Consider the following 60,948-nt stretch of genomic DNA (forward strand, 5'->3'; position numbering starts at 1 on the left):
GGCTGGGTGCTAGTCAACATAATCTCCAAAGAGACAATCCATTCTATCATAACTCACAGGCATGCTGTTACTCTAAAATATAGGCATCGCTTTGGGCCTCTCAGTCTGAAACCCTTTTATGGAGACACCAATATGCACTACTTCACAAAGCATTGCACTGATGATCAAATCCCATGCAAAGAAGGTAAGTCAGAGAAGACATAGTTCCATCCAAACTGTATGTTAGCTGATATTTAAATGTATATTCCGGACTCTGACATTGCTCATTCTTATATTTCTTAATTTCTTTCTTTACATTTTTTGGATTGAGATATCATCTGGAAATCTGTATGCACAACCAATAATACTGTATTTCCTGTAGTGTTAAACCCTGGCATATGTGAGAATTAATTTACTAACCTACACGAGTCAGAAACATTTAGATAAGGGATCTAAGAGGATCTAAAGCAGAGGGATGGAGTGGGTTACAACCAAAGCCTGTAGGAGAAGAAGGGATGGGGATTAGAGATCCTGAAGCAGAGTGGAGGATGTGTGTCAACTCTGTGGAGGAGGGATGGGTGTCAACTCTGTGGAGGAGGGATGGGTGTCAACTCTGTGGAGCAGGGGGAGGGATGGGTGTCAACTCTGTGGAGCAGGGGGAGGGATGGTGTCAACTCTGTGAAGCAGGGGGAGGGATGAGTGTCAACTCTGTGGAGCAGGAAGAGGGATGGGTGTCAACTCTGTGTAGCAGGGGTAGGGATGGGTGTCAACTCTGTAGAGCAGGGATGGGTGTCAACTCTGTGTAGCAGGGGTAGGGATGGGTGTCAACTCTGGAGCAGGGGGAGGGATGGGTGTCAACTCTGTGGAGCAGGAAGAGGGATGGGTGTCAACTCTGTGGAGCAGGAAGAGGGATGGGTGTCAACTCTGTGGAGCAGGAAGAGGGATGGGTGTCAACTCTGTGGAGCAGGAAGAGGGATGGGTGTCAACTCTGTGTAGCAGGGGTAGGGATGGGTGTCAACTCTGGATCAGACGGAGGGATGGGTGTCAACTCTGTGGAGCAGGAAGAGGGATGGGTGTCAACTCTGTGTAGCAGGAAGAGGGATGGGTGTCAACTCTGTGTAGCAGGGGTAGGGATGGGTGTCAACTCTGGATCAGACGGAGGGATGGGTGTCAACTCTGTGGAGCAGGAAGAGGGATGGGTGTCAACTCTGTGGAGCAGGAAGAGGGATGGGTGTCAACTCTGTGGAGCAGGAAGAGGGATGGGTGTCAACTCTGTGGAGCAGGAAGAGGGATGGGTGTCAACTCTGTGGAGCAGGGGGAGGGATGGGTGTCAACTCTGGATCAGACAGAGGGATGGGTGTCAACTCTGTGGAGAAGAGGGAGGGATGGGTGACACCTCTGTGGAGCAGACGGAGGGAAGGGTGTCAACTCTGTGGAGCAGGGGGAGGGATGTGTCAACTCTGTGAGCAGTCAGACAGAGGGATGGGTGTCAACTCTGTGGAGCAGGGGGAGGGATGGGTGTCAACTCTGTGGAGCAGGAGGGGTGTCATGGGTGACAACTCTGTGGAGCAGGGGAGGGATGGGTGTCAACTCTGTGGAGCAGGGGGAGGGATGGGTGTCAACTGTGGAGCAGGGGGAGGGATGGGTGTCAGGTGGATCAGAGGAGGGATGGGTGTCAACTCTGGATCAGGGAGGGATGGGTGTCAGGGGCAGGAAGAGGGATGGGTGTCAACTCTGTGGAGCAGGGGGAGGGATGGGTGTCAACTCTGTGGAGCAGGGGGAGGGATGGGTGTCAACTCTGTGGAGCAGGGGGGGATGGGTGTCAGGGGAGTAGGGATGGGTGTCAACTCTGGATCAGACGGAGGGATGGGTGTCAACTATGTTGAGTAGGGGGCGGGATGGGTGTCAACTCTGTGGAGAAGAGGGAGGGATGGGTGACACCTCTGTGGAGCAGGGGAGGGATGGGTGTCAACTCTGGATCAGACGGAGGGATTGCTGTCAACTCTGTGGAGCGGAGGGAGAGATGGGTGACACCCCTGTGGAGCAGGGGGAGGGATGGGTGACACCTCTGTGGAGCGGGGGGAGGGATCGGTGACACCTCTGTGGAGAAGAGGGAGAGATGGGTGTCAACTCTGTGGAGAAGAGGGAGGGATGGGTGACACCTCTGTGAAGCAGGGGGAGAGATGGGTGTCAACTCTGTGGAGCAGGGGAGGGATGGGTGACACCTCTGTGAAGCGGGGGAGGGATGGGTGTCAACTCTGTGTAGCAGGGGTAGGGATGGGTGTCAACTCTGGATCAGACGGAGGGATGGGTGTCAACTCTGTGGAGCAGGAAGAGGGATGGGTGTCAACTCTGTGTAGCAGGAAGAGGGATGGGTGTCAACTCTGTGTAGCAGGGGTAGGGATGGGTGTCAACTCTGGATCAGACGGAGGGATGGGTGTCAACTCTGTGGAGCAGGAAGAGGGATGGGTGTCAACTCTGTGGAGCAGGAAGAGGGATGGGTGTCAACTCTGTGGAGCAGGAAGAGGGATGGGTGTCAACTCTGTGGAGCAGGGGGAGGGATGGGTGTCAACTCTGGATCAGACAGAGGGATGGGTGTCAACTCTGTGGAGAAGAGGGAGGGATGGGTGACACCTCTGTGGAGCAGACGGAGGGAAGGGTGTCAACTCTGTGGAGCAGGGGGAGGGATGGGTGTCAACTCTGTGTAGCAGTGGGAGGGATGGGTGTCAACTCTGTGGAGCAGGGGGAGGGATGGGTGTCAACTCTGTGGAGCAGGGGGAGGGATGGGTGTCAACTCTGTGGAGCAGGGGAGGGATGGGTGTCAACTCTGTGGAGAAGGGGGATTGATGGGTGTCAACTCTGTGGAGCAGTGGGAGGGATGGGTGTCAACTCTGGATCAGACGGAGGGATGGGTGTCAACTGTGGAGCAGGGGGAGGGATGGGTGTCAACTCTGTGGATCAGACGGAGGGATGGGTGTCAACTCTGGATCAGACGGAGGGATGGGTGTCAACTCTGTGGAGCAGGAAGAGGGATGGGTGTCAACTCTGTGGAGCAGGGGGAGGGATGGGTGTCAACTCTGTGGAGTAGGGGGAGGGATGGGTGTCAACTCTGTGGAGCAGGGGGAGGGATGGGTGTCAACTCTGTGGATCAGACGGAGGGATGGGTGTCAACTCTGGATCAGACGGAGGGATGGGTGTCAACTATGTTGAGTAGGGGGCGGGATGGGTGTCAACTCTGTGGAGAAGAGGGAGGGATGGGTGACACCTCTGTGGAGCAGGGGGAGGGATGGGTGTCAACTCTGGATCAGACAGAGGGATTGCTGTCAACTCTGTGGAGCGGAGGGAGAGATGGGTGACACCTCTGTGGAGCAGGGGGAGGGATGGGTGACACCTCTGTGGAGCGGGGGAGGGATCGGTGACACCTCTGTGGAGAAGAGGGAGAGATGGGTGTCAACTCTGTGGAGAAGAGGGAGGGATGGGTGACACCTCTGTGAAGCAGGGGGAGAGATGGGTGTCAACTCTGTGGAGCAGGGGGAGGGATGGGTGACACCTCTGTGAAGCGGGGGAGGGATGGGTGTCAACTCTGTGGAGCAGGGGGAGGGATGGGTGTCAACTCTGTGGAGCAGGGGGAGGGATGAGTGACACCTCTGTGAAGCAGGGGGAGGGATGGGTGTCAACACTGTGGAGCAGGGGGAGGGATGGGTGTCAACTCTGTGGAGCAGGGGGAGGGATGGGTGTCAACTCTGTGGAGCGGAGGGAGGGATGGGTGTCAACTCTGTGGAGCGGAGGGAGAGATGGACTTAACAGGGAGTCTGCAGAGTCTGGTGGCAGCTTTATAAATATGAGAGATGAAAGTATAAAGGTTGAGAAGGCCAGGGATCTTGCACAGCGGGAACTTAAACTAAAGAGACTTAAGGAGAGATCTCATTCCCCTCTCTCACATGTGTATGTGAATGTCACACTGTCCCGTGTGATATAGGTTATGTAAACCTGTGTAACCAGGGAGACATAAGAGGTGGAGAAGACAAATGCCTGTTTATAAGACACTCACATTTAGGGGCCTTCTTCTCGATGGGCCAGTAGCGGAAACCCCTCCTGGCACGGTCGTTGTATTCGTTCCTGTACTGGGGCAGGTTTTGGAGAGAGGTGTTACCCCCCAGAGTACTATGGGACATGCCTAGAGGCAAACAAAACAGCATGACATGAGCAAATATGACCAGAAAAATTCCAGTCTGAGCTCAGTTAGATCAAGTCATTATCTCCGTCATTATTTATGTTGAACAGATCATTAATAACAATAGGAACCCTGAAGAGGATTTACCTTCTGCCTTAGAAGTGTTAGGATGATTAGGTGAAGCCTCAGACATTTGAGTCAGGGGAGGAAATAGATGGTTGTGCAAACCAGCCGGACCCATCCCATACACTTGAGGATCTAGGAACAAGGGCAGGGACCAACAATGTTCTTCATGCAAAAGATGATTTTTATGTTTTTGGGGAACTCACCCCAGCACAGTAGAGCCTTATTTCAACCTACCAAGCTACCAACACACAGGACCCTCATAACCGGCCTAGCTAGAAGACCTACTGTAAGAAATACCAGTCACCAAATGACTAGATACACCAACCTACAAGCTGCAGAAGAGATAAATACAGCAAGCAGATCAACAGCTGTCAGCGCAGAGACAGTCAGTACACAGTGAGTTTGAAAAGAGCCACTGCCACACTCCTAGTGAGAAGGCTTTGAGGTCATGACAAAATATGTTGAACTTTACAGAACTATTCACAAAACCTGTTCTCTGGACTCTCGGGTTATGTCATCAAACTGCAAAGTAGGAGAAAGGCGAAAAATAATCACAGTCAGTGTCAAATGTTCTCTTCAAAATCCCATCTATTACTTTTTGGAGACTGGCCAATGACTCCAGTGCTTGGGTGTGAATAGAGTAGGATGCTAATGTAATTAAAATCTAATTCAATATGGACTGGCTGTGTTAATGAGAGGTACACTATAAGGAGTGGAGGAATAGTAGACTTGGACTTCAATCAATTCCATCAGCATTACTTAACTTAATTTAGAAGAAAGACTTGTTTATTGAATGTTCTTTCACATTTTCATTATGTCTGATGATTGGTTGCATGATCAGTTATGAGAAACCGTATGTCATATGTCTAATTAGCTTGCTCATGCTCAGGCGTAATATTACAATACCTTTTTTCTTCACCATGGCAGCTGGCATTGAGACCAAATACGTGGGTACCTGGGTGAATAGAACCCAAATGTGATTTACAAATCATTCTAAAGGATATACAGTGCATATAGAAAGTATACACCTCCCTTAGATTTCTTCACATTTTATTGTTTTACAAAGTGGGATTAAATTGGACTTAGTCATTTTTTTGTCAACGATCTCAACAAAATTCTTAAACATCAAAGTGGAAGAAAAATTATAATATTTATAATTTTAAAAAACAACACTAATACGGTGCATTCTGAAAATATTCAGATCCCTTGACTTTTTCCAAATGTTGTTACGCTTATAACCTGTCGTAACGTGACTATGATTAAATGTGAAGACTGTTATATTATCAAATCAATTGTCTATGTGTAATTATTCCTTACATGATTAAACTAATCATGTACATTTCTATTAACTAGGAAGTCGTGGCACCACGGGAAAATGTGTAAAGAGTCTCTATTTCCCTAATTAAATCTTCTATTAATGTATTACCTCATCAGTCTCATTCCTGAATGTCGCAAACCCTTGGATATCTGCACAAACCCTATCATCATAAATCATGAATCAGCGATATACAAATTGGCTGAATTATTTATTTACTAACTAACTAATCAATCGCAGAATTACATTAAAAAAACTCACAACAGTTATACATTGGTAACTGACATGATACACTGAAAAGTCCCGAGTGGGCTATGTCGATATGACAGTTTGGTAGACAAAGGAAGGGGGGGCAGCTCAGGAGCGGGAAACTCAGAGTGGACCCACGTCCATACAGTCAATAACTACACTCATGGAAATGCGAATACTTTGAACATGAACAACCGCTCATTCGAAAAGAAAATGCAATTTACATATTTACGAGTGCATGCCTTTGTTGTCCTTCTCTGCGATCGCCGGTCCGTCTGCTGGATAGTCTGTTGACAGATCAAAGTCTTTCGTAGTTGTAGCTTGTTATAATGGATACGTCAGAGTACCATTCGGAATTGTTCTTGAGAATAGATCTTTCAGAGTACCATTGTTCTTAGATCCGATGCGTTTACCAGACTAAAGTATTTAAACAGTTGCAGACTGAATAGTTGGTCTTTAGTTTGTAGATTTCTTAACCATTTCAGCGTGGAGATGATCTCCACGTTCTCTGGTCCTATGGTAGAGATTTAGTTTGAACCATTTTGCAACATCCGGCTCAGTCTGCTTGGTCTATAAAGTGGAAGCCATTCCAACGTTGGGACCTCGTCCCTGCGTTCTCTTGACTATTTAAATTGCCAACCATTTCAACATGTAGCAACAGCTCCATGCTTTCTGGTCTAATATACATTGTGTCATGAGTCATTTATTAACTCTGTGCAAGGGGAAGTTCCATGATGTTTGGTTATAATGTCTGCGCTCACCTTTAACTCTGTACTTTGTTGAAGCACTTTTGGCAGTTATTACAGTCTTCATGAGTATGACACACCTGACACAAGCTTGGCACACCTGTATTTGGGGAGTTGATCCCATTCTTCTCTGAAGATCCTCTCAAGCTCTGTCAGGTTGGATTGGGAGCGTCGCTGCACAGCTATTTTTAGGTCTCTCCAAAGATGTTCGATCGGGTTTAAGTCCAGGCTCTGGCTGTGCCACTCAAGGACATTCAGAGACTTGTCCCGAAGCCACTCCTCCGTTGTATTGGCTGTGTGCTTAGGGTCGTTGTCCTGTTAGAAGGTGAACCTTTGCCCCAGTCTGAGATCCTGAGTACTTTGGAGCAGGTTTTCATCAAGGATCTCTCTGTACTTTGCTCTGTTCATCTTTCCCTCGATCCTGACTATTCTCCCAATCCCTGCCACTGAAAAGCATCCTCACAGCATGATGCTGTCACCACCATGCTTCACCGTAAGGATGGTGCTAGATTTTCCCCAGACGTGACTCTTGAAACTCAGGCCAAAGAGTTCAATCTTGGTTTCATCAGACCAGAGAATCTTGTTTCTCTTGTTTCTCATGAGTCTTTAGGTGCCTTTTGGCAACCTTCAAGTGGGCTGTCATGTGCCTTTTACTGAGGAGTGGCTTCCGTCTAGCTAAACCATAAAGGCCTGTTTGGTGGAGTGCTGCAGAGATGGTTGTCCTTCTGGATGGTTCTCCCATTTCCAAAGAGGGACTCTGGAGCTCTGTCAGAGTGACCATCAGGTTCTTTGTCACCTCCCTGACAAAGGCCCTTATCCCCCGATTGCTCAGTTTGGCCGGGCGGCCAGCTCTAGGAAGAGTCTTGATGGTTCTAATCTCCTTAATTTTAAGAATGATGGAGGCCACTGTGTTCTTGGGGACCTTCAATGCTGTAGACATTTTTTGGTAGCATTCCCCAGATCTGTGCCTCGACACAAACCTGTCTCAGAGCTCTACGGACAATTCCTTCTACCTCAAGGATTGGTTTTTGCTCTAACATGCACTGTCAACTGTGGGACCTTATATAGACAAGCGTGTGCCTTTCCAAATCATGTCCAATTAATTAAATTTATCACAGGTGGACTCCAATCAAGTTGTAGAAACATCTCAAGGATGATCAATGGAAACAGGATGCACCTGAGCTCAATTTTGAGCCTCATAGCAAAGCGTCTGACTACTTGTGTAAATTTGGTATTTCTGGTTTTTATATGTTATAAATTTGCAAAAATGTCTAAACTTTTTTCGCTTTGTCATTATGGGATATTGTGTGTAGATTGATGAGGAAAACAATGAATTGAATCCATTTTAGAATAAGGCTGTAACGTAGTGTGGAAAAGGTCAAGGGGCAAGAATTACTCTCGATGGCACTGTATACCTTATTAGATAAGTGTTCACTCCCCTGAGTCAACACATGTTTGAAACACCTTTGGCAGAGATTAGAGCTGTGAGTCTTCTTGGGTAAGTCTCATAAGAGCTTTCCACACCTGCATTGTGCAATATTGGCCCTGTATTCTTTTCAAAATTCTGTCAAGGTCTTGTCATCTTCAGTTTTCTCCCATCAAACCATTGAACTCTGTAGCTGTTTTAAAATCACCAATGGCCGCAATGTGACATCTCTGAGCAGTTTCCTTGCTGCAGCTCAGTTCAGAAGGACGATTGCATCTTTGATGTATCTGGGTGGTTTAATACATCATCCACAGCATAATTATTATATTGACCTTGCTTAAAGATATATCTACCAATCACTGCCCTGTTTTATGAGTCTTTGAAAAGCTCCCTGGTCTTTTTAGTTGAATCTATGCTTGAAATTCAATACTTGGGTGAGGGATCTTACAGATGTTGAATGTATGGGGGACAGAGGAAGGGGTAGTCATTAAATAATTATGTCAACTCCTATTAGTATAAATAATTTATTATGAGATTTGTTAAGCCAAATTTTACTTCTGAACTAATTTAGGCTTGCCTAAATAAAGGGGGTGAATACATATGCAACGACTATATTAAGTTCTTAACTTTTTATTAATTAGTAAAAACTGAGTATAATTTTCTTTTCACTTTGACAGTATGGAGTATTTTGTGTAGATCAATGACCAGAAATTACAATTAAATCTATTTTAATCCCACTTTGTAATGTAACAAAATATGAAAAAGTTCAAGGGTGTAGCTACAGTATATGATAGTTTAACTCAATGATTCATGTAGGGCCAGGGGATTTTCCTGACCACAAGACCTTACCAGTTAAGACTCCTGGCCCTATGCATAACCTGTGATACTGCTTTGAGCACATCAATTAGGCTACATATGAAGTACTGGTGACGTCCATACCGCAGTCTTCATTTTGGTCCAGTGGTCTGTGTGGACGTGTGGAAACACCACAGGGTGACCCTGGGGCCAAAATGTCATGCTGTTGAAGTAAACCAGAACTTCATCAGTGTGTTAACAGTCTAATCTTTACTATTGGGATAAATTCACATAACTGAAAGCTGGCAGGAAACCATTTATCTTATATTCTATATCTGATTGACGTCTTTGGCAGAGGAACATGATGAACATTGTAATCTGCAAATGTCTGCCAGAATCAAGATAAGAGGCAGATAAATATCCACCACAAAGAGAGCACTCAATCTGTATCTGTGATGCTGTGTGTGTCATTGTGTTCACGCATTCAAAAAAATATGGTGGCATAAATTATCTCCACATTTTCACCCATATGAGATACAAAGTGCCTTCCTACATACAATTGCTTGCATGCATACATATTACAGCCTACTGCATACTATTTTGGTATGTGAATCAGTATTCAAGTATAACCAATACAGCCTTGCTTAACCTACAAAAGTAAATAATCTAGCTGTGTCTACTCTGCATATAACCCTGTGGTATATGGTACATGTACTGTACTGTACATGCACTGTATGTCAGACAAATGAGCTGTGGAATAGGGATAAGAGTTAAATGGTTCCACAGTGAAAGAAAGATGAAAGATGATTGGACTCACTGCTGTTGCCTGAAGGGACTGGGGTCCCAGGTTTTCTTCCTCTTCTCCCCAGCCTGCATGTTTCTGCAACAACTACAAAGACAGGGACAGATTGTGTTTCTTCGTAGCCTAGCAACAGGTCACCAACAATCTCCCTCCTCTGGCATGATGGGTGCTGGGGGAAATCATTTTAGCCACTGCCTTGTAGCACACATTCATATCTTCAGAGGTGAAGTTGCATAGAATGCACACACACACCTATAGACACTATAGAATAGTACAGTACCTAACACATGAATGGAACTGAATATAAAAATGACATTGGTCTCTTTCCTTAATAGAATTAAACTCTGTCGTTAGTATAACCAAAGCATATAATCACTTATGCTTGAGGAACTTTTCACCTTATGCAACATTGGTAATCTCACGAAGATAACCATTGACAAAATAATACATATGTTAAGAATTTGTTGTCCCGACTTTATCTTTAATCTCTTCCAAACCCAGTAAATGTGACTAACAAGCTGATGAGCAAAACCTGCTCTAAAGTCAGGCCGAATTGGTTGAATCGGTATTATTATTATTGTTATTATTAACACATTATTGACTCAATGAATGCACAGACATGTAGGCTACAAAGTCCATATTAAGCAATTGCTAAATAACTGAGACCTCACTAGTTGCTACAGCACTGAATTCACCCTAACCTACCTGTGTCCAGTCATACCATTTTACATGCTGTTATCTCATTATTTGTATAGATTCAGAATTCATCAAATACAGCTGAATGAAAGCCATATAAAGATATCTAGTATATATATATGACTCTGAGCTGAATAATTACACTACTATCCATGTCATATTCATGAAGTGTCCTAGAGTAGGTGTGCTGATCTAGGATCATATCAAAATTGAATCAAATTTTTGTCAGGATTTGGCTAGGGTTGTTCTGGTTTTGGTTACTAGATGCCCCCATTGTGCTTTTTGACCCTTTTGTTTTCCCTTGTTCCCAGTTATTATTTGCACCTGTGCCTCGTTTCCCTTGATTGTATTTAAACCCTTAGTTTTCCTCACTTCTTTGCTCTGTGTTTGAATGTCGGCACCCAGCGATGCTGTGAACATTTGTTGCGCCAGTTGGACGTGCTTGTGGTACTCTGTTCTTGTTTATTTATTTTTGATATTCTTTTGAGGCTTTTTCTGCTGTACCTACCACCTTGTGGATTTACCTTTTTGTCTTGGAGGATTACCTTTGTTCTCTTGGAATTACTTTTGACGTTGTGGATTTATATTTTTGCCTGAAGAACTTTCCTTTTACTTTATTAAAACACTGTCTCAAGTACTGCTGTGTCTGCCTCATCTTCTGGGTTCTGCCGACTATTCGTGGCTCAGTTTGCTAAGGGACTGTTTCTCACACTGGAGACCCGGGTTCGTAACCGGGTCCTGACAATTTTGTTGGTCACATATACATGATTAGCAGATTTTATTGTGAATGCTTCTAGATCTGACGGTTCAGCAGTATCGAACAGGTAATATCTAATAATTCCACTACAAAATCTAATATCTAACAAATTCCACAACAAAATCTAATACACACAATCTAATAAAGGAATGGGATGAGAATATAGAAATATAAAATATATGGATGAGCAGTGACAAAGCTGCAAAGATGCAATAGATAGTAAAGAATAGATAGTGAAGGACACAGTATTCATGTAGTTTTGACTTTGAGATCATAATGAATAAGAATAAAAGGACGGGGGGACCTGATCCTAGATCAGCACTCCTACTCTGAGACACTTGATACATTTGGCCCCTGTCCTTATGCCTCCTTGGGTTGCTGCCTGTCCTCTAGGAGACACTGTTCCACACACTGGGTGATGTGGCTCAGGTCGTTCAGCACGCTGGGAAGGTCCTCATGCTCCTCATGAAGACACCAGGCTCCATGAGAAGAAGACTGAAGAAGAAGGAAGAGAGATTACTGGAAATTATCTAGGTTTCCCCTTTTATCTGTGGATTAATTGTCGGAGTAGAGAACACACTTTTGTGTGACTCAAAATGGGTCCAAATTCTACAAAGATCCAGAAAAAAGGACTTTGAGCATTTCAGGTAAAACAACAAACCAATGTTTATATCTCAGGACAAAGTAGCTAGTAACAGCAAGCTAGCTAGCTAAATGGCCATGAATGTTTCATGAGTTTCGACCTGTCCCCAAATTAATACAAACAATTCCAGTTCACAAAACTTTGATGATTGTTACAGTTCCCAGTTCATCCTTTACCCAGCTTGAAACAACATACTGTATGGGTCGGCCAAAGCAACCTCACTCATACAGGTCCAAAATCATCTCTCATAGGACTCTCAGGGCAAACATTTGAAATCTCTACCACCACACCTGCCACCACAGGTAGGCCTTAATCCTGGTTGGGCTCAATTTCATAGTAATCATTACTACCGACTGTCTCCATCTCATGATTCTCAAGAGAGCCAGCAGACTCATGGGATCCAACATCCTAAGGATAAAATCAAATCAGAACTTTATTTGTCACATGCGCCGAATACAACAAGTGTAGACCTTACCATGAAATGCTTACTTACAAGCCCTTAACCAACAGTGCAGTTCAAGAAAGAGTTAAAGTAAAAAATAAAAGTAAAAAGTAAAACAATAACGGGGCTATATACAAGGGGTACTGGTACCAAGTCAATGTGCAGAGGTACAGGTGAATCGAGGTAATTTGTACATGTAGGTAGGGGTGAAGTGACTATGCATAGATAATAAACAGTGAGTAGCAGCAGCATACAGAACAAATGGAGGAGGGGGGTTGTCAATGTAAATAATCCAGTGGCCATTTGATTAATTCTTCAGCAGTCTTATGGCTTGGGGGTAGAAGCTGTTATGGAGCTTTTTGGTCCTAGACTTGGTGCTCCGGTACCGCTTGCCGTGCGGTAGCAGAGAAAACAGTCTATGACTTTGGTGACTGGAGTCTTTGACAATTTTTTGGGCTATCCTCTGACACTGCCTAGTATATAGGTCCTGGATGGCAGGAAGCTTGCCCCCTGTGATGTACTGGGCCGTACGCACTACCCTCTGTTGCGCCTTACGGTCAGATGCCGAGCAGTTACCATACCAGGCGGTAATGCAACTGGTCAGGATGCTCTCAATGGTGCAGCTGTAGAACTTTTTGAGGAACTGGAGACCCATGCCAAATCTTTTCAGTCTCCTGAGGGGGAAAAGGTGTTGTCGTGCCCTCTTCACAACTGTTTTGGTGTGTTTGGACCATGATAGTTCGTTGGTGACATGGACACCAAGGAACTTGAAACTCTCGTCCAGCTCCACTCTAGCCCCGGCAATGTTAATGTTCGGCCCGCCTTTTCCTGTAGTCCACGATCAGCTCATTTGTCTTGCTCACATTGAGGGAGAGGTTGGTGTCCTGGAACCACACTGCCAGGTCTCTGAACTCCTCCCCATAGGCTGTCTAATCGTTGTCGGTGATCAGGCCAAATCACTGTTGTGTTGTCCGCAAACTTAATGATGGTGTTGGAGTCGTGTTTGGCCACCTATTCATGGGTGAATAGGGAGTACAGGAGGGGACGAAGCATACACCTCTGAGGGGCCACCGTGTTGAGGGTCCGCGTAGCAGACATGTTGTTGCCTACCCTTACCACCTGGCGGCGGCCTGTCAGGAAGTCAAGGATCCAGTTGCAAAGGGAGGTGTTAAGTCCCAGGGTCCTTAGCTTAGTGATGAGCTTTGTGGGCACTATGATGTTGCGCTGAGCTGTAGTCAATGAATAGCATTCTCACATAGGTGTTCTTTTTGTCCAGGTGGGAAAGGCCAGTGTGGCGTGCAATTGAGATTGCGTCATCTGTGGATCTGTTGAGGCGGTATGCGAATTGGAGTAGTTCTAGGGTATCCGGGAGGATGCTGTTGATGTGAGCCATGACCAGCCTTGCAAAGCACTTCATGGTTACGAACGTGAGTGCTATGGGGTGGTAATAATTTAGGCTGGTTACCTTCGCTTCCTTGGGCACAGGGACTATGGGGTCTGCTTGAAACATGTAGGTATTACACACTCGGTCAGGGAGAGGTTGAAAATATCAGTGAAGACACTTGCCAGTTGGTCCGCGCATGCTCTGAGTACACGTCCTGGTAGTCCTTCTGGCCCCACGGCTTTGTGAATGTTGACCTGTTCAAAGATTTGACTCACATCGGCTACCGAGAGCGTTATCACACAGTCATCCAGAACAGCTGGTGCTCTCATGCATGCTTCAGTGTTGCTTGCCTCGAAGCAAGCTTATAAGGCATTTAGCTTGTCAGGTAGGCTTGCGTCACTAAGTAGCTCGCGGCTGTCTTTCCCTTTGTATGACGCTCAAGAGACAAAGTAGATTTACAAGTAATTTTACTTAGCTTGTAATTCAGGCGACGAAGGTTTGCTTTGCTTTTTTATCATTGCAGTTCTTCCCATTTTAGCTAATTATTTTATGTTAAGGGCAGGGGAGTGAACGTCTCTACTAAGTGGTCCATTTTACTGTCCGTCACTGGACCTTGACCAATTACGTATTTTACATACATTTTTGACACAATATGTATACAGAAGATCTCTACATAGTTATTAATGGTTACTTATTTATTGAGAAATAAATCATTTGAACTCAGTTAAGGCCAGGCATGAGCAGTGGTGTAAAGTACTTATGTAGGGGCCTCCCAAGTGGCACAGTGTATGACAATTGAGTACTTTTTCCACCACTGGGCAGTTGAATATAGATACAAGTATAATACTTTTTGTATTAAAACTTTTTTTTAAATTGTATTAAAATATGCAAATTATGTGATATCTCAAATGTGTGCATATGCTTGTCCTACAAATACATTTTTTTGGACACTGGATTAATCCCGCATTTACATGCTAGTCGGAAATAATAAACTCAGAAGTTTACGATTTGCTGACTCGTTATAGAAATATGATCCCGAGTTTCTCACTTGGGAAGTATCAGATTCAACCAATAGGAAGCCATAGAAAATTATTTACACTCCCTTTAACTCAGAGGTTCCAATTCCGACGAGCAAGTGAACACGGCATTAGTCAGCCTAAATATTGGTTTCATGCCGGGTTCAAGTGCTAGTCAGAACTATGAATCTCTGACATTTCCGACTTGCTAACTGGTTGAACATGGCATGTGTATAACCACAACCAGTTAGCAAGTCACACATTTCCGAGTTTCCTAGTTCTGACTAGCACATGACTAACACAGCATAATTTTGTTAAGACACTCCAGGAGCGAATTTACTCAGAGCAGATTGTGGCTAAATACTTTTGTCGTTCTATCTGCCAAATACTAAAGACATGTACATAAAATGACTTTTTGTCAAATTTTTCTGAAGACAATTTGATCTAGAATAAAAGATTTACAACATAATTAACAATTCCCTCTTGGGCAAGTCTGGAGAATATATCTAAGGATAACCACACAAAATGTTGTGAATGTAGATGCTTCTGAAGCTGAGGAAAATTAATTGGCATCTGACTTTCGGGAAATGGAAGTTAAAGACAAGTATACTTCCTATTGATTATCAAACGTCAAGCACCTATTTCAATTTAGACCCAATCACCATCTCTTCAAAGTAAGTAACTACAGTACATATAGTTGAGAATGTTACATTCTCTATGAAATGGGCTTTTAAATGTGTAATTCTGTGTAGTGAGCTTTGAAATGATGGATTCATCCATTTAAAAAAATGGCAGTTTAGCATTAATTGTCACAAATCTTTCCCTGGAGGCAGGTCTGCAGAGTGGTCATGCCTCACTAGCTGGCACAGCCAAAAAGTAATAAAAATGCATTTTAAACCTAACCGTAACCACACTGATAAATATAATGCCTAACCCTAACCTTAAATTAAGACCAACAAGCACATTTTTGTTTTCATAAATGTTTACGATACAGATCATTTTGAATTTGCAGCTGCCCTATCTAGCGGAAATCACTCCGTTCTGCCTCCAGGGCAAGATTTGTGATAATAAACGTCAACCTGCTTAAAATGCTGTACTTTTTGAAAATACTGATGGTAGTGGACCAAAATACCAACAAATCAAAAAATGTAAAGGTAGATTGCAAAATTGTATTTCAACCGGTGGTGCCTGGCCATAATTTTTTTTAAACAGTTTCTGTTTCAAGTAAAATTGTAATGCAAAATTGTGATTCTTGTAAAGTTGTTTTCTAAATGTGCAGCATTTTATTTTTACCCTACAGTGGAACGTTTGAAATGATGGAAAAAAGGTATTACAGTCTATTTATGTTTACTCACAGAGAAGACGGTGCAGATGGATGCAAATAGAATGGTTATCTCGCCAACCCGGCCGGCTCTCAGCTGTCTCTATGCTGAAGCAATAGAGGCTGGGGACGAGGTTAATAAAATGGTGGTAGTACAATTACCCTCTTTAAAAGTGAAGGGAGCTTGTTGGCAATGCTCTGATATTATTGTTGTGATTTTATTCATATTTTTGTAGTGAACATGGTTTCACATTTGTCTGCCATTACAAGCACGACATCAAACCATACCTCTTCCGGCAGCACGTTGCAGTGCCTTGTGTTCTTTTGCACCACAAAAAGCACTGTATATTAACATGCTTTTGAGTCACCTAGGTAGTCTACACCTTTTCTTATCAGGCATACATATTCCCAGTCATATACTCTACACCAGGGATGGGCAATTTTGATGAGGGTGGGAGCCACCAAAAATCTGAACTTGACCTTGTGTATTCTCCTATTCTAACTTGCAACAGTAGCTTGAGACCTCAAACTAAATTCACAAAAATGTATCCAAAGGGGTTCATGTTTTATTGTCCTATGCACAACAGGCAGATTAACTTGCATGCTCTACCCAACAGTGCAGTAATCAATATCAAATTAGGACAATAAAAGGCCACTCTAAATTGTGCAGTTTTGTCACACAACACAATGCCACAAATGTCTCAAGTTTTGAGGGAGCCTGCAATTGGCATGCTGACTGCAAGAATGTCCACCAGACCTGTTGCCAGAGAATTGAATGGCCGCCTTCAACATCATTGTAGAGAATTTGGCAATACGTCCAACTGGCCTCACAATGACAGACCACGTGTATGGCGTTGTGTGGGTGGTTGATGTCAATGTTGTGAACAGTGTGCCACGTGGTGGTGGTGGGGTTATGGTATGGGCAGGCATAAGCTACTGACAACGAACACAATTGTATTTTATCGATGGCAATTTGAATGCACAGAGATACCGTGACGAGATCCTGAGGCCCATTGTCTTGCCATTCATCCGCCGCCATTACCTCATGTTTCAGCATGATACTGAGCTGACAAGGTAAAAATCTGTCATTCTGCTCCTGAACAAGGCAGTTAACCCACTGTTCCAAAGTCGTCATTGAAAATAATAATTTGTTCTTAACTGACTTCCCTATTTAGCCAGGACACCGGGGTTAACATCCCATCCAAAAGGCTGGTTTTCTGATCCACACCTCTACTTTTTTAAGGTACAGTATCTGTGACCAACAGATGCATATCTGTATTCCCAGTTATGTGAAATCCATAGATTAGGGCCTAATTTATTTATTTCAATTGACTGATTTCCTTATAAGAATTGTAACTCAGACAGATAATCAGATTCTCTCTCTCCCCCTCCCCCTCCTCCTCCTCCTCCTCCTCCTCCCCTTAGTGGGTAAACCCAATGCTGTATGTCTTACAGGACCAGAGGAGCACCAGCAACTCCCAGGGATTCTGATCCAGAGGAATATGTGCAGCGAGGGAGGGGAGGACAAGCTGGGCACAGAGGCTGAGCTCAGTCAGATTCACAGATCATAAGGCACCTATCATCACAACATCTTTACAATGGGCATGTGAGAGTAATTAGTGATATAATTATCCTGATTTTTCATTTTTTTCCACATGAACACGAGCGTGTGATATAGTTGTGATAGTCACCTCCAGAAGGAGGAACCCAAAGGGCAACAGTGTCAGAGTAATTTCTCCACAGAAAACATATTTAACCAGCTGAAGTCAACTCTCTGTCTCGAATCAACACTGACTGTTTCAGGACATCTGGGGGTTGTTAAGAACACTAATGGTGTTCTGCTGCATTGGCACATCTCCATGCCCTGTGATGGGACTGATTGTTTGTGTCTGTCTGGATAGGCCAATATAGGGAGGATGAGACTATAGGTAATTGGGTACTGGGGCACTCAAAGAAATATAATATCATCATTTTTAAGCAATGCCACCGACCATCAGACTTAGGATTATGAATTGTGATAATTGTATCAAGTTTTGTTTTTTAAACGTGTAAATGTGTATTACTGAAACCTACTTATTTGAGGAACATTACATTTTGGAGTTTGGGGTTAGGGTTGCAGGAACGCTCAGATCTGTGTAAATTGGGATGATTTCATCCTCCCAGGAAGCTAATACATAGGCTAAAGACCTGAATTATTATGTAGAAGCATGGAGCTCTTTATGGAAAGGGAAACTGAATTTTCAGGTTGAGACAACTTCCAAAGAATGGGTGCTTACTGTATATAACAAGTAGGCCTATACCTAGTGCAGTCCAATGTAAACATCTGTTAGCCTAATACAGTACAGACAACCTACTGTAGCAGCCTGACACGCTAGAAATGATTTGAATTCTAACGACACATCCAACCTTTACACACAGACTTACACACACACACACACACACACTCAGAACATACACACAGTCAACTATGCTGTTCTATTAATGATTCCACTACCCACTTTATATTTGTAAAAGCGGAAGCTCCACCCCACCCTCTCCCATGCGAGTAATATAAAACCCAGAGAAACCACTGCAACACCTCATCAGTAGACTTATCCTGCGCACTTCAATCAAATTAATTATCAGTAAATTGTGTCTGTTTAAGTTATAGGCCTACGTTTTTTAGCCTATGGTCCTATTTTTTTTTAAATGGAATTGAAATCATTGAGTTATTTGGACATTTAGGCCATTTTGTTTTGACATAGATGTGATGTCAGTATTTGATAAGCATTTATTCATTGTAATTTCGAAGTTTAATTAGCCTAAACGCAACTTAACTTGCTCACTCAGACTTGCTTTTTATTGTTATTTGAGAAGTTAACATAAGATATGGTAGGTAAATCATAACAATAGTATAATAGCATATCAACGTTTCTCATTTAGTCAGTGTATGAATCTTTGTATTTGTTTCTCTGCAGAAGAACACTCGTGCGTAAAGTTGCGGGTCTTCTCTTCGCTCTCCATCAGTAAATCATGCACCTGTTTAACAGCAGTCTCGGTAACTTCAGTATGATGATGGAGGTTGAGGACAGGCCCCGGGATGAGAAACTTGCCAAAGTAGAGATCGCGCTGCTCAGTGTTATCTTCGTAGCCGCCTCTATCCTGAACACCGGGCTATTACTGGTTCTGTGGAAGCGGCGCAAACAGGTCTCCAGGATGCGTGTCTTCGTGTTCCATCTGTGCATCGCAGACCTGGTGGTTGCGTTTTTCCAGGTTTGCCCGCAGCTCATGTGGGAAATTACTGACAGGTTCATTGGACCAGACCTGGTGTGCCGCTTGGTGAAGTATCTGCAGGTAGTGGGCATGTTTGCGTCCACCTACATGATGGTGGTGATGACCATTGACCGCTACCAGGCTATATGCAACCCCATGGTCAAGTTTCGGAGGAAGCACGCGCGCTGGAACATCCCAGTGTGCGTCGCCTGGACGATCTCCCTCGTGGGCGGCCTGCCTCAGATGTTCATCTTCTCGAGGGTCCAGGTGGCGCCCGGGGTGTTCGACTGCTGGGCGGACTTCATCCAGCCCTGGGGCCTGAAGACCTACATCACTTGGACCACGCTGGTCATCTTTGTCTTACCCATTTTGACTGTGGTGGTGTGCCAGGTGCAAATATGTCGAGCCATCCAGGTCAACCTTTATCTAAAGACGCATCAGGAGGGGGGCAACGGGGTGGCCTTTCGACTGCCCTCCAGAACCAGCAGCGTGGCCGGGGTATCCAAAGCACGAATCAAGACCGTGAAGATGACGGTGGTTATTGTGTTCGTCTATATCATCTGCTGGACTCCGTTCTTCATGGTCCAGCTTTGGTCTGTTTGGGACATGGACGCGCCGACGGAAAGTAAGAACACGGATATCAATTTTATTATAACTAAATAATAAAGTCAACAATTATGACTGTTGATTTAGCCTAGTGCTTTATTGTTTACACGCCCTCTGATTTTGGGTAAGCTAGTCTACCTGTGCGTAATTTCATCTTGTGTTATTGTCATTGTAGCGACAACGTTCACCATCCTGATGCTGTTGGCGAGTCTGAACAGCTGCACAAACCCCTGCATCTACCTGCTCTTCAGCGGCCAGCTGCCCAAGAAGCTGGAAACGGTGCTGTGCCGGAGTCCGTCCGAAGTGAAAGACTCCATTAATGATGAGGCCGCGGTGGTCAGCTCGCTCTACGTGAGCTTCAAAAGCATTTCCGACTACAAATAGAACGCACGGTTTTCAAATGCCCACGGTGTGTTGGGAAGCAAGTGACTAGAGGCACGCACAGTTAATCAGGTAACCAACTGCGAGTCAAGGGCAGTTCTAATGACGGGCCATTTACTCCCTCGATATCATGGTCAAGATGTATCAAGTGATCTTTCGGGGACATTAAGCACTCACTATAATGGAGCCAGAAATAGGTAGGATACTTGTGAGCGGACCGTAGGGTATTTGCGCAAATACGCGCCAAATCCTGGGGGGTAAACCCCCGCTAATGGATAAAGGCAGGCGGTTGGTGCTGTAGGTTGGTGCTGGGCGTCACAGGGAGCTAAATCACGGTTGTAAAACCTCTGTCAGACAACATAGTAATGAGAGACATTGTGACAAGGTGTGGTCAACATGTCGGTGGAGTCCAGAAAATAGATTCGTTTGGTACCTTATGTGAATAATTTTCCAAATCTAATCTAACAAAATCCATGTTAACACCTGCAAATTGTTTGACAAAATATTGCATAGCAGGCATTTAGAATTCATTTACTGCCTGTTATTATTGTTATATTTCATAAATATATTGTAAACGATCAAACTTTCCTCATCAACATTGGAGAAGCTGTTTAGTGCTTTTATGAATTGTTATTTGATTTATTTAACTCGGCATGTCAGGCCAGGCAGAGACATGGTGTAATAATCCTTTACAAAATATAAACTGTGTGTTCACAGAGACAGTTCAAGTTTGATGTAGCTTAAGACAGACCGACAGACCAACTTTAGAGAGACCAGACAGATTTTTGGTCAAACTTAACTTTGTACATATAAAAAACGATTTATGAAAGTCTTCTCTAATGTTCATCTTCTATGTTGTAAACTGAGAAAGACACCAATGATTTTGTAGTGCAAGCGATTATAAAATAAACTACCACGTGTTTGTGGGTCAATAGCTAGGTTGTTTCATCCAACAGATTTTCATGTGAATGAATATTAAAGAATGTAAAAATCCGCATAATAACAATATGCGCATTTTCGCACTAAACATGTGTTTCCATCAAATTGATTTGTTGCACGATAAAAAAAACATTGTACCGATAAATTGCCATGTACCGAATAAAAAAATACAAGTTAAATGGGTTTCCATCGCACTTTCAACTCTACAGATGGTTTACTCACGCAAAAGAGCGCTTTGTTTAGCGTGTGCCCACTCTGTTATTGGCACGTGCGCTCTAGCCATATAGTAGATTCTGTACAGTACTATATCTGAGCGCTGTTGACTAGAGCGCACGTATAGCCTACATGATGAGATTATTATGGATAAAAGAGCGAGATTATATTTTTTGGTCAAATGGCAGCCAAACATCGATCACCAGAATAAGACCCTCAATATGTTTTGGAAAAGAGCAATAAACTCATCACAGTGCACTTTCACCATTCTGTGAAGTTCATCATAATTTATTTAATCTGCAGTTTAATAAACTGCATGTTTCCCGGAGTCGTAGTGGAAGGAACACACAAATTTACTTAGATATGATGGTTATTGCAGTATATCAATATTTGCGCATAATGCGTTTCCACCGCAATTTCTCGCATAGTAAATTGTACAAAACGATCCCATTTTGTCTAGAGTATTTTGAAAAGTTTACCGACACATTTTTGTTTTCATCACCTGTCACGACATTTTTTATCCAACATGTACTTTAGTAGCATAAAAATGTTGGATAGAAACCTGGTTACTGACAGCAATGGAGCTGGCATGAATAGCAACATACCTGGGACCAAGCTAGGTTTAGGAGCCTGGCAGACCGGTATGAGCTGCTTGCCATAAGTTTCTCCCTGACTATAGCCTTAGGGTGTTTCACTCTTGGTCCTTTTCAGATATTTTTTTGCTTCGCTTATTTTCTTGTGCAGTGTGAATACGCCAAAGAAACTCAGACCGCTCAAAAGAGTCCCGGAAGCCAACCGAACTGTGCCGGTTTCAAGAAGTGGTCTGAGTTCGGTTCACTGCGGTTCCCTTTTTCAGGGAAATGTTTTATTTATTTTACCATGATTAACTAGGCAAGTCAGTTAAGAACAAATTCTTATTTACAATGACAGCCTACCAGGGAACAAGGGTTAACTGCCTTGTTCAAGGGTAGAACAGCAGATTTTTAACTTGTCAGCTCGGGGATTCGATCTTGCAACATTTAAAAGTCCAACCACTAGGCGACCTGCCACCCCCGTTAGTAACACAAAACTCGCCCGGTATGCTTGTCATTATTCCCGCACTACACATTAGTCTACTGCAACACCTTTTCATTGGTGCCACAATAGAGATAAGATGATGATGTGCAGGTTTGCAGAAAATAATGTGTGCTGTTTTTGTATATTGATTAGTGATTGTCACTGATGCACAGTAATTCCAAAATATGTGTGGAGTTTTCAATTCAGATTATTTGTTTGCAATATGTGCTCTATAAGAGAGCTTCATAAGATGTTTATTTGATTGTGGAGTTTGAATAGTGTTAGAGGCCACAACATACTGTATTTGATGAGAATCACAACACAGGGTACAACATAAATTCTAGCTCTTAAAGGGGCTGTAGCCTACATTGGGTGTACAATGATCAATTACAGCATTATTTAATCTGCAGTTATTCTTCTGCTGTTTATGCTGTTACCAATAATATTCACATGTTAATAGTATCTTCCGATTGCAATTATTATGTCATCTTTTAATTAAATGCAATAGATTAGCTTCCAAAATGTTTATTTTTTTATTTTTTTATTATTATTTTAAGTAAACTACCTGTACTTGACCTGTCCTTTGTAAAAACCCAGAGTTCATTAAGTGAATGTTGGTGAAAAATCTTGGTTCCTTTCTAAACATTGCAATGTGAATGCAAAGAAGACTCGGACCACAAAATGGGTGAAGTGAACTGGCAAAAGAGTCCTCATTCAAAGGCAATGTGAATACAAAAATAACTGACTTCACTTTAAGAGGACTGAGATTGGTTATTTTAAAAGAGGACTATATGTGAAACACTTTTACTCTACAGCAGGGTTTCCCAAACTCGGTCATGGGTTTGGGAAATCCTGCTCTACAGTATGAACAGGTGATACAACAGAATAATGTGGCTTTCCAAGGGAATGGATATTAGCATATTTTCTGCTCCATTTAGAATGTTGCATTGGAAGAATGGTTTGTCAGATGCAGCGTTTCAAAGATCAATACATGTCACCAGAAAGCCGTTATTAGCTGTTCTTTTCCAGGATCAGTCACTGTGCAGCACTGGGAAACTCGGCTGTACTGTGTCAGCCTGTCAATCAGTCACAGGTAATGTGTGTTTGTAAGCGATTTGGAGGCCAGTCTGAGGCCCCGCCCATGTCTATTTAACAAAGGGCTGTTAGAAGCAGAATGAAAAGCCTAACTGAAAGATTTGAAAAAGAAAGATTTGAAAAGTCCTTCACTAGTAAAGGTATGTGTTCAAGTTAGGGATGCACAGATGTGGAAATTCTGGGCCAATACTTACAGTGCATTTGGAAAGTATTCAAACCTCTTGAATTTTTCCACATTTTGTTACGTTACAGCCATATTCTAAAATTGATTTAATTGTTTTTTCCCCCTCACACAATACCACATAATGACAAAGCAAAAACAGGTTTTTAGAAACGTTTGCTCATTTATATTTAAAAAAACTGAAATATCACATTTACATAAGTATTCAGACACTTTGCAATGAGACTCGAAGTTGAGCTCTGGTGAATCCTGTTTCCATTGATCATCCTTGAGATGTTTCTACAACTTGATTGGAGTCCACTTGGGGTAGATTCAATTGATTGGACATGACTTGGAAAGGCACACACCTGTCAATATAATGTGCCACAGTTGACAGTGCATGTCAGAGCAAAAACCTGTCACGTTCTGACCTTAGTTCTTTTGTTATGTCTTTGCTTTAGTATGGTCAGGGCGTGAGTTGGGTGGGTTTTCTATGTTAGTTTTTCTATGATTTTCTATTTCTGTGTTTGGCCTGGTATGGTTCTCACTCAGAGGCAGCTGTCAATCATTACCATTATCATTATCATCATCTGCACCAGACAGAACTGTTTTTGGTTATTGCTTGTTCAGTTTTTTCATTGAATAAGATGAACACTTACCACGCTGCGCTTTGGTCCTCACCTTCTTCCACCACAGATGATCGTTACAAAACCAAGCCATGAAGTCGAAAGAATTGTCGGTAGAGGTCCAAGACAGGATTGTGTCAAGGCACAGATCTGGGGAAGGGTACCAAAAAATGTCTGCAGCAATGAAGGTCCCCAAGAACACAGTAACCTCCATCATTCTTAAATGGAAGAAGTTCGGAACCACCAAGACTCTTCCTCGAGCTGGCCGCCCGGCCAAACTGAGCAATCGGGGAGAAGGGCCTTGGTCAGGGAGGTGACCAGAGAATTCTGGGTCTCGACCCCGCCCTGTGCAACTGGGTCCTGGACTTCCTGACCGGCCGCCCCCAGGTGGTGAGGGTAGGAAACAACATATTCACCCCGCTGATCCTCAACACTGGGGCCCCACAAGCGTGCATTCTCAGCCCTCTCCTGTACTCCCTGTTCACCCACGACTGCGTGGCCATGCATGCCTCCAACTCAATCATCAAGTTTGTAGACGACACTACAGTGGTAGGCTTGATTACAAACAACGACGAGACGGCCTGCAGGGAGGAGGTGAGGGCCCTCGGAGTGTGGTGTCAGGAAAATATCCTCACACTCAATGTCAACAAAACAAAGGCGTTGATCATGGACAGTAGTGGAGAAGGTGGAAAGTTTACACATCATGGACAATCTGAAATGGTCCACCCACACAGACAGCGTGGTGAAGAAGGCGCAGCAGCTTCTCCAAACACAACCGTAAGGCTCTCCAGAGGGTAGTGAGGTCTGCACAAAGCATTACCGGGGGTAAACTACCTGCCCTCCAGGACACCTACACTACCAATGTCACAGGAAGGCCAAAAAGATCAAGGACAACACCCACCCGAGCCACTGCCTGTTCACCCTGCTATCATCCAGAAGGCAAGGTCAGTACAGGTGCATCAAAGCTGGGACCGAGAGACTGAAAAACAGCTTTTATCTCAAGGCCATCAGACTGTTAAACAGCCATCACTAATGTTGAGTGGCTGCTGCCAACATACTGACTCAAATCTCTAGCCACTTTAATATTAAAAAGTGGATGTAATAAATGTATCACTAGCCACTTTATATAATGTTTACATACCCTACATTACTCATCACATATGTATATACTGTACTCTATACCATCAACTGAATGTTGCCTATGCGTTCGGCCATCACTCATCCATATATGTTTATGTACATATTCTTATTAATTCCTTTACACTTGTGTGTAAAAGGTAGTTGTTGTGAAATTGTTAGATTACTTAGATATTACTGCATGGTCTGACCTAGAAGCACAATAATTTCTCTACACTCATCTTAACATCTGCTAACCATGTGTATGTGACAAATAAAATTTGATTTGATCAAGAACTCGATGGTCACTCTGACAGAGTTAACTTATTCTAGTCAACTAGCTAGTTAGCATAAACTGCTAGGAGTGCTAGCTAGCAACCTTATTACCAGGTTGTCTGAGGTAAAATGCATTCAAAAGATAACTTAATTCAAATCAAATGTATTTATATAGCCCTTCGTACATCAGCTGATTCCTCAAGGTGTTGTACAGAAACCCAGTGTCACACCCTGACCATAGTTTGATTTGTATGTTTCTATGTTTTGTTTGGTCAGGGTGTGATCTGAGTGGGCATTCTGTTGTGTGTCTAGTTAGTCTGTTTCTGTGTTTGGCCTGATATGGTTCTCAATCAGAGGCAGGTGTTAGTCTTTGTCTCTGATTGGGAACCATATTTAGGTAGCCTGTTTGGTGTTTGGGTTTGTGGGTGATTGTTCCTGTCTTTGTGTTTGTTACACCAGATAGGGCTGTTTTTGGTTTTTCACATTTCTTGTTTTGTATATTGTTAATTTATCATCTTCCTTAAAGATGTATCACTATAACCACGGTGCGTTTTGGTCCGCCTCTCCTTCAACAGAAGAATCCCATGACACCCAGCCTAAAACCCCAAACAGCAAGCAATGCAGGTGTAGAAGCACCTTTGAGCTGTAATTGCAGTTGTAAATGTTTCCACTAGTGATTGATAGATTTACAGTTAGTGTTACTTTATAGCCTTTTAGCTATTTCACACAGCATTTTATGCCATATAACTAGATAGCTAGCTATGTTTTTAAGAGAGCTTTTCAATTCGCATCTCTCCCACTGTTTTCAGTCACAGGTGGGGACTGGATTAAGTGTGAGCAGTGCAGGAGGTTGGCTACAATTTTACAGGGGGTAGCTTTATTTGTGACCTATGTTCAAATTAGAATTGTGCAATAGCAGAGCATAAGAGCCACATCAATGTTACACTGAGTTAAGTTGTTGTTACAAAATGTTATATTCCAGTGTTATTAGTTACAGTATATCCCATTCCAATATTATATTCCAATTAATGTTTTTAAATTAATTAAAAACAAATCAAACCTTTTGCTCCTGAATGTCATTTTAAAGGCTGCTGGGATTCAAAATCTTGCATTATTAAAATAATATTTAGTGCAATTGTACATAATGGATTGCATGGAAAAGGAACAAAGAAAATGAATGTGCAGGTGAGTTAAAGAGGGATTTTACATCAGATCTCCTCACAGTGCGGATATTAATGGTGACATGTAAATGCAACACCATTTCCTCCCCCCGTATTTTATTAAAATAAGACAACTAGACTTAGCTTTTAAGTATTACTTAACAAATAATTTCTAAATAAAACAAATGGATTTTAACACACTTGTGTGAAACCCTATGCCATAATCTTCTACCGGGTGACCCTGGTACTTTAGAAAAGTGCCATTTCTAACAAAAAAAAGTGTAAATTGTAGCCATTTATTTCCCTTCATAGTTTATTTGCCTTAACATGACCTTCATCCACATACGTTGCCTTTTTGTGTCAGCAATTAGACATTGTTCTTAGGGGGGTCTCGTTACCCCCTAGAAACCTACTCACAAGCGTAGGAGTGCCACAAGCGGGGGTGGAAGGCAAAATAACTCATTATGTATTAAACAAAATGAATGGCAATTTCATGGATGATGCCCCAGGCAATTGCCTAATGGTAAGAGCGCCACAGTGTGTTTGTGTATGTCAGTCTCATTTTAGTCTGATCTAAGCAACATTACGACTCAGTTGTATCATGTACTACTTTGAAGCATACTTCATACACAAATGCAGAAAGACACAAACACACACAAATCGAATAGTTCTGTACTTCAGATACACACTGATATGGACAGAGACACAAACACATCTAACAGTTCTATACCTCAGACTAAGACTATACTCGGGATGTCCAAGTTCTTTGACGCTGTCCTGAGACACAGATTAATGTTGTTGTGAACTGAAAACAATCTGGGGTCCTGTCCTAGAAATGTTGTCTGTGCCTTAGGCCAGCCAAGGTCTCAATATTCTGCCTTCACAATTAGACACAGAATTTATAGGATCCTACACAGAGGCTCTTCCACAGGGGTTGAACTGGAATCCTGTGTACGCCGGCTTTAAATGTGCCAACATTCAAGATTTCATCTTCTAGGAAATCTAGGAAAAATTTTCCAGAAATTTTGAAACTTGCCCAAATATAGACTGAGTTTTTTGGTGTGATAATTACAAACACAGTTTAATGTTCCATAGGTCCCCCTTGTCCCTGTGAAATGAAACTGTCACTTTGACACATACAACATCAGGCTACGTCCTATAATCATGGCTTTAGTGCCAAAGATGTATTGTTCCTCGAAGTTCTGCGGAATTGAAACACTCGAAGGCTCATTTATGTGCATTTAAGCATACAGACAGGCATAAACACACACACATTTTGAAATTTGATACAAACAATCACTCTTAATCCCAGGCATAACAGTCAGGCAGGTTATAAAAGGTAAACGTAAGAGGCCTGATGGAACTCCTGAAGCACCATTTTAAATCTCGTATTTTTCCCCTTCATCAAAGGCTTGTTTCTAAAATGAGAAAAGGGTGAAAGGGAAGAAGTGAGAAATGGATAATTCATGTATACTCCAGCAATGTATGTGTGAGGGATGGTCACTAGACTAGGGAGAATCAATCTGTATACCATTTAATATCATATACATATTTAAACCAAACATACCTCAAGCCACTCCACTGCCCTGAACTCGTAATGGAACCAACACTATGTTCCAAAACAAATGACCTGGCTTTGCTTTGTACCCAGCCAACCTATAGGCTACCAGGGGGGCAGGGGAAGGGGGACAGGCAGTTATCATGACAGACCTACAGGTAACTGCCAAAATAAAGGAAACACCAACATAAAGTGTCTTAATAGGGTGTTGGGCCACCACGAGCCGCCAGAACAGTTTAAATGCACCTTGGCATAGATTCTACAATTACATTTACATTTAAGTCATTTAGCAGACGCTCTTATCCAGAGCGACTTACAAATTGGATTGTCTGAAACTCTACTGGAGGGATGCAACACCATTCTTCTATGAGAAATTACAAAATTGGGTGTTTTGTTGACGGTGGTGGAAAACTCTGTCTCAGGCGCCGCTCCATAATGTTCAATAAGTGTTCAATTAGGTTGAGATCTGATGACTGAGACACACACAAACATTTTGTTCTACCTCTCTTGGGGACCTAAAATGTATTTCCATTCAAAACCGCTACCATAACCCGTAACCCAAAACTTCTAAACCTAACCACTCACCCCGTACCCTAATTCTAACCAAACTATTTTAAATAGCCTTTGTCCTCATGAGGACGTGGGACATGTCCCCACGAGGAAGAATTTTCCTTGTTTTACTATCCTTGTGGGGACTTTTGAAGAACCAACACACTCACCCTTTAAACCACGATGCTCCTTTGAGACCCCTCTTTCAAAGTCACTGAGATCTCTTCTAGCCATGGTAGCCAAAATAATGGACAACTGGGCATTTGTATATGGTTTATGCAGTGTGGGATCCTTGGGACATCCCTACCCTAAACCCTAATCTTATCCCCTACCCTAACCTTAACCCTTACCATAACCATGTAAAATGTAAACTTCAATGGGGTAGGGACTTCCCAAGGATTCCAAATAACAAGGACACTTTATAAACATGACCGTAAGCATGATGGGATGTTTTAATTTCTTAATTAACTCAGGAACCACACCTGTGTGGAAGCACCTGCTTTCAATATACTTTGTATTCCTTATTTACTCAAGTGTTTCCTTTATTTTGGCAGTTACCAGTAGCTGACAATGACAGAACGCTGTGGACACAAAACATCTCTGCCACGTTAGAGACAGACTCATTAACTCTATCAGACCTCAGGAAAGACACAGATGCAGACATTTCAAGATATGCTGGTAGGTTTGACGAGACAAGATGAACTGGCAACAGAAAACAGAAAACACAAGTCTAAATGCACAGGGGATAATGGGGGAAATGGGCGACACCTGGAGGGGGGTGGATGAACAGATAACAGGTGAAACAGAAAATGGGGTGACAAACTATCTCTGATACTCTGGCATTATTGGCATCGGCAGGCCAATATCACTATAGAAACAACGGACAGGTGGTTTTTGTCTGGTTCACTATGGCAACCACCATGCCTTGATTTAGAGGGCTCCTGTGATTGGACAGAATCTTATCATGAACTGTAACTACCTCTGAAGTATATAAATAGTCTGGGATCTGTGGGCATGCATTTTTCAGTGCAGTGGCACTGGGTATGGATGATTATCTAGGCAATGGACCAGAACCGCTTCACATATTCCACATAAGCTTGTATAGGCCTCCCAATTTTCTTGCCAACTCCAATCAAATCACATTTTATTTCTCACATGCGGCAAATACAACTGGTAAGAGGACTTTACCGTGAAATGCTTGCACAACAATCTTCATGTGTGTTTTGCTCTATCAAAGTTGACACTGGTTAGTCAGGCTGATTGAGGTAGTAAGTACATGTAGATATGATTAAAGTGACTATGCATATATGATGAACAGAGAGTAGCAGTAGCGTAAATGGGAGTTGATGGGTGGCGGGACACAATGCAGATAGCCTGGTTAGCCAATGTGCAGGAGCACTGGTTAGTCGGCCCAATTGGTGTAGTATGGACATGAATGTATATGATAAACAGAGAGTAGCAACAGCGTAAAAGAGGGGTTGCGGGGGGGACACAATGCAAATAGTCCGGATAGCCATTTGATTGCCTGTTCAGGAGTCTTACGGCTATTGGGTAAAAACTGTTGGACATTTTGTCCTAGACTTGGCACACTTGGTACCGCTTGCCATGCGGTAGTAGAGAGAACAGTCTATGACTGGGGTGGCTGGGGTCTTTGACAATTTTTAGGGCCTTCCGCTGACACTGCCTGGTGAAGAGGTCCTGGATGGCAGGCAGTTTAGCCCCAGTGATGTACTGGGCCTTACGCTCTACCCTCTGTAGTGTCTTGCGGTCAGAGGCCGAGCAATTGCCGTACCAGGCAGTGATGCAACCAGTCAGGATGCTCTTTATTTTGCAGCTGTAGAATCTTTTGAGGATCTCAGGACCCATGCCAAATCTTTTTAGTTTCCTGAGGGGGAATAGGATTTGTCGTGCCCTCTCCACGACTGTCTTGGTGTGTTTGGACCATTCTAGTTTGTTGTTGATGTGGACACCAAGGAACTTAAAGCTCTCAACCTGCTCCACTACAGCCCGTCGATGAGAATGGGGGCGTGCTCGGTACTCCTTTTCCTGTAGTCCACAATAATCTCCTTAGTCTTGGTTACGTTGAGGGATAGGTTGTTATTCTGGCACCACCCGGCCAGGTCTGTGACCTCCTCCCTATAGGCTGTCTCATCGTTGTCAGTGATCAGGCCTACCACTGTTGTGCCGTCCGCAAACTTAACAATGGTGTTGGAGTCGTGCCTGGCCATGCAGTCGTGGGTGAACAGGGAGTACAGGTGGGGACTGAGCACGCAACCCTGGGGAGCTCCAGTGTTGAGGATCAGCACCTGGGGGCGGCCCGTCAGGAAGTCCAGGATCCAGTTGCAGAGGGAGGTGTTTAGTCCCAGGATCCTTAGCTTAGTGATGAGCTTTGAGGGTACTATGGTGTTGAACGCTGAACTGTAGTCAATGAATAACATTCTCACATATGTTTTCTTTTTGTCCAGTTTGGGAAAGGGCAATGTGGAGTGCAATAGAGACTGCATCATCTGTGGATCTGTTTGGGCGGTATGCAAATTGGAGTGGGTCTAGGGTTTCTGGGATAAGGGTACTGATGTGAGCCATTACCAACCTTTCAAAGCACTTCATGGCTACGGACGTGAGTGCTACGGGTCTGTAGTCATTTAGGCAGGTTGCCTTTGTGTTCTTGGGCACATGGACTATGGTGGTCTGCTTGAAACATTTTGGTGTTACAGACTCAATCAGGGTCATGTTGAAAATGTCAGTGAAGAAACCTGCCAGTTGGTCAGCACGTGCCTGGAGCACTAGTCCTGGTAATCCGTCTGGCCCCGCAGCCTTGTGTATGTTGACCTGTTTAAAGGTCTTACTCACGTCAGCTACGGAGAGCGTGATCACACAGTCGTCCGGAACAGCTGAGGCTCTCATGCAGTGTTGCTTGCCTCGAAGAGAGCATAGAAGTGATTTAGCTCATCTGGTAGGCGCATGTCACTGGGCAGCTCACGGCTGTGCTTCCCTTTGTAGTCTGTAATAGTTTGCAAGCCCTGCCACATAAGATGAGCATCGGAGCCGGTGTAGTATGATTCAATGGTTACGTTGTATTCACGCTTTGCCTGTTTGATGGTGCAGAGAAGTGCCGTGATTAAAGGAAGAGGAAGAGTCACCACTTCCTCAGAGTTTGTGAAAGAGAAGTACAATATTTTATAATACCATATGCCATTTAGTAGACACTTCTACCCAAAGGGACTTGTCATGCGTGCATACATTTTACATAAATCAAATCCACTATCCTGGCAATGCAAGCAACATGCTCTACCAACTGAGTTACACAGGGTGAGTTACTGAAACCTTCCAGACAACGAGGGCCTATGGTCTCAGCTCTGATGATGTGAGTGATGACTCTTCCTTATGAGCAGGAGACACGTGTATTGATCATGTACTCTAGCGCCCACTCCAACCAAATCATGACTAGCTCCAATAAAGAGCACCATTCAGGCAGTCACAAAGCCACCAGGTGTGAGACGAGAGCCCTGGAGGGCTCTGTTACTCCTGACAGAGTGGTTAGCTCCAGCTGGAGTGGCTGACTTAGTTGACGTCACAGGGCAAAGAGTGGGTGGATGAATGAGACCTGTGACTTAGACCCATTGTGAGACTCCACAACACAGTCATAATGAGCTATTATAACATACAGTGTAGCTAGCTCTGTGCCTACCTGCTCTCCTACACACTGGCTAACTAAAGAGGACAAATAGCTGAGAGAGGACAGCAAGATGGAGAGAGATGCCGGAACTATTGAGAGAAAACAAAGACAATTGATTACCACACACCCACACTGCTTGAGTGTAGGCAAAGAGGAAACAACAAGATAACAAGAGAGAGGCCATCCATCTTTTCTCTTGGGTTGTTTTGAAGGAGTTTGAGGTGTGGTGTTGCACAACTTGATTCAGTTGTAACTCCCAATGTCTCATCATAACAAAACATATGCTGAGTGATAAAACCAAAAATGCTGTTGTGAGGGCACGCAATGGCCCATAATGTCATAAATCTTGCTTGATGCTTCCCATTTGTTTCTAAGAAAGTGGGCAGCTGTGGATCAACAGTAGGCTGTTGTAACCACTTAATGAGGCAGTTTTCAGACACATATTAAGCCTAGTCCTGGACAAAAAACATGCTCAATGGAGAATTCCCATTGAAATAGTTTTTCAGTCCAAGACTAGGCTTAATCTGTGTCTGGGACAACGGTCCAATGGACACAATGGGATGGAGGCTGAGTCAGATGTGCATGACGTCTCATAGGGAGCTCATCATACTAAATCCTTGATCAAACAAAACACAGCGGATCCACAGTCGTCTCATTCCCAGCGCTGTTATCGGATTAACACATGCTGGGAACAGGGTTTTGGTGCATTTAGAGAAATCAGTCTCATTTCCCTTTGGAGAATCAGAACCATGCGCAGAGTGTCACAGGGCCGCCACCGCATCCCCTCTGTCACATTACTTACATTACTTTCCCCTTAGAGTAGTCTGGCCTGGGTAGCAAACCATCTACTGGACCAGATTTACAGACATGGTGTAGTTAGGGTGGTGGTGGTGATCAAGCTACCGGAACCCAATGAGCAGGAGGCCATTACCGGCTCCCGCCAAATCAAATATGCAGTCACTTTGAAACTGGTGATATCCAGTTTGTTCAGTCACACAACTATTGAGGGGTGTCATCAACCTAGTCAATGTTTTTGAAGATGCTGGAGGTTAATTCTGTTCTTTTGTGAATTGCATTCAAATGGCAAGAGATCACATTTTTCTTTGAATGCAGTTTATAATTACAATTTCTGAAGAGAAGAAAAAAGTGTATTATTAGTCTACATAGAAAGACAACTTCTGAAATCCTAAAAGGTCATCTCAGGCAGAGAAGAAAAGGCTCTTGAATATACAAGCTGGTGGAAGCTACTGTATGAACAGTGGTGCAGGAGGACTGTGTGTGTGAGTGAGTGAGTGAGTGAGTGAGTGAGTGGGAGATATATATATGCTGTATGTTTACTGAATGATGGGACTAATGGCCCAGCATCAAAGAGCAACAACACCATGACAACCATCAGCTGTTATAGCTGGCCTATTCCAGCATAAATCCCAGTGCAGTCAAAATCCATTATTTTCTGTGTTTTGTATCACATTGTATGGTGTCTAATCAAACAAGGCTAATTTTGACCAATGGGTGAAATAATGTTAATTTCAGATACTCCTCTAAGTATATGTCTCTATAAAAGTTATTGGAGCTTTTAACATTGTAGGATGGCCAGAATTAGGGTGACCAATGGAGGCAAGAGGAAAAAGTGGTACAAAAAAATGTGGAAAATTGCATCACGTCAGCTAGTGTCGGCTAAATTCTGGAAAAGAATTAAGGCTACTGGTTACCCGACTGGCTCACTTTCCCATTTAACTAATCTTTCTTCTCGAATCCTCAAGACATACAACAATATAGAGCTAAGATTGATATCAATTATGAGACATGACATGTAATATTTTCATATTTTAGTATACACTTTTCATATTCATTTGAAATTTCTCACAAAAACAAGCGTATCTCTGTGAAATGTCAACGGAGCACTCAGCATATAACAAGCTTTCAGTTTCAAAGCATTTTACATTTCATTCAAAAACTTTGAAAGTGATGACCACAAAATGTAAAATCCTTAAAAGTTATGAGAAAACTGCACAGCTATGTCAACAGAGCTTGGTCCTTATTATTCAATGTTTTCGTTTACGAAATCCAAACTTTTTGTATATAAAGGTGTTGAAATGTTAGTGAAAGACCCCACTGAACAATTCAGAACATGAATAATCATATTTGTCTTGGGTAAAATGTATTTTATAACATAAGGAAGTGGATTTCATCACCGAAGCACATTTTCACCCACTCTGGGCAGAGCAGGTGGACTCCATATGTACTGTACAACAGCTGAAACTAACACTGTAAAAGTGTGATTTTTTAAAATCAGTGTTAATTCCTGCTTATTGAAAATAAAATGTACACAGGACCTTCTAATCAGCATGTTTGCATGGGCGGGAGTTTGGCTTTCCATGGTGACATCACCATGTAGTAAATTGGTTAATAGAGTTCCAAACCTCTGCCAATAACAGCTAGTTTTCCCCTCCTCACTCAGACTACTCCCAGACAGTCCAAGCTAAATTATTGCTTGAGAAAGTTTTTTGCTAAAAATATATTTTTGCTCTCATTTAAATAAAAATCTATTACAGTAAGGTTAGAAACTGCTGCAATTTTCTTCAATTCATCACTCACTTTGATAATCTTGTTCTATGGGCACGTGTGGTTTCTGAGTGCACATGTCATGGAAGTGGAGTGTATCAGAGAGTGGGTGACTCATAATAGCTTATTTGTTGTCTCTCTCAGATTCATCCCTCCCTCCTTCCCTCCCTGTTACTCTCGGATAAAAGCGTCTGCTACATGGCACGTAGAGTCGTTGAAAAAGTAAGTACATTCACTGGAAAGTTGCCTTTTTTTGTACATATTTGGACAGATGGATATGTAATCTTCACTTCAACACTATTGACAGATAAAGGTAATATAATTTAACAAATAACACTGAAAGATTATACGTTGCAATCATTTATTCATCAACAATCAACGGAAATGCAATTTCATAGTGCAGAAAGAATAAGTACACCTCTGGCTTCAATGGCTTGTGTTGCCCCCTGTAGATTAAATAACTTAATGTAGCCATAGGAATCCCCCCCCCCCTCTTCTTTACAGTACTGCTTCTGTACAGATGTGTCTGTCTTCAAGACCCAATCACGTGACGGAGAGCCATGTGAGTGTGAGATGATTCTGGAAGCAGCCGAATTATAGAAGGGAATTATAATTATTATATTCAGCTACAAAAGGCACAGATTTGTTTAGGGGGTATTAGAGGGGATTCACCCGGGAAGTTTGAGGCATTATCAAGTGCTTGTCAAATTGTGAATGAGAGACTGATGAAGTGTGTACAGCTTGCACAAAAAAACAAAGCAGAGCTCATGCCTTTCATGCAACTTTTTCTAAATCATATTTGGAGTCACATCATGCAGCCTTAGCAAGTATTAATAATCAAAACATATACAGTGCATTCGGAAAGTATTCAGAAATATCACATTTCCATAAGTATTCAGAAACCCTTTATCTCTGTATTTTGTTGAAGCACCTTTGGCAGCAATTGCAGCCTGAGTCTTCTTGGGTATGACCAGCCAAACTGAGCAATCAGGGAGAAGGACCTTGGTCAGGGAGGTGACCAAGAACTTGATGTTGGTAACTCAAAGCTCTAGAGTTTGTCTGTGGAGAACCTTCCAGAATGACAACCATCTCTGCAGCACTCCATCAATGGAAGCCACTCCTCAGTAAAAGGCACGACAGCCCACTTGGAGTTTGCCAAAAGGCACCTAAAGACTCTCAGACCATGAGAAACAAGATTCTCTGGTCTGACGAAACCAAGATTGAACTCTTTGGCCTGAATGCCAAGCATCACGTCTGGAGGAAACCTGACACCATCCCTATGGTGAAACATTGTGGTGGCAGTATCAAGCAGTGGGGATATTTGTCAATGGAAGGGACTGGGAGACTAGTCAGGATAGGATCTAGGCAAAGATGAACAGAGCAAAGCACAGAGAGATCCTTGTTGAAAACCTGCTTCAGAGCTAACAACCTCAGACTGGGATGAAGGTTCACCTTCCAACATGACAATGACCCTAAGCACACAGCCAAGACAACACAGGAGTGACTTTGGGACAAGTCTCTGAATGTCCTTGAGTGGCCCAGCCAGAGGCCGGACTTGAACCCGATCGAACATCTCTGGAAAGACCTGAATATAGCTGTGCAGCAGAGCTCCCCATCCAACCTGACAGAACTTGAGAGAATCTGGAGAGAATAAGTGTGCAGGTGTGCCAAGATTGTAGAGCCATTCCCAAGAACACTTGAGGCTGTAATCGTTGTCAAATGTGCTTTTGTATTCTAAAGAAACTGTTTTTGCGCTGTCATTATGGGATATTGTGTGTAGATTGATGAGGGGAAAAAACGATTTATTCACTTTTCGAATAAGGCTGTAACGTAACAAAAATCTGGAAAAAGTCAAGGGGTTTGAATACTTTCCAAATACACTGTATGTTGTTCTCTAGAGTGCATAAAACTCTGATGATTTAAGCAAATGTACTTTGACAGATGAAGTGTTCTTTTGAAAAACATATTGATGAGTTTGTTATGAAGCTGAGAATAAAAATGGTCTTCTTCTATAGAAATATAGTAGAAAGCAGATTATTCAGTCGATGTTCCTATCATCACTGCATTCTCTACCAGAAAGTTGGTTGGTCTTCTATGATGTCGCATAGGTTGATACATTGATATGTTTTCATTTATAAAGCCCTTTTACAAAAAGTCCCACTGTACCTAATATCTTTACCAAACTTTAAACATACGATTTAATACACCCAGTCTCAGGGATGGCTAACTCCGGAAACTCCTTTGGTCACTAATGAGTTAGGTAAATCAGCTTTTACTTTTCTTACACCTTATTTGTGGAACAATGTTCAAAATGTTGTTAAATGTGATGTTCTGGTGCCTCTTGGACAATTCAAAAAGCTGATTGAGGATCTTATTACTGATTCATCTGTTTGTTTTTTATGACTGTGTTTTTCTTTCTGCTTACATTTTGTATTTATATTGATGTCTGTAATTTATGTAATTCAGGGCTCGTCTGTAAAAGAGACCTTGGTCTCAGTATGACTCCCTGATAAAATTAATGTTAAAAAAGAGGTGGGGGAGAAGGAATGGGTAACAAATGGAGAGATATACACTATATATACAAAGTTTTTTATTTATTTAACCTTTATTTAACTAGGCAAGTCAGTTAAGAACAAATTCTTATTTTCAATGACGGCCTAGGAACAATGGGTTAACTGCCTTGTTCAGGGGCAGAATGACATTTGTACCTTGTCAGCTTGGGGATTTAAACTTGCAACCTTTGATTACTAGTCCAACACTCTAACCACTAGGCTACGCTGCCACCAAAGTATGTGGACACCCCTTCAAATTAGTCCATTTGGCTATTTCAGCCACACCCGTTACTGACAGGTCTATAAAATTGAGCACAGAGCCATGCAATCTCCATAGACAAATAGTGGCGGTAGAATGGTCTTACTGAAGAGCTCAGTGACTTTCAACGTGGCACCGTGATAGGATGCCACCTTTCCAACAAGTAGGTTTGTCAGATTTCTGCCCGTAAGAGCTGCCACCTGTCAACTCTAAGTGCTGTTATTGTGAAGTGGAATTGTAATAGGAGTAATAACGGCTCAGCTGCGAAGTTGCAGGCCACACAAGGTCACAGAACTGGACCGCTGAGTCCTGAAAATCATTGTCTGTCTTCGGTTGCAACACTCACTACCGAGTTCCAAACTGCCCCAGGAAGCAACGTCAGCACAACAACTGTTAGTCTGGAACTTCATGAAATGGGTTTACATGGTTGAGCAGTTGCACACAAGCCTAAGATCACCATGCGCAATGCCAAGCACCGGCTGGAGTGATATAAAGCCCGCCCCCATTGGACTCTGGAGCAGTGGAAACGTGTTCTCTGGAGAGATTAATCACGTTTCACCATCTGGCAGTCCGACAGACAAATCTGGGTTTGGTGGATGCCAGGAGAACGCTACCTCCTGGAATGAACTGTGCCAACTGTAAAGTTTGGTGGAGGAGGACTAATGGTTCGGGCTAGGCACCTTAGTTCCAGAGAAGGGAAATCTTAATGCTACAGCATACAATGACTTTCTAGACAATTCTGTGCTTCCAACTTTGTGGCAACAGTTTGGGGAAGGCCCTTTTCCTGTTTCAAAATGACAATGCCCCTGTGCACCAAGTGAGGTCCATACAGAAGTGGTTTATCGAGATCGGTGTGGAAGAACTTGACTGGCCTGCACAGAGACCTGTCCTCAACCCCATCGAACACCTTTGGGATGAATTGGAACGCTGACTGCAAGCAAGGCCTAATCACCACACATCAGTGCCTGACCTCACTACTGCTCTTGTGGCTGAATGGAAGCAAGTCCCTGCAGCAATAATCCAACATCTAGTGGAAAGCCTTCCCAGAAGAGTGGAGGCTGTTATAGAAGCAAAGGGGGACCAACTCCATATTAATACCCATGATTTTGGAATGAGAAGTTCAACGAGCAGGTGTCCACATAATTTTGGTCATGTAGTGTATCTTGGATTACATTCGTTATGGCCATGCCAATGGAATAAAATGAGAGTAGTTTGCTAAGTGTTAAGATAGAGCCGAGCAAGATAAAAGTGATGCAGACCAGAATCACAGCCAGGAAGACTAAAGAGACACAAGCCAGGCACTGGGGCTGTTACAGTAGCAGACAGTGGTAAAAAAAGTGCCCAATTGTCATATTTAAGTCAAAGTAAAGATAACTTAAAAGAAAATCACTCTAGTAAAATCCCTTTAAAATACTACTTGAGTAAAAGTTTTAAAGTATTTTGTTTTAAATATACTTAAGTATCAAAAGTAAATGTAATTGCTAAAATATACTTAAGTATCAAAAGTATAAATCATTTCAAATTCCTTATAGTAAGCAAACCAGATGACACACTCTTCTATTTCAATTTACGGATAGCCACGGGCACACTCCAACACTCAGACATAATTTACAAACAAAGCATGTGTGTTTAGTCCACCAGATCAGAGGCAGTATGAATGAGCAGGGATGTTCTCTTCAAAAGTGTGTGAATTGGACAATTTTCCTGTCCTGCTAAGCATTCAAATTGTAACGAGTACTTTTGTGTGTCAGGGAACATTTATGGGGTAAAAAGTACATTTCTTTAGGAATGTAGTGAATTAAAAAGTTGTCCAAAATATCAATAGTAAAGTGCAGGAAGAATAGTACTTTAAATACATCACCCAGAGGTCAGTCACACACCCAGTATCCACTCTCTCTGGTTAGCCCCTTGCTGGGCCAGCGACAGGAGGCTACCAGGAAAGCACTGACCAAGCCAGCACACCGTGTTGCACGTGTACCTGTATGCCTACAACACACAGCGCAGACACACAAGTCAAGTCCACTCACATGCTCACCAACTACTGGAAATGACGTATGGATACTCGGTACAGTGGATTCCTGCCACCCCTTTTCTTCCCACCTTTCCATTTTCATTCTTTCACTTTTACCACATTCTGTAGAAAGGTTTTTCATACATGCTGCATCTCTCTATAGCTGTTGTTTCTGTCCGAGGAGTGCCTGGTGTTCCTTTGTTGGTTACAACAGTGAAGTGAGAAGAGTGTCTACTAGCTTCTGAAAGCCCTGCTGATCCTGCTGAGATGGACTGTAGGAACATGTGCACCTCCACATATGCCAAAGAACAAACAAGTATATGCTCCTGACTTTAATTTGAGCTACAGTAGAACACTGAAAACATTCAGGGGCATTCGTGTGTCAGACTACACACAGGGCTGCCCAATTCCGGTCCTGGAGAGCCGAAACACTTCCGTTTTTTGTTTCTACCTGCTAATTAATTGCACTCACCTGGTGTTCCAGGTCTGAATTAGTCCCTGATTAGGAGGATAAAAAACAGTTTGCCTCCTATCGGTCCTCCAACACCACTTCTTGCAGCATCTGGTCTCCCATCTAGCCCAACCCAACATAACTTCAGAGGCACTGGGATGCAGGGTAATATGGCTGCTGAATAAAAATGGAAGACTAATGTGTTCACCAGCCCTGTGAGACATGGTTCTATTACTCATCCCCCATGGTGATGGATATTGGCCCTTACACTGTATTGACCTTAAGCAATCGGTCACCTGGGGCTGCCACTGAGGACACAAACAAATACAAAAGGACAGCAATTTCCTTAATACATGTAGATACACACACCACACGCACGCACACATACACACAGTACGCATTGAGGCATATTGACATGTCAAGATGTGTTTGTAGCTAATTGTCACAGATGTTACCGCCAACGGAACAGCGGGTCACACTGATGTACACTACCATTCAAAAGTTTGGGGTCACTTAGAAATGTCCTTGTTTTCCATGAAAACATACATGAAATGAGTTGCAAAATGAATAGGAAATATAGTCCAGACGTTGACAAGGTTATATAAATAATGATTTTTAATTGAAATAATAATTGTGTCCTTTCGTCAAAGAATCCTCCATTTGCAGCAATTAAAGACCTGCAGACCTTTGGCATTCTAGTTGTCAATTTGTTGAGATAATCTGAAGAGATTTCACCACATGCTTCTTGAAGCACCTCCCACAAGTTGGATTGATGGGCACTTCTTACGTACCATACGGTCAAGCTGCTTCCACAACAGCTCAATAGGATTGAGATCTGTGACTGTGCTGGCCACTATAGACAGAATACCAGCTGACTGCTTCTTCCCTAAAATGTTAGGGAAGAAACATAGTTTGGAGCTGTGCTTTGGGTCCTGTTGTAGGAGGAAATTGGCTCTAATTAAGCGGCGTCCACAGGGTTGGCATGGCGTTGCAAAATGGAGTGATAGTCTTCCTTCTTCAAGATCCCTTTTACCCTGTACAAATCTCCCACATTACCACCACCAAAGCACCCCCAGACCATCACATTGCCTCCACCATGCTTGACAGATGGCGTCAAGCACTCTTCCAGCATCTTTTCAATGTTTCTGCATCTCACGAATGTTCTTCTTTGTGATCTGAACACCTCAAACTTAAGATTTGTCTGTCCATAACACTTCTTTCCAATCTTCCTCTGTCCAGTGTCTGTGTTCTTTTTCCCATCTTAATCTTTAATTTTCTATTGGCCGGGCTGAGATATGGCTTTTTCTTTGCAGCTCTGCCTAGAAGGCCAGCATCCCGGAGTCACCTCTTCACTGTTGACGTTGAGACTGGTGTTTTGCGGGTACTATTTAATGAAGTTGCCAATTGAGGACTTGTGAGAGTCTGTTTCTCAAACTAGACACTAATGTACTTGTCCTCTTGCTCAGTTGTGCACTGGGGCCTCCCACTCCTCTTTCTATTCTGGTTACATTTCTCGCATTGAATAGCCTTAATTTCTCAGAACAAAAATAGACTGATGAGTTATAGAAGAAAGTTGTTTTTTTCTAGACATTTTGAGCCTGTAATCGAACCCACAAATGCTGATGCTCCAGATACTCAACTAGTCTAAAGAAGGCCAGTTTTCTTGATTCTTTAATCAGGACAAACCTGTTCAAGAACTACAGGAAACATATGATCTCTGTAATTGCAAACAAAGGATTCCATACCAAATATTAACTTCTGCTTTTCTGATGTATCAAATACTTATGTCATGCAATAAAACACTAATGAATTACTTAAAAATCATACAATGTGATTTTCTGGATTTTTGTTTTAGATTCCGTCTCTCACAGTTGAAGTGTACCTATGATAAAAAATTACAGACCTCTACATGCTTTGTAAGTGGGAAAACCTGCAAAATCGGCAGTGTATCAAATACTTGTTCTCCCCACTGTATATGTTTTTAGACAATGTGAAATTATGAGAAAACCAAATGATTAATATATTTGCAAACATGGCAAAATTCATGGCAAAATAAAGCAATTGTTCCCCTATTCTTCTTGTTCAGATTCCTCCATTCTATGCATTCCTTTCATGTGAAAATATAAGCTGTTTTACACTTGACGGACTGATCAAAACATCTGGCACATGAAACAAAGGCATGATACATCCTTGTAAAAGCAGCATACTTTCACATATACAAACCCCCTCTAATCCTGGATTTTACATGGTCTCTCTCTCCATGAACCAACCCAGATGAAATTAGGTTCTCTGAGAAACACATCAACAACTAACGGTGACCAGAATCCCAAGTTGCTTTCTATTGATTTGTTTGTTTAGAGATTATGGGCACCAAAGGTCCTCTTGATCGAAGTCTATAACCCTATACACACCTAGCTGGATACTGCATGCAAAGTCACACCTATGGTTTAGAGCAGGTTGATAGTATGGCAATGCACTAGTGCGTGCCATGTCTGTGACAGATAGTATTGGAGCTAGATAGAGAGAGCAGTACAGACAGCAGTACAGACAAGTCCAGAGTAGCATGCTATGGGGAAGATTTGCCCGTGTTGCAGAATAAATATCTTGCTCAATTCCCCATATCTATCTGTCAATATGTAACGCATTCCATCTCCAGTGTCACTGCACTCAGGAACAAAACACCTCTCCATCCTCTTCCTCCTCTCTCGCTCTATCTGTGTGTGTGTGTTAGAAAGTGACATTTAAAAGGCAGGATGACCTTATATGAGGGATTTGCTGCCATAGCTGTCGGGGGTTGGGTGGGACACCGAGTACTAAGGAGAGGCCCTCGCCAGTGGACAGGGTGTGTTGGCGACATGGGTGGCAGGGAGGTCCTCATGTTGCCACAGGCAAACCAGGCGGGAGCCCTCGTCCCCCTCCTGGCCACCTGTCTGGGGGATGCGGGGCAGCATTGCTGAGCGGGTCAGGCCCCAGAAACGAGGAGGGGACAAGTCTGTCTTGGTGGCCGTGAACTTCCAGCCCATGTGGGAGACACAGATCTGACACTGAGCGATCGTCCAGGCATACCAGAGGGAGGGGGAGGAGTGAGCGACAGAGGCAGAAATAACTTCCATCAGTCCTTAGGGATTTGTGCAGCATGCCTCACTTCTTATTGTTGACATAAGGCATCTGACACAGAAACAAATAACCTAGTCTTCCAATTCCCCTCATCACACAGTATATGGCATACCAGACAGCATTGCTAAAAGAGGCCTGGGACTTTCTGATGCTCTCATGCACCGATATTACATAGAGAAAGAACACAGACTGTGTCTATTCAATACAATGCCCTCTCTCATCACCTCTCCATTTTCTCCTCAGACTAAAGCCCTTACTGGCTATCACGTAGGAATGGCGGCAGGCCAGGCAAAGGAGGGAAGGCACACAGACAAACCACTCCACTCCCATCTGACACCTGTTCAATTAAGACATTTCTCAGGGTTCTCTTCCTGGCAACAACATACCATTTGAATAACAATTATCACAAAGAAGCACTTGCAATTAACAGATGAAAGACACCAATAAACAGCCTAAATCTGTCACGTTGTGTGTCTGTTGCTCTCTCCACAACATGTCTACTCAGAACAACAGGCTGTAATAATACGCTTCACCAGAAGAGCAGTGTGGCAGAGAGGTTTCTTCCTCCTCCATAGCTCCCCATGGAGGACTTGAATAAGACTCATCTTGACCAGTGCCAGCCCATGGGGAGGATAAGTGGAGGAAGTTATTGCTGTTATTATTACAGGAGGCAAACACAGGAGCGCTGAGGACCGATGAGTGGCTTTGGTTGAAGATTCCTTACGTAACATAACAGAATCACTGAGAACCCAGGGGAGCCCAAGGGCCTTGGACATGTGTGTCACTTGAGATTATAATTTGTGAGTGTAACGCTGTGGGTGAGTTTCTATAGTGTGGGGAATGGGTTAGTGTACATCTAAATGTGTGAGAGCGAGGGAATGTATGTGTGTGAGGCATGTATAGAGAGGGGTTACCCTGGAAACCAGCTGTGGAGCGTAGACGGCCTGTGGACCAGGTTGAGGTTGCTGGCTTTGTAGACAGTCAGGGTCTCATGGACCGTGGGAGTTAACATAGGCTGCCATGGGGCCATACAGAGACAAGCTGCAGGTGTGTGTGTGTGTGGGGGGGGAGACCAGGGTAGAGATAATGTTTTTATTATCTGAACCACACTGTACAAAAAACTGCCGAATTGGGTGTACAAATGACATTCAGATATTAAAGTATACAAGTACTTTAAAACTACAAATATTCTAGAATGACCCAGGTTGAATCAGACAGTGTAGACAGACAGAATGGGACAGTAGCCAGAGAGATGGTTATGAAACTTAACTAGATGAATGTCAAACAAGTGACACGAACTTGCTTAACTCTTCCTTACGTGCACACACCACTCTGATGACCCCATAGATAAAGTGTTGAGTGTTCAGGGACATTGATGAGAAACTCCATATTATTTGAGGTTTTATAGATTCAAGTTATTGTTACATTTAATGGGTCTTTGAGACAATCTTTTAAAGATATAGAAATTCGTAGAAGATGTAGAAATTCCACCGCCACATCTTGGTTGCTAAAATACTATTTCCTTTTACATTTTTATTTATTTATTTAACCTTTATTTAACTTGGCAAGTCAGTTAAGAACAAATCTTATTTACAATGATGGCCTAGGAACAGTGTGTTAACTGACTTGGGGCAGAACGAAAGATTTTGACCTTGCAGCTCAGGGATTCGATCTAGCAACCTTTTGGCTACTGGCCCAAAGCTCTGTCCAATACGCTACCTGCCGCCCCAAAAACTCTAACAGTTAGCTTCAGCAAGTATATAGTTTAGAGAATCATGGTACCATCTAAACTGCTGTGAAATAGCCTGTGTTGCATAAATGTACACATACATGTTATTCAATTATTTAATCCAAACTGCTTCTGTGTGGGTCAACGAGTGTCTGTGTTTTTAGACACCTGACCCGCTACAAGTCCCTCCTCTCCCATCTCCTCATTGGTTTTTAGGAGCATCTACCCACATGGGTGATTGAAAGATGAAGGAGGTCCATACACCAGTCCAGTCGGTTACAGTAACGCACCTTAATGTTGGTTGCCAACTGCAATATAAAATCCACAGAAGTAGAAAAGAAGTCTGAACAAGGAGAGATTACTAGAAACCAACTCAGTTTCCCCTTTAATCTGTGGATTAATTGTCAGAGTAGGGGACACACGATTTTGCATGAGTTAAAATGGGTCAACATTTTACTAATATCCAGCAACAACAAAAAAGGACCTTGTACATTTCAGGTAAAATAACAACCAAATGTTTATATCCGAGGACAAATTAGCTAGCAACAGCAAACTACAGTTGAAGTTTACAAACACTTAGGTTGGAGTCATTAAAACTCATTTTTCAACCACTCCACAAATTTCTTGTTAACAAACTATAGTTTTGGCAAGTCGGTAAGGACATCTACTTTGTGCATGACACAAGTAATTTTTCCAACAATTGTTTACAGACAGATTATTTAATTTATAATTCACTGTGTCACAATTGCAGTGGGTCAGAAGTTTACATATACTAAGTTGACTGTGCCTTTAAACAGCTTGGAAAAGTCCATAAAAAATTGTCATGGCTCTTGAAGCTCTTGATAAGCTAATTGACATCATTTGAGTCAATCGGAGGTGTACCTGTGGTTGCAATTCTAGGCCTTCAAACTCAGTGCTTCTTTGCTTGACATCATGGGAAAATCAAAAGAAATCAGCCAATAAGTCTGGTTCAACTTTGGGAGAAATTTCCAAATGCCTGAAGGTACCACTTTCATCTGTACAAAGAATAGTACGCAAGTATAAACACCATTGGACCACGCATCCGTCATACCGCTCAGGGAGGAGACGCGTTCTGTCTCCTAGAGATGAACGTACTTTGGTGCGAAAAGTGCAAATCAATCTCAAAACAACAGCAAAGGACCTTGTGAAGATGCTGGAGGAAACAGGTACAAAAGTATCTATATCCACAGTGAAACGAGTCCTATATCGACATAACCTGAAAGGCCACTCAGCAAGGAAAAAGCCACTGCTCCAAAACCGCTATAAAAAAGCCAGACTACGGTTTGCAACTGCACATGGGGACAAAGATTGTACTTTTTGGAGAAATGTCCTCTGGTCTGATAAAACTAAAATAGAACTGTTTGTCCATTATGTCCATCATTATGTTTGGAGGAAAAAGGGAGAGGCTTGCAACCCGAAGAACACCATCCCAACCGTGAAGCACGGGGGTGGCAGGATCATGTTGTGGGGGTACATTGCTGCAGGAAGGACTGGTGCACTTCCCAAAATAGAAGGCATCATGAGGGAGGACAATTATGTGGATATATTGAAGAAACATCTCAAGAAATCAGTCAGGAAGCTAAAGCTTGGTCGCAAATGGCTCTTCCAAATGGACAATGATCCTAAGCATACTTCCAAAGTTGTGGCAAAATGGCTTGAGGACAACGAAGTCAAGGTATTAGAGAGTGGCCATCACAAAGCCCTGACGTCAATCCCATAGAAAATTTGTGGGCAGAACTGAAAAAGCGTGTGCGAGCAAGGAGGCCTACAAACCTGACTCAGTTACACCAGCTCTGTCAGGAGGAATGGCCAAAAATTCACCCAACTTACTGTGGGAAGCTTGTGAAAGGCTACCTGAAAAAATTGACCCAAGTCAAACAATTTAAAGGCAATGCTACCAAATACTAATTGAGTGTATGTAAACTTCTGACCCTCTGGGAATGTGATGGAAGAACTAAAAGCTGAAATAAATCATTCTCTCTACTATTATTCTGACATTTCACATTCTTAAAATAAAGTGGTAATCCTAACTGACCTAAAACAGGGATTTTTACTAGGATTAAATGTCAGGAATTGTGAAAAACTGAGTTCAAATGTATTTGGCTAAGTTGTATGTAAACTTCTGACTTCAACTGTACTTTCATAGCAGGAATATACATAATGGATAGGCTATTATTGTTGACCAAATAATGATTTTTAGAACAAGAACATTTTGCAGCAAAATCGCAGAAAATTACCAACATCAGCAAAATGCTTCGATAAGAGCAAGGCACTGTCAGCGTCTGTAATATCTTCGGCTTATTGTTCCAGCTCTAGTCAGAGCGACGTTGAGGAGGGTGAGGATGGAGGGATGGATTAGAGAAGAGGTGTTTTAACACTTGCACAGCTCTCAATGCATGGGAGAGCTCACAAAAGAAGGCAGCATCTCTGACCTACCACCTCAAGAGAGGGGAAATTATCATCACTTTTATAGGCGGTGGCTAAATATAACACTAGCACATTAGAGTAGAGGAAAGAGAGGAGAGAGAGAGACGGGAGTCTGCCACAGAACAACAGGGAGGAGTAGGGGTAAGAGATTAGACCAGATCAGTTGGGGTCCAGTGGGTACAGCTGGATGGATTCGTGGTGGGTGTAGGGGTACATATCAAACAGTGTGTGGATAAGGCTCTGTGTGTCAGACAGATGAACAAGTCCTCACCTGGTTCATGCGTTGAGCAGTGTGCTTGGCCTTTAAATTGTAAGGTTTAGTGATGTGTATTTATGGCTCTGTGTGTGTGCACATGTCTGTGTCTGTCTGTCTTTGTGTGCTCACCCAGTCCATGATGTCCATGCTCACAGCACAGCCTCTGGATGGCACTGCCTATCTTCAGCAGCTGGAGCCGGAGGGCAACGTCTATGGGCAAACAGGCTGCCACTCTGTAGGAGAAATCTGATAGGATGGAGGGATGGGGAGATGGTAGGTTACAGTTCAGGATTTAAATCTGAGAGGTTGGAAGAAGTACCTAAAAATATGATGGTTTTGGTGGCAGAAATATACAGTAGCCTTTAGGGCAGGCCGGGGAGTTGTACCTATAGTGTTTGTGGGGAGGGAATCATCCTTGAGGTTCTCGTCCCACTCATGGAGCTGTCTCTTCACTCTGTTCATCAGAGTCTCCTGGGGGACAAACACAAGAAACAAGGTTACAAACATGATGTGTGTCGTCACTTAACTGGTAAAGTATTTTTCTAAAACACATTATGGAATAAATCAGCTCAAATCAAGTTCCATTGGCAATGTTCTGTCTGTGTACACACAGTAGTTAGAGTGCATTCAGATAGTATTCAGACCTCTTGATTTTTTCTACATTTTGTTATGTTACAGCCTTATTATAAAATGGATTAAATATTTTTCCCCCATCAATCTACACACAATACCCCATAATGACAAAGAAACAACAGGTTTTTAGACATTTTTGCTAATGTAGAAATATCACATTTACATGAGTATTCAGACCCTTTACTCAGTACTTTGTTGAAGCACCTTTGGCACCGATTACAGCCTTGAGTCTTCTTGGGTGTGACGCTACAAGCTCGGCACATCCGTATTTGGGGAGTTTCTCCCATTCTTCTCTGCAGATCCTTTCAAGCTCTGTCAGGTTGGATGGGGAGCGTCGTTGCACAGCAATTTTGATATTTGGTCGGGTTCAAGTCTGCGCTCCGGCTGGGCCACTCAAGGACATTCAGAGACTTGTCCCAAAGCCTGTGTCCTTAGGACCGTTGTCCTGTTGGAAGGTGAACCTTCGCCCCAGGCTGAGGCCCTGAGCACTCTGGAGCAGGTTTTCATCAAGGATCTCTCTGTACTGCTCCATTCATCTTTTCCTCTATCCTGACAAGTGTCCCAGTCCCTGCTGCTGAAAAACATCAGCACAACTTGATTCTGCCTCCACCATGCTTCACCATAGGGTTGGTGCCAGGTTTCCTCCAGATGTAACACATGGCATTCAGGCCAAAGAGTTCAATCTTGGTTTCATCAGACCAGAGAATCTTGTTTCTCATGATCTGAGAGTCATTTAGGTGCCTTTTGGCAAACTCCAAGCGGGCTGTCATGTGCCTTTTACTGAGGAGTGGCTTCCGTCTGACCACTCTACCATAAAGTCCAATTGGTGGAGTGCTGCAGAGATAGTTGTCCTTCCGGAAGGTTATCCCATCTCGACAGAGAAACTCTGGAGCTCTGTCAGAGTGACCATCGGGGTCTTGGTCACCTCTTTAACCAAGACCCGCCTCCCCAATTGATCAGTTTGGCCAGGTGACCAGGTCTAGGAATAGTCTTGGTGGTTCCAAACTTCTTCTATTTAAGAATGATGGAAGCCACTCTGTTCTTGAGGACCTTCAATGCTGCAGAAATGTTTTGGTACCCTTCCCCAGATCTGTGCCTCGACACAATTCTGTCTCTGAGCTCTAAGGACAATTCTTCCAACCTCATGTCTTGGTTTTTGCTCTGACATGCACTGTCAGCTGTGGGACCTTATATAGACAGGTGTGCACCTTCCCAAATCATGTCCAATTAATTGAATTTACCATAGGTAGACTGCAATCAAGTTGTAAAAACATCAAGTATGATCAAAGGAAACAGGATGCACCTGAGCTCAATTTCTAATCTCATAGCAAAGGGTCTGAATACTTAAGGTAAATAAGGTATTTCAGTTTTTATTTATTTCCAAAAATGTCAAAAAATTGTTTTTTTGCTCATTATGGGTTATTGTGAGTAGATTGTAAGAGGAAAAAAATTAATGTAATCCATTTTAAAATAAGGCTGAAACGTAGCAACATGTGGAAAAAGTGAAGGGGCCTGAATACTTTCAGAATGGACTGTATATCTAGCCCGGAGAGGTTAAGACACTAACCTATATAACAGTGTTGAGCCCACAGAGTCATAGAGGGCGTAGACCCAGGGAGGCCACGATGTCATGTTGGCCCAGTGGAACTTCCTCTGATTAGAACACAGGCAAACACACAGAAAACATCACCTCAGCAGGAGAACATCTTCATTCATATGCCTTGTGTTACACAAACAACACTGGGTTGCAGGTCACATTCAGGAGGGAGCAACTATATATAGATGGGACATTATTCCTTTTCCACATGACAGAAAAGCATGCCTGTTCTAGACAAAACAAGTTAGAACACTCCATAAGATTGGGCCGACAGTTGAAAATGCGTCTCATGTTCGGTGTGTCTCGTCACCAAAGACTGTCACCACTACCTCTGCATGTTAAACATCCCCCTAACAAACAATTACCCTTCCCAGCGCACCTATTCTCCACACCCTGTCACTACCACCACACTCTGTTAACTTCAAGAGCGTGCGATAACAGACGGTGCATGACTTCACCATCAACAGAACAACAATACACAGACATATAAGGTCATATTTTAAGGCAGGGGTTCTCAAACCGGGGTCCACGGAGGTACTGCAGGGGGTCCACGGAGGTACTGCAGGGGGTCCACGGAGGTACTGCAGGGGGTCCACGGCCAGATCTCTTTTTTTGGACATTACATTTTTTTATGAATATTACTAACACATTAAACTACTTTTGGCGTAGGGATCTGTGGAATAAGTTAAAAGTATGTAATGCAATACAATGTAATATTATTAATCTACAATGGATGTTCTTAACCCTGTGCAACATGGACCTGGGAGGCTCACAGGGATATTGGTATCCACAGTACTCCACCAATTATACATATTTCAGCAAAACACCAAAAAAAACATTGTTGACATAAACGCACTGTAATTTAAGCTTTGAAATTGCAAAGTTTTCTATCTGCGTCACGGCAATTATTTTAGAATTGCAGGATATTAGCTGTAAATCTGCAACAATAAAACATCTATCTGCCCCATGACAAAATGTTCCTTCCCAGGGTTCGGACCGTGGTTCGTCCGACCATGCACTGCCAAAGTCATGGTAAAACACCCTGTATGCTATTTCTTCTCACTCGAGTTGTGTTATGAGGTGGTCATTGGTGAATTTGCTATCATAAAAAGGGTCCCCGGCCCCAAAGCATTTGAGAACTCCTGTTTAAGATATGTGATGTCTCATTTAAAGCTAGATTATGAGGGTAGTAGAGTATGTGTAGTATATCATGTGAATAGTGGTGCATACTGACTGTACAAAACATTAGGAACTCTCTCTCCATGACAAAGACCGACCAGGTCTCATAGTGATGAGACAGACGATGGTTTCGCATATTTGAACTTCACTGGCGCCACGCAGTAAAACATTTAGTGTCGCAGTGCACAGCAGGGCAGCACACAAGCGACATTCCGAGTAATTTGCCTATTCCTATAGCCTGTTCCAATAAATATGTTATATAGCAAGAGAGGAATGCAGGCCAAAGAGAGCAGAGAATTCACCAAAGCAGCACAAAATGCCCAGTCAGAAAATACCTTCTCTCTCTGTCAAATGCATGGGCATAAGGCTATAGTGTGTCTATAGAGTCTTCGGTCTAGCTGTTTTAAAAGAATGTAGCCTATTTTCCCTTCTCTCCATTTGATAGCCTTCAGTCATATTCATAGCCTAAGGTTAATAACTTTATGCATGGCTTTCTCCCGGTCAAACAATGAATATAACAGAGTTCTATCTCAAAACGTTAGTTGAAGGACATAAGGTAAAAACACAAGGTAGCCAAAGGTCTAATAATGAGAGAACAAACAATATCAATAGCCTATAGAGAAATCGAATGACAAGTTTAAGCTTATTACTATCCAGAATTCGCTGCGCCATTTCCTGGTTGCAAAAATTCAAATAGTTTGCCTAATTTCCGTTTATGTGACAAAACAAGCAAGTATTGTGTAGAATCTAAAGGTATTGTATTTTCAGCTGTTTGAAGCTGGGGGAAAAAAATGCAAAAATGAAACAAACATAGAACAGATCTACAGCTTTTGACTTGCTTTCAATGCGACCAGCCCGAATTTCAGTTCCAGCGATACACCATCCATCTGGTTTTGGCTGAGATGAAGGTTCACCTTCCAACAAGACAACGACCTTAAGCACACAGCCAAGACAACGCAGGAGTGGCTTCGGGACAAGTCTCTGAATGTGCTTGAGTGGCCCAGCCAGAGCCCAGCCTTGAAACTGATCGACATCTCTGGAGAGACCTGAATATAGCTGTGGAGAAACGCTCCCCATCCAACCTGATAGAGCTTGAAAGGATTTGCAGACATGAATGGAAGAAACTCCCCAAATACAGATGTGCCACGCTTGTAGCATCATACCCAAAAAGACTCTAGGCTGTAATCACTGCCAAAGGTGCTTCAACAAAGTACTGAGTAAAGGGTCTGAAAACTTATGTAAATGTGATATTTCAGTTTTTTAAATTTGTAATACATTTCTAAAAATCTGTTTTTGCTTTGTCATTATGGGGTATTGTGTGTAGAAAGATGGGATAAAAACGATTTAATCAATTTTAGAACACGGCTGTAACCTAACAAAATGTGGAAAAAGTCAAGGGGTATGAATATTTTAGCACCAGTAGTACATTTAACATTAATTCCTATAATTCTAATCTACAATGTTTGTTACTTTGGCAAAGGTCATTTCTGTTAATGCATTCAATATTATTATTCCAGTCTTCTCATTATTATTGTCGGAGTGGACATATTGTTTGCAGGGCGCACAACCTATACTACATTTGTGAGAAACAAGTTTTGGTTTATTTCATTCCATTTATGAGTTTTGTAAATGTAGTCTTTGTCTTTTGTTTGGAGCGCTTCTGTCAATGTTGAGTAAGGACGCGCACACATAGAAGTAGGCCTATAGGCTACCTGGCCTGATAATACATAGTAGGCCTATAGGCTACCTGGCCTGATTATACATAGTAGGCCTATAGGCTACCTGGCCTGATTATACATAGTAGGCCTATAGGCTACCTGGCCTGATACATAGAAGTAGGCCTATAGGCTACCTGGCCTGATTATACATAGAAGTAGGCCTATAGGCTACCTGGCCTGATAATACATAGAAGTAGGCCTATAGGCTACCTGGCCTGATTATACATAGAAGTAGGCCTATAGGCTACCTGGCCTGATAATACATAGAAGTAGGCCTAGAGGCTACCTGGCCTGATAATACATAGCAGGCCTATTGGCTACCTGGCCTGATTATACATAGTAGGAGTATAGGCTACCTGGCCTGATAATACATAGTAGACCTATAGGCTACCTGGCCTGATTATACATAGTAGGCCTATAGGCTACCTGGCCTGATTATACATAGTAGGACTATAGGCTACCTGGCCTGATAATACATAGTAGGCCTATAGGCTACCTGGCCTGATTATACATAGTAGGCCTACTACCTGGCCTGATTATACATAGTAAGTACCTGGCCTGATTATACATAGGCTACTACCTGGCCTGATAATACATAGTAGGCCTAGGCCTATTATACATAGGCTACCTGGCCTGATAATACATAGTAGGCCTATAGGCTACCTGGCCTGATTATACATAGTAGGCCTATAGGCTACCTGGCCTGATAATACATAGTAGGCCTATAGGCTACCTGGCCTGATTATACATAGTAGGCCTATAGGCTACCTGGCCTGATTATACATAGTAGGCCTATAGGCTACCCTGGCCTTTATACATAGTAGGCCTATAGGCTACCTGGCCTGATTATACATAGTAGGCCTATAGGCTACCTGGCCTGATTATACATAGTAGGCCTATAGGCTACCTGGCCTGATTATACATAGTAGGCCTATAGGCTACCTGGCCTGATAATACATAGTAGGCCTATAGGCTACCTGGCCTGATTATACATAGAAGTAGGCCTATAGGCTACCTGGCCTGATAGGCCTATACATAGAATTAGGCCTATAGGCTACCTGGCCTGATTATACATAAATGTATAATGTATAAATGTGCCCATTTGGGGATCTGATAGTATTCCTGATTAGGCTACCTGGCCTGATAATACATAGTAGGACTATAGGCTACCTGGCCTGATTATACATAGTAGGCCTATAGGCTACCTGGCCTGATTATATATAGAATTAGGCCTATAGGCTACCTGGGCTGATTATACATAGAATTAGGCCTATAGGCTACCTGGCCTGATTATACATAGAATTAGGCCTATAGGCTACCTGGGCTGATTATACATAGAATTAGGCCTATAGGCTACCTAGCCTGATTATACATAGAATTAGGCCTATAGGCTACCTGGGCTGATTGTACATATAAGTAGGCCTATAGGCTACCTGGGCTGCATGCAAATGTATAATGTATAAATGTGCCCATTTGGGGATCTGATAGTATTCCTGATTTGCTTAACGCACCACCACTAATGACCTGTTGAGCTTCTCAAAGTAATGTTTTCTTCACCTCAAACACCAAGCAAACAAAGTATGTTTTTACATCCATTGAGAATGACAAGTTTCTCAATGTATTTGAAAGATATTTCCAGCTCTCTCCCTTTTGATAACCACTCAGTGTGAAAGGGAAAAATGCTCTGATCCAGTGGATATGTCATAAAGTAGGCCGACCTGATTACTTATCATCAGTGCTTGACTTGGACTGAAATAGGTTCCAGTACTCATTTTGGGTGCTGGTACTGTTTATATTTAGGTACAAGAGCTCCACAATATTTTTGAGGTAATATTTTACAAGATGAACAGGAGCTCAAGCAGTAGAACATTTGAAGTGACAGTACTCAGCTCCGGTGAGCTCCTGTCCAAGTCAAGCACTGCTTCGTATCCTTGCGCAAATAGCCTACAGTTGTGTCTGACCCAAGTTCACTGACATGGAAAACTGAGGGCCCAGAATATTTTATACAATGTTGAAAGGCACTAAAGTAACTGCAAAAAATGTGACAACACAATGAACTTTTTGTCTTGAATACAAAGTATTATGTTTTGGTCAAATACAACACATGACTAAGTACCACTCTCAATATTTTAAAGCATAGCGGTGGCTGCATCATGGTATGGGTATGCTTGTAATCATTAAGGACTATGGAGATTTTCAGGATAAAAAAAATAAATGGAACTAAGCACAGGCAAAATCCTAGAGGAAAACATGGTTCAGTCTGCTGCCCACCAGACACTTGTGGAGATTAATTTCCCTTTCAGTAGAACAACAACCTAAAACAGAAGGCCAAATCTACATTGGAGTTGCTTACCAAGAGAGTGAATGTTCCTTAGTGGCCGAGTTACAGTTTTGACTTAAATGTACTTTAAAATCTATGGCAAGACCTGAAAATGGTTGTAAAAGCAATGATCAACAATCAATTTGGCAGAGCTTGAAGAATTCTGAAAAGAATAACGGGCAAATGTTGCACAATCCATGTGTGGGTGGAACGCTCTTAGAGACTTACAGCTGTAATCGCTTCCAAAGGAGCTTCTACAAAGTATTGACTCAGAGGTGTGAATACTTACGTAAATGAGATATTTCTGTAAACTTTTCCAAAAATATGTTTTCACTTTGTCATTATCGGGTATTGTGTGAAGATGGATTAAATGTATTTATTTTCTTACCCATTTTGAATTCAGGCTGTAACACAACAACCCCATAGTGTCTAATGTGCTTTTCTACTAAAAGGATAAAAAGAATGAGTGCGCCATCTTGTGGAATAACTTGCTAAATATTTTTTGCTCATTCATACTGTACATAGAGACCATGTCAGAATAACCATACCTGCATTCTAAATAGTAGGCTTTTAGGGTATGTGAAAATAGAACGTTTTATAGTATGTGACTTTTTTTTAAATTGAGTATGTTTTAAATGCCAGGATGTCATACTAATTTCTGCTTTTCATCTAGTAGAATTTTCTGCACACTATTGAGGAAGAGAATCGTATTTTTACACACACATGTGTTTGATAACAGCTGATAATCAGAACAGGGGACGTACTCTACAAAAATGTACAAATGGCAGGGAACAAGCGTGATTGAGCAATAGATGACATCTTCTCAGTATGGATGAGTAATATGTTGATATTTGTTGCTTAATGCATGTGTTTTTATTAAACAGTAAGATCTAGTATGCAGTACTATTAGTACACCGTATGTAGTTTTAGTAATAAGTAGGCAAGGTGGATTTCGGACAAGGCCAATCTCTACTTATAAGGCCATGAAGATAATAATGCCTTTATGAAAGTGAGTATGATGATTACATTTAGAGATGAAGCTCAAGTGACAGACAGATTGGATAGATTTGTCTTCTGTCTATAAGCTGTTTTACTCATTACTCTGCCCAGGTTCTACGAGGTTTCAGGTGGTTCTGTTTAGTAACATTTGGTTCCACTCACCCATCTGCCTGAGTTCTGATCCCATGGACCTTGAACCGCTGCCGTCCGACTACCTTCACTTTGACAGTCTCGATGCCGTACTCCTGCCCCTCCCGATAAGCATAGATTTCAGCTGTCGTCCCAAACTCTGCATGCACCTTGCCTGTCACTGGAGGGTAAGGTGAGAGGTACAGACAGCCACACATATCTAATTAAGAACACTCTACTGTGATCACACACACGACACCAGTCCAATGCATTCAAATCAGTGGTGTAAAGTACTTAAATAAAAATACTTTAAACTACTACTAAAGTAGTTTCCGGGGGTATCTGTACTTTACTATTTATGATTTTGACAACTTTTACTTCACTACATTCCTAAATATAATAATGTACTTTTTACAATACATTTTTCCTGACACCCAAAATTACTTGTTACATTTTGACAGGAAAATGGTCCAATTCACACACTTATAAAGAGAACATCCCTGGTCACTCCTACTGCCTCTGATCTGGTGGACTCACTAAAAACAAATACTTCGTGTTATAGTGTGCCCCTGGCCACCCGACAATAAAACATTAATTGTGCCTTCTGGTTTGCTTAATATAAGGAATTTGAAATGGTTTATACTTATACGTTTGATAGATAAGTACATTTAAGTAATTCCATTTCCTTTTGATAAGTATATATACAACTAAATACTTTCACTCAAGTAGTATTTTTACTTTTACTTTAGTCAAGGTATCTTTACTTACTTATAACAATTGAGTACTTTTCCCATCACTGATTCAAACATTATCAGGCTGAAACATGAGGTGATGGCGTTGGATGAATGGAATTCAAATTGACATCGATAAAATGCAATTGTGTTCGTTGTTCGTAGCTTATGCCTGCCCTTACCATAGCATCACCCCCACCATGGGGTACTCAATTCACAGCATTGACATCAGTAAAGCGCTCAGATTTGTTGATAAAATGCGGGACATGATTGTTTGGTTGCGGGACAAAGGGCCAAAATGCGGGGCTGTCCGGCACAATCTGGGATATGTGATAACCCTAAACAGAGCCCATTCTTCCCATCCTTCACTCTATACCTGTGTGCGAGCACAGCAAATGTGCGGTCTCTCTGGATGATGTTGCGCATCATGATGACCTCCTGCAGTCTGAAGAGCTGCAGCGGCAGGGTCTGTCCAGGGATAAGCATGGTGGCGGTGAATGGAAGCACTGGGATGGTCTGGCAGCTGTCGTCATCGTACTGAGAGGGGGGCTGAAGCACTAGTGCAGTGTAGAAAACCAAGAACTCTATACTCAATGATACAGCTGTACAACTATACTTTGTAGATGTAGATATGAAACCCACAGCATGTGAAGTTGGAAGACTCGGGTCAATGCTTGGTTTTTCTTCATCCTCACTGTCCCGAGTCTGTCCCCAGCTCATCCTGGGGCGGCAGGGTAGCCTAGTGGTTAGAGCGTTGGACTAGTAACCGAAAGGTTGCAAGTTTGAATCCCCGAGCTGACAAGGTACAAATCTGTCGTTCTGCCCCTGAACAGGCAGTTAACCCAATTCTTATTTTCAATGACTGCCTAGGGGCAGTCATTGAAAATAAGAATTTGTTCTTAACTGACTTGCCTAGTACAATAAAAGTAAACTTAAAATCCTCTTAATTTTCTGTAAGAATAGTCAAAGTGGCCATAAGAAAGCAAATATGTACTTTCACTTGCCCCATTGCAAAACAATTTCCCGAGTCATTGCGTTAATAACCTGTTGGACATGAAGATGCATTTGGAAGATAATCACAGAAAACCTAGGTTGCAAACCTAGACTGGCATGACTAGCAGCTGGGAATTAAATTACATTAGCATGCAAGGTAGCTAGCTAACGAAACATTTCTCCGTTATGTAACTAGCAAGATACATTTTAATGAAAGCAATCAATCCGTGAAAATTAGCTTCACTACGACAGTGATTGAATGAGTTCATTATGCTGTCACATGAAGTATGGCCTCGTTTCTTTGAATAGAAAGATGCGTTTAAGGTCCCATTACAATAACCAACGTATGCTTCAGTACACTAGTCTGCCAATGCAATTAAAGACCTTTGTACCGGGTAAGAGTTGTAGCTGAATGCCCATGTCGAGATTGTCGCCTCCACCCCGGTCGTCAGCCATATCCTGTGGTTTTCTATAGCAGGGTAAGCATCCAAAACGACTCACTGTCGAGCCCAAGTGGACCGAGTTAATCTTCTCAGAATTATGCATTTTGGGGCTTGGAATTAGTTTAGTGGTGGACCTGAAGCCCGCTAGATAAGAGCGCCAAAACTGCCATTCCGTTCAGTTGATCTAAATGAATTATTGTATTTGTCATAGTACTATTAAATGACGTTTGAAAACAGGAGCCCTCGTGTCACACTAAGCACGATCGTATTATACCCCCCCAAAGGCTACCCTTAAGTAGACTCAAGAACCTGAACCCATATCAATAGCCAAAGGCATTTCACAAACTAAGTGTGCTGCAACATGGTTTCAAGAGTTGCCTCGTTCTCATAAGGACCTTACTGTAGGGCTAACACATGCGGCTTGAAAGACAACCAATTAATCAATTAACAGGGAGCAATGTAGTTAGGAAACCAAAGATTTATTATGGTCTTTACAACAAATCAGCTGTGCTGGGCAGATGGTATACGGCCAGAATTAAAAACGACCAAAGATTCAATTCTCAGGTCTTCCTCGCCATTCTCCAGCAGCCATTTGCAAAGACTGGGTAGCCGGGTTACGCCATTGCAACGTTCAGCTCTTCACATCATGGACTGCAGTCTTCAGTCACCAGAGAGGGCTTGGAGATCACAGCTGTAGGGTATGGATGGGCCAGTCTACTTCGACCTCTGCCTCATCTTTCGCCTTTTACGCTTCAGCCTACAGACAAGTGACAATGAGTGAACAGCACTACATTACATGCAAAACTACACAGCCATGGTCAAACGCAAGTCCAGCCAATCTTGCAGTGTATCAATTGCTCTGTATACACGGAGCACCATGTTTGGCTAATGACAACTTGTACCATTCATATCCAACATATGAATTAAGGCAAAGAATGATTCTTACCTGCGCATACGCTTCTTCCTCCACTGTAATAAAAAAAAAAACACTTGTCAAGTGAAAATCCACATTCAAAACAAGCCAAGTATTTTGTTAACATGCTGAGCATGGATTTGAGATTATTCAAAACATGCAGTTATTCAGTTAAACATGACACTAGAAATCACTAACATGTTGCATTACTGCAGGCTACAAAAGACAAAAGCAACATTGCTAGTACCTTTCATGTGCCACTGGGCCGTTCTAACTTAATTTAACTACACAAAAGAAAAATAAACGCAACATGTAATGTGTTGATCCCCACGTTTCTGGGTGTACACGTTCCATGAGCCTAGAAATCTCAAACAAAAAGCTAATTTCTCTAATTTTGTGGACAAATGTTGACATTCGTTATTAGCATTTCTCCTTCGCCAAAATAGTCCACCTGGCAGCTGTGGCATAATCAAGCCTATTAAACATGTGGGCGGGCAAGTGCCCCTGTCCGGTCATGTGAAAGCCATAGATTTGGGCCCAATTAATTTTCGATTGAGCGACTAACTCCGTAAGATGTGTTGAAATTGTTGCGTTAACATTTTTGTTAGTAACGATATAGATATATCGCCATGGACGAGGCTAACCCTGCAACAAAGACCTACTAGTACACCAGTTAAGTTAAGAAAATAACGGAAGCTAGAAAAAGGTTCTTCTGGCGTTAGCAAGCCACTGACGAGTAGTGACAATGAGCCAAACAAAAACCCGCCAATAAGTTGATATTCATCAATTTACCTTTGCTCTCATCTTGTGGAGATGTGTCTGCAATAAAATATATAACAAAGTTGTTAGATGCAATGGATGCCAACCATTTATTCCAGATTAGTTTGGATTCGTTTCGGGATAGCGTACTATAAGACTTACCACTAATGCGAGGACACCAACTTGAAAGAGGATGTGACGAAGAAAGGGGAGGGGATTTATAGTGCCAACGCAAAACAAACGTCATATTAAATTGCCTCTTGCTCAGCTTAGCGCTCACTGGGAGATGTAGGCAGAAAGGGTTGAACATAAACTAATATTTTATGTTGGAATTATGCACCTGTGCACATGTATGTTTAGTTGGTCTACAACCGTGTAAGTCTATGGATTCAGTTTGTAATAGCAAGATGGGGCAGACTTAAGCCATAAGACTAACAAAATGGCCACAAAGACTATCTGCATGGACCCTTCTATTTTATTTTGTAGTTTTGCACTGACTATGCACACTTTACTTTATGTAAATAGAGCCAAATATGTTGATACATTTATTTTAGTTTATTTATTGATAAAAGTCACCTTGTCCAAAATATTTACATGGCTATCAAAACATCA

The 60,948-nt window shown here is 42.5% G+C and overlaps 2 protein-coding genes and 1 long non-coding RNA gene across 3 annotated transcripts; 1 reads left to right on the forward strand and 2 right to left on the reverse strand.

Annotated features, from left to right (window-relative positions):
* Positions 1-18,883: 18,883 nt before the first annotated feature.
* Positions 18,884-20,113, forward strand: LOC135541082 (vasopressin V2 receptor-like). The gene is made up of 2 exons (XM_064967204.1): positions 18,884-19,748; positions 19,905-20,113. The coding sequence occupies exons 1-2, from the start codon at positions 18,884-18,886 to the stop codon at positions 20,111-20,113; spliced, it is 1,074 nt and encodes a 357-aa protein (XP_064823276.1).
* Positions 20,114-46,605: 26,492 nt separating this feature from the next.
* Positions 46,606-57,714, reverse strand: LOC135541565 (protein cereblon-like; the record flags this gene model as incomplete). Its single annotated transcript, XM_064967870.1, has 7 exons — positions 57,573-57,714; positions 56,531-56,678; positions 50,673-50,733; positions 50,146-50,208; positions 48,309-48,393; positions 48,070-48,168; positions 46,606-46,616 (listed from the first exon to the last, which is right to left on the reverse strand). Coding segments are annotated over exons 1-7 (609 nt in total), but the record flags the coding sequence as incomplete, so codon positions are not given.
* Positions 57,715-59,124: 1,410 nt separating this feature from the next.
* LOC135541925 (uncharacterized) lies at positions 59,125-60,557 on the reverse strand. Its single transcript, XR_010456011.1, has 4 exons — positions 60,499-60,557; positions 60,370-60,396; positions 59,611-59,633; positions 59,125-59,421 (listed from the first exon to the last, which is right to left on the reverse strand). It is a non-coding gene; the product is annotated as an uncharacterized LOC135541925 (long non-coding RNA).
* Positions 60,558-60,948: the final 391 nt, after the last annotated feature.

Source organism: Oncorhynchus masou, chromosome 6 (assembly GCF_036934945.1).
Source record: "Oncorhynchus masou masou isolate Uvic2021 chromosome 6, UVic_Omas_1.1, whole genome shotgun sequence".
NCBI lineage: Eukaryota > Metazoa > Chordata > Actinopteri > Salmoniformes > Salmonidae > Oncorhynchus > Oncorhynchus masou.

Excerpts from the sequence above, each read along its gene's own strand:
- LOC135541082 (XM_064967204.1), top strand. The coding sequence starts at position 18,884 with ATGCACCTGTTTAACAGCAGTCTCGGTAACTTCAGTATGATGATGGAG. Across the intron at positions 19,749-19,904 it reads CATGGACGCGCCGACGGAAA|CGACAACGTTCACCATCCTG; the intron begins GTAAGAACACGG and ends TTGTCATTGTAG.